Source organism: Octopus sinensis, unplaced genomic scaffold, assembly GCF_006345805.1.
Source record: "Octopus sinensis unplaced genomic scaffold, ASM634580v1 Contig18720, whole genome shotgun sequence".
In the NCBI taxonomy this organism is placed as follows: domain Eukaryota; kingdom Metazoa; phylum Mollusca; class Cephalopoda; order Octopoda; family Octopodidae; genus Octopus; species Octopus sinensis.
The window spans coordinates 8437-75110 of record NW_021835985.1 but is presented as its reverse complement, the minus strand read 5'-3'; the positions used below and the strand labels follow the sequence as shown (position 1 = coordinate 75110).

General features: G+C 38.2%; 1 protein-coding gene across 1 annotated transcript; it reads left to right on the top strand.

The window, feature by feature from the left end:
• Positions 1–6053: 6053 nt before the first annotated feature.
• On the top strand, positions 6054–43340 carry LOC115231539 (alpha-mannosidase 2x-like; the record flags this gene model as incomplete). The annotated part of the gene is given in 8 exon segments (XM_029801542.2): positions 6054–6129; positions 6132–6255; positions 12360–12542; positions 25866–25980; positions 26454–26521; positions 37882–38929; positions 40714–41046; positions 41451–43340. Coding segments are annotated over 8 exon segments (2100 nt in total), but the record flags the coding sequence as incomplete, so codon positions are not given.
• Between the last annotated feature and the right edge of the window lie 23334 nt (positions 43341–66674).

The following is a 66674-nucleotide window of genomic DNA, read 5'->3' as shown; positions in this document are numbered from 1 at the left end:
CTAACCGCTGAGCCATGCGCCTTCACCTAAGGCTTGGGATAAGTTGCAGCATAAATGGATGTGGAGTGTGGGTGGTAGGTGAGAGATGGTAGGTGCCAGAGACAAGGTCAGAGGTACAAAGGGGTGGAAATAGTGGGAGATGAACATCAGTAGTGGGGGCTGCCATTGATGGAATGAGAGGGTGTGAAGGAGAAGACTGGAAGTGAAAGGGGCATTTAACAGAAAATATAATGGTAAGTAAGAGATGATATTGAGGATGCAAGAAACAGAGTAAATGGTGTCGGGGAGGGTGAGTGGGAGCACAAAATGGTGGAGGATGAAATATGTTCTGTTTTGCTCTAGTCAGAAGAGTGATGTTAGAGTGGGTATTTAGATGTGTTGTAGGGAAGAGACAGGTTTAGGACGGATTGGGTGCTGAGGCTATAGGCATAAGGGATTTGATTTTGGGCTCTCATTTATGCTGAGATGGAGAGGTCTTCTCGGGCACAGCAAATCACCAGTCATCTCAATCCTTTGTCATCTCCACTGTCAAACTCAACATCTGGAGAATAGCGTTCTCATGAATTAACACGCAAGTGGCTGAGTACTCCACAGACACATGTGCCCTTAATGTAGTTCTCAGGGAGATTCAGTCTGACACAGAATGTGACAAGATCAGACATTTGGATTACAGGTACAACTCATTTTTGCCAGCTGAGTGGACTGGAGCATCATGAAGTGAAGTGTCTTGCTCAAGGACACAACGTGCCGCAGGGAATTGAACTCACGATCTAATGATTGTAAACCAATTACTCCAACCACTAAGCCTTCACTACTGTATATACATATATATATATATTGATAAAACGGTAACCACACTTTGAGCTTTAGGCACTGGAACAAAAGAAAAGCGACACAATTATCCAATCATATTTGGTCTTTAAGAGATAAAGGGGTCGATTATAACATACAATGGAAGATTTTGGCCAGATGTAAGCCCTATACTAACGGCAGCGGAAGGTGCGGTTTATGCGACATGGAGAGATGGCTTATCTGGAAAAGCAGCTTAGACCCTACCACATGTCTAAATACAAGGACAGAGCTTTTCGGATCATGCCCACATGTGACTAAATTTCTGTTACGTTTTTGGTCCCCTAAAGATAACAGATAGAACATGCTTTCTGTGTTATGTCCCAAGAAGAATTTATATATTTTTATATATTTTTATATATTTTTATGTATTTTTATATAATTTTTATGACGAAAAATGCGAGCGATGTTTAAGTACGCAGGCAAAGCAGAGTTATAACAGAGTAATTTCCCTTTATTTTTAACGGTATTTTTTCATAACGTTTTCAAATAGCCAGATAACCAAAGAGATGGTGTTGTGGATTTCCACTTCGGCATCTGAAACTCAGAGTTTTATCTTGACTACCGAGACATATATATATATATATATATATATAACTAGCAGTATCGCCCGGCGTTGCTCGGGTTTGTAAGGGAAATAACTATATAAGCATTTTTAGAGAGTTACTTCCCTTATAGATGTCAATTCAGGCTTTCTTAGCCATTTCTGTTTGGTGTCTTCAAGCCATGAAGTCGTTGTTCTAAAAGAACGCTGGTCTCCTGACAACGCTTTACGACGTTGATTTCCTTACACTCCCTTCACCACAGCTTCACGAGGGAGGAAGAAGGGGGAGAAGCAAACAGGTGCAGGTGTGACCATGGACTCCAACTCCGCCACCATCGACACACAAAAAATATGCATTAAAATGGAATAAAAAATGATGTTAAATTATTTTTTAAATCGTAGACTCATCGTAGACTCATCGTAGACGCGCGCTAATACTCAGACGGGCTCGATATGAATCCCGACTATAAGATACCCGAATTTGGTTAAACTGCACCGCAAAATGTGGGAGGAGTTAGGAATCTAATCGAAGGGGACAGACACTCACACAACCACAGTTTTATATATATAGATATATAATAAATATTAGGGAATAAATCCAAACTTACAGGGAAAAATCAGATTTAGGATTGAATCCAATTTTATAGTAAAATATTATATTATATTAAATTAGAGACAAAACCACTATTATGCAAATGATTTGCATAATAATGGTTTTGTCTCTAAAAATAGATGAACATCAATGGAATTTGTATCTTTGTGGTACCAGTGCGGTGGCACACAAGAAAACCATCCGAACGTGGCCGTAGACAGTACCGCATCGACTGGCCTCCTTGCTGTGGGCACGTAACAAACACCATTCGATCGTGGCCGTTCGCCAGCCTCATCTGGCACCTGTGTCGGTGGCACATAAAAAACACCATCCGAGCGTGGCCGTTCGCCAGCCTCGTCTGGCACCTGTGTCGGTAGCACATAAAATCACCCACTACACTCTCGGAGTGGTTGGCATTAGGAAGGGCATCCAGCTGTAGAAACACTGCCAGATCTGACTGGCCTGCTGCAGCCTTCGGGCTCCCCAGACCCCAGTTGAACCATCCACCCATGCTAGCATGGAAAGCGGACGTTAAATGATGATGATGATGATGATGATGATATATATATGTATATATATATATATATATATATATATATATATAAATATATATATATGTGACCTCGTGTGTACCGTTGGCGATTTTTTTCCCTCTGTCTTCCTTTCTCGGGATCTTTCCTTCTCCTATGTTTCCGACGAAGAGCTCCGCTCGAAACGTTAAACCCTCCTTCTTCCCTCCTTTCCTGAGCGTCCAATAATACTATATTTGTTCCACGTCCTCGCGTTGTTGTGTTTTTTTGTGTTTTCTTGTTTGGATTAACTATATATAAATATATATTTCTACAGTAAGACAACAGCAGAACACTGTTAGCAGGAGAGGTTAGAAAGGGGGAAATATAATATAATAAAATAATAAAAAAGAAAAAATACAATAAAAAGTAGTAGATTACAAGGAGGTTTAATTTTCTGTAATAGATTTCTGAATATAAAGGAAGGACTGAGCCAGGTCTGGAGTAATGGGAGCATGACAAAGAGATTCTAAACAATTAGCCGATTAATTGATTGATCAAGCAGTTAAGTTAATTGATTAAGTAGTTGAATAAACAATTAAATTAACTAGTATTAATGGGTGTGTTTCTTTTTAGAAATCCACCAAAAAAAAAAGATACACATTTTATGAATCTTGCAAGTCAAATACAAATATGAAGAGAGATCCAACAGTGAATGCTTTTACATTGTAGTTTGACCACTTAGAAATAGCTGCAAATAATACCTTATTATCTCAAATAATACCTTATTATCTCAAATAATACCTTACTATCTCAAATAATACCTTACTATCTCAAATAATACCTTACTATCTCAAATAATACCTTACTATCTCAAATGATACCTTATTATCTCAAATGATACCTTATTATCTCAAATGATACCTTACTATCTCAAATAATACCTTACTATCTCAAATAATACCTTATTATCTCAAATAATACCTTACTATCTCAAATAATACCTTACTATCTCAAATAATACCTTATTATCTCAAATAATACCTTATTATCTCAAATAATACCTTACTATCTCAAATAATACCTTACTATCTCAAATAATACATTATTATCTCAAATAATACCTTATTATCTCAAATAATACCTTACTATCTCAAATAATACCTTACTATCTCAAATAATACCTTATTATCTCAAATAATACCTTATATCTCAAATAATACCTTACTATCTCAAATAATACCTTACTATCTCAAAAATACCTTATTATCTCAAATAATACCTTACTATTCAAATAATACCTTACTATCTCAAATAATACCTTACTATCTCAAATGATACCTTATTATCTCAATAATACCTTACTATCTCAAATAATACCTTACTATCTCAAATAATACCTTATTATCTCAAATAATACCTATTATCTCAAATAATACTTTACTATCTCAAATAATACCTATTATCTCAAATAATACCTTATTATCTCAAATAATACCTTATTATCTCAAATAATACCTTATTATCTCAAATAATACCTTACTATCTCAAATAATACCTTATTATCTCAAATAATACCTTACTATCTCAAATAATACCTTACTATCTCAAATAATACCTTACTATCTCAAATAATACCTTATTATCTCAAATAATACCTTATTATCGCAAATAATACCTTACTATCTCAAATAAACCTTATTATCTCAAATAATACCTTATTATCTCAAATAATACCTTATTATCTCAAATAATACCTTATTATCTCAAATAATACCTTACTATCTCAAATAATACCTACTATCTCAAATAATACCTTACTATCTCAAATGATACCTTACTATCTCAAATGATACCTTACTATCTCAAATAATACCTTATTATCTCAAATAATACCTTATTATCTCAAATATATACCATATTATCTCAAATAATACCTTATTATCTCAATAATACCTTACTATCTCAAATAATACCTTATTATCTCAAATAATACCTTATTATCACAAATAATACTTATTATCTCAAATAATACCTTACTATCTCAAATAATACCTTACTATCTCAAATAATACCTTACTATCTCAAATGATACTTACTATCTCAAATGATACCTTACTATCTCAAATAATACCTTATTATCTCAAATAATACCTTATTATCTCAAATAATACCTATTATCTCAAATAATACCATATTATCTCAAATAATACCTTATTATCTCAAATAATACCTTATTATCTCAAATAATACCTTACTATCTCAAATAATACCTTATTATCTAAATAATACCTTATTATCTCAAATAATACTTATTATCTCAAATAATACCTTACTATCTCAAATAATACCTTACTATCTCAAATAATACCTTATTATCTCAAATAATACCTTACTCTCAAATAATACCTTACTATCTCAAATAATACCTTACTATCTCAAATAATACCTTATTATCTCAAATAATACCTTACTATCTCAAATAATACCTTATTATCTCAAATAATACCTTATTATCTCCAATAATACCTTACTATCTCAAATAATACCTTATTATCTCAAATAATACCTTATTATCTCAAATAATACCTTACTATCTCAAATAATACCTTATTATCTCAAATAATACCTTATTATCTCAAATAATACCTTACTATCTCAAATAATACCTTACTATCTCAAATAATACCTTATTATCTCAAATAATACCTTATTATCTCAAATAATACCTTATTATCTCAAATAATACCTTAGTATCTCAAATAATACCTTATTATCTCAAATAATACCTTACTATCTCAAATAATACCTTATTATCTCAAATAATACCTTACTGTCTCAAATAATACCTTACTATCTCAAATAATACCTTATTATCTCAAATAATACCTTACTGTCTCAAATAATACCTTACTATCTCAAATAATACCTTATTATCTCAAATAATACCTTACTGTCTCAAATAATACCTTACTATCTGAAGTCGGTAAAGAAAGACATGGTATACACAATATTGTGACTTTGAACTGTATGTATATATTGGATCAATCTGACTTAGAACTGAATATCTCTTTCTCACATACACACACAAGCACACACACACACTCTCTCTCTCTCTCTCTCTCTCTCTCTCTCCCCCTCTCCCCCCTCTCTCTCTCTCTCTCTCTCATACACACCACTTCTGCCAAGCTAATGAGAAGCAGTAATTGGAGTAGATGGTGAATATGCTCCGGAATAATCAATTCAAGATGTTTTGGTTACATGTTGTATTGTTTTTGTTGAATAAACTTTGTTGAAAAAAAGCCACAATAATTGTGCACCCCCCCATATTACCTGCTGTTTTGTCTTCTAATTAGCTTCAAGAAAAACAGTTAAAATCTGGATCCTTCATCAAACCAATGAAACATAAATTTTTATGGATTTATTATACTATATGTTTATGTAATTGTATTTTTGTTTTTTAATATATTTATATTATTTGTCTAGATGAGTTTTGTTGTTTTTTAGTTTTGATTATTTATTTCTCTATTTTTATGTTTGTTTTTTTGTTTTATTTCAGATTAAGTTTGGAACTTTGTCTGACTATTTCAATGCAATCTACAAGAAGCATAAAATTGCACCTGGGGATCCTCCCCAAACATACCTTCACTGTCAGGTGATTTCTTCACCTATGCTGATCGAGATGACCACTACTGGAGTGGCTACTATACCTCGCGCCCCTTCCAGAAGGTTCTTGACCGAGAGATGGAACACCAGCTGCGGTAAGCCGAATACTTGCCATCCAACTGGTTATAACTGGTTGTTGATGTTTAGTCCAAGGTCAAATGAATCAAGCAAACCTAGGACCAAAGGCATTAATGGCTATGACCCTTTCATCCTTAACCCTTTAGCATTCAGATTGCTCTGTCAAATGTAATGCTTATTTATTTACATTGTGTTGAATTAATCATGTAGCTTTGAGAGTTCAAAGATGCAGTTATTCATTTTTAGAATGACATTGTAGGGTTAGTGTGAGAAGCCAAATCTGACCAATTAGAATGTAAAACAAATATTTGCACTGGATATGATTGGCTCAAATACTAAAGGGTTATGAGATACAGAATTTATGTCATTTATTGTGTCCTTGCTTTTTTAAGATTGTAAAATGTAGGTTGAGGGAGATTTAGCTTTAGCCCTTCAAGAGTCCATATACAGGATTCTCATTGACTCATCATCTGACCAGTTGTAACTAGCTGTTGGTGTTTAGCCACAGTTCAGTCTTTATTGAGCAGACCTTTGACCAAATGCACTCCATAAATGACTTTCTCATCATTTTGATATACCTTTTACTTTTTTAAGAAAGTTGTGTTTGAGATTTGGCTGCTATTTGTATTAGTTCCAACTACCTTTTTTGGCAATTCTAGACATGCATAAGACAGTAGGTTTGATTTGAGGGAGCTTTGACTACCTTTTCTATCAAGTCACTTTATCTTATAAAAGTCTCCCTGAGTTGTTTAAATGTACATATATGTATACATAAGACAAAAGGGTGTGATTTGAGAGATTTTTGGCATACATTGTGTCAGTTTTAGCAACTGTTTAGTGATCTACTTCATAGATGTATATGGACATTATTTCAACATTTCTTCCAACATACAATTGCACATCAAGGATCTTGCAAACAAATACAGAAATTGTGTGTATGTATATATATGTGTGTATGTGTGTGTATATATATATATATAATATAATAAATAAATAAAATATATGCCTATATACATACATATATGTACATACTTACATCTACATGTATATATACATGCATATATATATAAGAATGCCATATTAGTATGGCGATAACTAATATTTTCCGGGAACGCTGCCGTTGTTCTCTTTTAGAGAGACTTAGTAATTTTAATATTTCTATTATTGAAAACAAGTGGATGTATTCCACCGAAACTAGGTAAATAAAACCATCGAACAGAGATTGTCAGAAGCGACACCTACTGGCTGGCTACGCTGCATTGAAAAGGGGCAATACCCCGAAACGCGTCTGTAGCTGCCGGTCAAGTAGTGTGGAGCGACTGACCTCCCTTGTTCGAAGGTTATATGGATACAGTTTGTGTATCAAATAGCTAACTTAGGCGATGGCCTCATGGAGCTAATAAGCGGTCAGCTTTATTCTTATTTTTATAAGAATGCCATATTAGTTATGGCGATAACTAATATTTTCCGGGAACACTGCCATTGTTCTCTTTTAGAGAGACTTAGTAATTTTAATATTTCTATCATATATATATATATATATATATATATGAGTACAGGACACCACAAATAAACGTAGAACCAACGAGAGACGAGAACATAAAATCAAACAAGGAAACGGACTTTTTTTTAACAACGAAAAAACAGAGTACAGGACAAACAATACAAGGAAAATTCCCCTTCATCAGCTGCCCCTGGTTCGACTCAATGCGTGTTTCGAAGGTAAGTTTTTATTATTTTAGATTATATAGGTTATTTATATCTTAAAAATATTGATTATATTTTAGATTTGAAACCACCTGAAGAATGTCTACTACTCAAAGACGTGATGAAAAGAAGACATGAAATGATCGTAGTGGATATTAATAATTGTTAAATTTCTAAATATAATTAATTATGTTGGATTAAGTCTTTCTCTGTTTGATTTGCATAATAGTGGCTTTGTCTCTAATTTAATATAATATATATATATATATATATATATATATATATATATATATATATAGAATATGGGGTTCACTTGTGATCTAACAAATAAACAATAGGTATGCTGGTAAATGATGTAATAAATTATCACGGTTCCAAGCACGTAACCATTTTACATTGTTGATTTAGCAAATACTAGCAGTATCGCCCTCGTTGCTCGGGTTTGTAAGGGAAATAACTATATAAGCATTTTTAGAGAGTTACTTCCCTTATAGATGCCAATTCGGGCTTTCTTAGCCATTTCTGTTTTGGTGTCTTCAAGCCATGAAGTCGTTGTTCTAAAAGAACGCTGGTCTCCTTGACAACGCTTTACGACGTTGATTCCTTACACTCCCTTCCCCACAGCTTCACGAGGGAGGGAAGAAGGGGGAGAAGCAAGCAGGTGCAGCTGTGACCATGGACGCCAACTTCGCCGCCATCGACACACGAAAAAATATGCATTAAAATGGAATAAAAAATAATGTTAAATTATTTTTAAAATCGTAGACTCATCGTAGACGCGCGCTAATACCCAGACGGGCTCGATATGAATCCCAACTATAAGATACCCGAATTTGGTTAAACTGCACCGCAAAATGTGGGAGGAGTTAGGAATCTAAATCGAAGGGGACAGACACTCACACAACTACAGTTTTATATATATAGATATATTTGTGAAAGAGGACAATGAATGCTGAGGCACAACAAGCATCTCAAGTCATATACTTTATTTTATATTATTCTGAAATTAGTTGAGGTCTTACTACTGTTTCTGGATATCCCAAGTGATAGGCAAGTATGCCTGAATGTGGGGTACTCTATCATCAGAGACAAGTAGAGAACATAGGAAAGATATAGACACGGAAATATTCAGATAAAAGATCTAGACATGGAAAATTTGCAGATAATAAGCAATGAAATAGAAGAATAGAGAGTAAGGAAATAAAGATCTTTCATATGTTCTTTACTTGTCTCTGATGATGGAACGCCCCATATTCAGGCATACTCACCTATCATTTGGGACATCTCAGAACAGCTGTAAGACCTCAACTAATTCAAGAATAATATAAAATAATGTATATGACTTGAGATGCTTGATATGCCTCTGCATTTGTTGTCTTCTGATCGATACCTTTGGCAATGTGCTCTGCTTAAGAGGATTCATCAAGCCAGGTGCACCTGTACTGGTGGCACATAAAAAATTCAACCTTTGAACATTGGGCTTCACAGAGGCAAAGTGGTTGAGTTCCTTTCAAGCTTTGGGCCACATGCAGGCAAAGTGGCTGAGTTCCTTTTGAGTGTTGGGCCTCATGGAGGCACTGACCAAAACCTTTGGCATTATGTTGTGCTTGAGAAGAAGATCCATCAAACTGAGCAAAATCGCAGTTGAGGCAGATACCGGTGTCATGCAAATGGTACCTATGCCAGTGGTGAAAGCACCCATTATGCTCTCAGAGTGGTTGGCATTAGGAAGGGCATCCAGCCATAGAAAACCATACCAAATCAGACTGGAGCCTGGCACAGTCTTCCAGTATGCCAGCCCAGTCAAACCATCCAACCCATGCCAGCATGGACAACAGACGTTAAATGATGATGAGGATGATATATACAGGGTGTTTGGGCTAAATTTGGCAGTTTGCATATAAGGAAAAGAAAACAGTATCCCATCCAAAGATAAAGATATTCTAAAGAAAATCAAAGTACATTATGGCTAGGAAGTAACATTTTACCCAAATTAGCTACCTGCAGCTTCTGTCACAGCCTCTAGATAACCCTGGAACCTCGCACATGCATTCCTTATTGTGTCCTTGGAAAGATCTTTGAAAACCTCTTTGATCTTGGCCACAAGCTCGGGCCAGGTGTTGCAGACAGAGTGGTAGATGCCTTTCTCAATGACACCTCATACATAATAATCCTTAGGATTACAACTGGAGAAATTCAGAGGCCAAAAAGTGGGGCCGGTGAAGCCATACAAATTCTCCAACAGCCACTTCTGACTTTTTCCAGAGTCAAGGCAAGGAGCTGAATCCTACTGCCACACACATGGCCTTTCAGCAGCAGTCCCCTACAGCCAGAGTTTGACTACAGTCTCAGCAGCTTCACATAGCTGTCTAAATTAATCCTAATCCCCTGTTCCCCAGTTGCTGGATGAAATTCAACATGCGGACATGTCACAATGCCTACTGTGTCCTTCCTGCTCACTTTGTAGCTTTTGCTGCAGCTGTCCATGCCATATCTCATAGCCTATGAAGTGTTCACAGAGCATTGGACAGGAGTCAGGATGTTGGCATTTTGACACCCAGCATCAATCATCATCACTCCTCCATCTCAACTAACTTTTTCTCACCTCTTTAATCTTTATGCTCACCAACACTGTCCACCAACACATCAAGCTAACAAAAAAAGAACCACTTTTCACACACTTTACCTCAGCAAACCAAACCACATCTCTTCACTTCCTCCCATTTCCTATGCTTATGCTTATCTCTCACTCCCCAATCCTGTCATCTCCCACTCCCTCTATATACCCAGTTTTCAACAGTCACTGCATTCCCCACCCCCACACTCCTTACATTCCTACTCATGCACCTTTGGCAATACCTTACCATTTATATTCTGAACCCCATACCTTGACGATATGCCATAGCACTTCACCACCATCTATCTCTCTCTTGCTCTATTCTACCAGCCTATCTATATTCTGATTCCACTTCCTTCTCAGTATGCCCTGGCACTTCTCCACCATCTCTCCTCTGCTCTTTCTCTCTCTCTCTCTCTCTCCCTCTCACGGGTTAACCATGTATCTCCTCTACAGCCACACACCTGTTTCTGTCCTCATTCTTGATCACTTCCCACCTCTGGCCAAGTAACCATGTATCTCTTTAGCAAGTCACCTCTTTCTATCTCTCTTTCACACTCTAACCTTTCATAATCTGGCACAAGATCACCCCCCTCCAATGCTCTCTCCCCTCTCAAAAGATCTTTGTCTTGCGAGTTACTCAGTGCCCATACCAATGCTGATACCATGTAAAAAGCATCCAGTCTATATTGTAAAGTGGTTGGCATTTGGAAGGGCATCCAGCTGTAAAAATCATGCCAGAACTGACCTCGCCTATGCTGGTGCCATGTAGAAAGCTCTCAGTCCACTCTCTGGGATGGTTGGTGTTAGGAAGGGCATCTAGTCATATAAACCATGCAAAAACAGAGACTGAAGCTTGGTGCAGTCTTCCGTCCAGCCAGTTTCTCTCAAACCATCCAACACATGCCAGCATGGAAAGGATGATGATGATGATAATATTCCTTTAAAAAATGAGACATAAAAATAAGGAAAGTTAGCCCAAACCCTCTGTATATATATCTTTACCTCTAACGATATATTGAAAAATAATTTGTAGATGATGTTGAAACTATTAGCAACTTCAACATTTTCATGAGCTAGAATTACCCTGGAAATGGCTTTTTTTGTCTGTATGAAAACACTAAGAACATTCTCTCTTACTCTCTATTCCTAAATTACCAACATTCTAAAAAGTAAAAATAAAAAAAACACTCCATGAATTTCATTCAGGCTGTAGGTTGTAATTTCAGGGAGATTGGCTGCTATTTCTAGCATATTTAGCTACCATTTAGAGGTTTCCCCTGTTAGCTCGTACATACATACTTAAGATCAAAGGGTGTGATTTGAGGAAGATTTGACTGCTATTTCTAGCAGTTCAAGTGACTGTAGAGTAAGAGTTCTCAACCATTTTTTACCTGTGGACACATTTGATTACTATTTTATTCTGGTGGACCCCCATAGCCATTCAAAGTTTTGTTTTTCACACATTGACTTGTGTCGGTTGAACTACGTAAAATGTTAGAGAAAGAAACCTAACTGTTTCTGCAATACTTACCAATACATATATCTAAAGCAAAATTCTTTCAGGGGCCTTCAAAATACTGTTGTAGATCCCTAATTTACTATTTTGCTGCATGGCCTCTGGTTTTATATGGACCCTGGTTGAGAACCACTGTCTTTATAGCATTTGTAGGTGGTGTGTGCTGTGACATTGCTTTTTTAGTTGCCTTGATTTAGCTTACATTCATGGGATGCATTTTTATGAAATGTCAGGTGTCAGGCATGTGCTTTATATCTTGTATTGTGTCTGTTATACAGGAGCGCTGAGATCCTTTTCTTTCTGGTCAGTCGGTATCTTAAGATACATGATGGCATCAAATTCCCTCTCATAGAGTTCATGCAGAGTCTGGTTAATGCTCGACGGAACATTGCACTGTTTCAGCACCATGATGGTATTACGGGGACTTCCAAGGACGTCGTAGTTGACGACTATATTGACAGGTTTGTATCATTGTCTGCTTGTTTATTCTGTGCATATATGTATGTGTCTGTATATGTAATATATACTAGGTATATTTAGCCACAGGAGAAGTAGAAAGAAAGAAGTCTGCTGGTGTTCTGCAGCATGAGGACCAGGGACTTGAGGTGTTTGGGATTGCAAGACAGTGTATCAGAGAGAATTGCGATGCTGTAGGAGAGAAGAGTGCATTTGCAGTTAGTTATTCTGCAAAGAAAGAGACTTGGAGATTCCACTATGTGAGGCTGTTAAATGTTGAGAACACATGTGAGAAGAGGAGTCTGTCCAATGTGGATCCAACAGAGGAACCAGCTATCCAAATAGACAGTAGCTTGACTGATAAAGCAATTGAAGATATGAAAGCAAAGAAAGCCCCTAGCCCTTCAGAAATCACTGCTGATATGGCCTAGTTATCTGTAGAGTTAATCAGGTTATCAACAATGGAGTCATACCCAATGGCTGGTGTAGCAGTAACTGCTACAATGGTAAAGGTGACACCTTAGATAGAAACAATTACAGAGGTATCAAATTGGTGGACCAGATGATGAAAGTTACAGGGATGGTCATAGTTCAACTAATTAGGTTCAACTAATAAGAGAGTTAGCTTCGATGAGATGCAGTTTGGTTTTGTACCTGGTAGAAGCACTACTCATGCTATCTTCCTGGTAGGAGAAACATGTAGCCAAGAATAAACCTGTATTTGACTTTTGTTGACATATAGAAAACCTTTGTCAGGGTCCCCTGCTCCCTTATCTACTGGTCAATGCAAAAGCTAGGGATAGATGAGTGTACAATACATGTACAGAATGATGTCAGTAAGGTGAAGGTTGATAATGAGTATAGCAATGAATTTAGTAGGAGTTCACCAAGGATCAGTTCTCATCCCCCTTTTGTTTATCATAATCCACCAAGCAATAACAGAGGGATTTAAGATCCCTTGGGAGCTCCTCTATGCTGATGATCTTGTTTTTATAACTGAATTACTACCCAAACTAGAGAGGAAATTTCAGGTATGGAAGCAAAGTCTGGAATCTAAAGGCCTTAGACAAATCACAAGTCTCTTCAGAGAAATGGCTTTGCTTGGATATGTAAGAAGGGTGTTGGTAAAAACTCCATATGTTGTACTCAGTGCAAGCTTTGGACACATAAGAGCTGTATTGGTGTCACAGGAAGGCTAACAATGAAAGTAGTCTTTGTGTGTGGCAAATGTGCAGGTACAATAAATACTAAGAATGTAAAAGCAGATTGTATTATGCCTGTGTACATACAGCTATGTTACCTGGCAGTGAAACATGGGCTGTGACTGCAGAGGACATGAGAAGGGTTGAAAGGATTGAAGCCAGCATGCTCTGCTGGATGGATAATGTCAGTAAAGGATTTAAGAGAAAAACTAGGTTTCAGGGGCATCAGTTGTAGTGTGAAAGAGGGAAGACTGCACTGATATGATCATGTTATGCATATGGAGGTGGATAGCTGCATAAAGAAGTGATGATTTCTAATCGTGGAAGGAACATATGGAAGGGGCAGACTCAGGAAGATGTGGGGTGAAGTGGTGACGGATCTTCAGATGGCAAGAGACTGAGACCAATATTCTGCAAGAACTTGTTTATCATGTTCTTGCAGAATATTGGAAATGAATGACACTGCTTCTGTGATAGTGACAATCATTTACAGTTATCACACAACACAAAACAAAAGACCCACGCACGTGTGCACACACACATACACACATATATGTACACATACGATGGGCTACTTTCAGCTTCTGTGCATCAAATCTCCTCACAAGATTTTGATCAATCTAAGGCTGTCACATAGCAGGACTGAACCTGCAACCAGTGGTCAGAAAGTAAGCCTCTTTTACGCAACCATGCCTGTGCATCCATATATATATATATATATATATATATATATATATATATATATATATATACACATTACACACACACACACACAGTGCAGATGGTATTTGAGGACAGATTTATGCTTTTTAAAAAACACTTATATAATAACAGAAAGAAACTGTATTTTTAGAAAAATAACATAAACATAAATCTAAATTATTATTTTAATAATTTCATTCAATAAAACCACCATAAGCATCAATAACTGCCTCTACATGGGGTCGAAATCATTTACAATCTCAGATTAAATTGTCCTTGTTCATATTGAACGACTCGAACTATGGTGGCTTTCAAAGAATCTTTAGTGCTATGGGGGTGTTCATTGACATTTTTCTCGACAATGCTCCATACAAAGTAATCCAGTGGATTGAGATCTTTAGAGATATAAGGCCTTCCATTGTAAACACTGTTGATCCAAAGCTTAACAACTTTATCCAGAACCTCAATATATACAGCAGTATTCATCCTAAGGCCTTGTAGAAAAAAGTGAGGAGGCATCACATGTCCTTCATTGTTAACAGCATCCAAAAACATGACACTTGCAGGAAGTTTTGTATGCATTACTCTTGGAACCTCAGAAGTGTCTGTACATAGCCACCTGTTATCTGTTAGTTTTCTGGTCCTGGTCAAAGTTTTCTCATCTGAGAAAAACCAAATCATACCATCTTCTGATGGATATTTAAGCTTGTTCAAAAATCTTTTGATTCTGATTAAGCAGTTTTCTTTTGATTTTTCTGACATTAATTGACCTCTCCTCATCATGTAAGATTTGTATCAGATACCTTCACGCACAACATTTCTGATTATTTTTCTGACACAGAAAATTTTTTTTGCAATTGACCTCATTGATTTTCCTGGATTGTTTTCAATGTTTTGCTTAACTTCTTGAATAAATTCAGGTGTCCTGATAGAATCAGAATGTGTGGAATGTTTTTTTATGTTTTGATACAGGTAATACGCTTCCTCTAACTCCTACCAAATCTTGTAGACAAAAGATCTTGCAACTTTCAGAAAACAAGAAATTTCTAAATCACCATGTTTAGCCTCCAAAGCCACCATCACAGCTTGCCATGATTGTTTTCGATTGATCTTATTGTAGACAATCCATTTTTCATCACCTGTGATGATTTGTTTCAAAAACAGGTCGATTTCATTGTGTTTTAAATACATATCGCAAATGTTGATTCATTGTGTTGAGTGAATCTCATTCAATTTCTGTGGAACCCAAATGTCAAGCTTCTTAACAAGTCCGAGACATTTTAAATGATTTTCAATTGTTATGTATGATACATTTAACCTCTCTGCAATCTCTCACACAGTTATATGGCAATTAAATTAAATTATAGCTTTGATACAGTCATCATCAACTTCTGTAGGTTGACCAAAACATTGGTTACCTTTGAGTGAAAAATCTCCAGAATGGAATTTTTAAAACCATTTCTGACATCTGCATTCTGTTAAGCAATCAACACCATAAACTTCACATATCTCTTTGTGAACCTCAGCAACTTTCTTGCCTTTACCAAAATAATAAGAAAGCAAAATATGTCAAAAATGTTCATTATCATCATCATTCAACATCCACTCTCCATGCTGGCATCGTTTAGACCGTTTGACTGGAACTGATGAGCTGGAGAGCTGCACCAAGTTCCAGTCTGATTTGGCATGGTTTCTACTGTTGGATGCCAATCTCTAACTGTAATGGATACTTTTACAGGAGTGTAATGGATACTTTTACATGCAACCATGACTACAATTCATGGGTGCCGTTTGCATGGCACCAGTAACAAAAACTCACAGGTGCCATTTACATGGCACTGTCAATGACAACGATTCCTGGATACCAATTTTCAGGACACCATCAATGACTATGACTATGATATACAGATGCCATGAATGACCATGACCTCAATGCATTGGGTGTTATTTACATGGCACTAGCATAGCCACAACTATGATTTTACTTGACCTGACGAGTCCTCTTACACACAGCATATTGCCAGAGCTCTCAGTCACTTGTCATCATCTCCATGAAGCCCAACATTTGAAGACCATGCTTCACCACCTCATTCCATGTCTTCCTGGTCTACCTCTTCCACAGGTTCCCTTCACAGTTAGAGATTGGCACTTCTTTACACAGTTGTCCTCATCCAGATGCATCATATGACTATATAAATGCAGTTGTCTCCCTTGCACATCACATCTGATGCCTCTTATGCCCAGCTTTTCTCTCAAGATGCTTACACTCTGTCATACATGCACACTGACTTTGCACATCCAGCAAAGCATACCCTGCTTCATTTCTTTCAAGATTACACATGTCCTTGGTAGTCATAGCCTGTGTTTTACTGCCATGTAGCACAACTGTTCAAACACAGGCATCATACAGTCTGCCTTTCACTCTGAGGGCGAGGCCCTTTGGTACCAACAGAGATAGGAACACTCCGAACTTTGCCCATCCTATTGTTATTCTTATAGCTATTCTCTTGGAGCATCCACCTCCACTTACCTGCCTGGCATTTGATGGCATCTATTTTCTGTGCATTTGTGGTGTTTATTGTACCCGTACACCTTACACACACAAAAACTATTTTCCAAGTTAACTTCCTCTGATATTGCTGCACCTCTTATGTATCTATAGCTCACACTGGGTACATCTTATTGAGTTTCTACCTATGCCTTTTCTACAGATTGAGCAGGGCTATCTACCTTAGGGGATTTGTGATTTGTCTGCTTTCTGGTGAGAATGTAGTCAATCTGGCTTTATAGGTTATCAAGTGACTTGCTGGCTTTCTGATGTTGCAGATCATTAGGTCATTTGTGTGACAGAATTTCAGCAGCTTTATATACTTCTCATTTTGGGAACCAATTCCATGTCCCTCATGCACCCCATGGAGGATATCTGGGTGCCGCTTATGTGTGTGTATATATATATATATATTGGTAAAAACGGTAAGATAACAAAAGAAAGAAAGAGACCTCAATATTATGTAAATAGAGGAAATTTATCTGTAAAATAATATGTGACAATTATTCAATAGCCAAGATAAAACTCTGAGTTTCGGATGCAGAGGTGGAAATCCACACCACCATCTCTTCGGTTATCTGGAGATGGCCAGATAACCGAAGAGATGGTGGTGTGGATTTCCACCTCGGCATCCGAAACTCAGAGTTTTATCTTGGCTACCGAATAATTGTCACATATTATTTTACAGATATATATATATACACACACACACACACACGCGTGTGCGCAAACATGGCTACATGGTTAAGAATCTTGCTTCCTAAACATGTGGTCTTATCTAGGGTTCAGTCCCACTGTGCAGCACCTTGAGCAAGTATCTCTTATTATAGCTAAACCCTTGTGAATGGATTTGATATATGGAAACTGAAAGTAGCCTGCTGTATATATGTATGTATTTGTGTATGTGACATCATGTGATGGTTGTGAACCAACGTCTATAAAACATATGCCTGGCCATGGGTAAACATCATGCTAGAAAACAAGTGAGTGTTGATAACAGGAAAGGTATCGAGCCATAGAAAATCTGCCCCAACAAATTCTGTCTAACCAATGCAAGCATGGAAAAGTGGACATTAAATGACAATGAAGATGCTAATGATGGGATAAATATATATATATATATATATATTATCATCATATCATTGTCATTTAATGTCCACTTTCCATGCTGGCATGGGTTGGATGGTTTGACTGGAACTGGTAAGCTGGAGAGCTGTACCAGGCTCCAGTTTGGTTTTGACTTGGCTTCTATGCCCTTCCTAACATCCAACCACTCCAAGCAGGATAATGTTTACTCATGGCCAGGCATGAAAAATATCACACATATATACAGCAGGCTTCTATCAGTTTCCATACAGCAAATCCACTCACAAGGGTTTGGCTATAGCAGGGGACACTTGCTCAAGGTGCTACTCAGTGAGACTGAACACTAGACAAGACCACATGTTTGGAAGCAAGCCTCTTAAACATATAGCCATGTTTGTTTGTGTGTGTGTGTGTATATATATATATATATATATATAATAATAATATTAGGGAATATATCCAAATTTACAGGGAAAAAAAATCAGATTTAGGATTAAATCCAATTTTATAGTAAAATATTATAAAATATTATTTGAGACAAAACCACTATTTTGCAAAACAAACAAGGAAAGACTTAATCAATACATAAAATTAATAAATAGTCAAAAAAACCGCCACTACAATCGTTCTTGTCTTGATCGACAATCTTCAGGTGGACTTCCAATAATTCAGTTGTAACTGAATTATTGGAAGTCCACCTGAAGATTGTCGATCAAGACAAGAAACGATTGTAGTGGCGGTTTTTTTGACTATTTATTAAATTTTATGTATTGATTAAGTCTTTCCTTGTTTGTTTTGCAAAATAGTGGTTTTGTCTCAAATAATATTTTATATATATATATATATATATATATTTGGTAGATAAAGCAATTAAGAGTATGAAGACAGCGAAAGCCCCAGGCCCATCAGGAACCACTGCAGAGATGCTCAAAATATCTGGTCATGTCGGCTATAGCCTGGTCACCCTATTGTTAACCAGGTGATACACGAAGGCGTCAGACCCAATGACTGGTGTAGCAGCATAATAGTCAACTGCTACAAAGGAAAAGGTGACGCTTTAGATACAAATAATTACAGAGGTATCAAGTTGTTAGATCAGGTAATGAAAGTTACGGAGAGGGTCATAGCCCAACTAATTAGGAAGAGAGTCAGTATAGATGAGATGCAGTTTGGTTTCGTGCCAGGGAAAAGTACCACTGATGCTATATTCCTGGTAAGACAGCTGCTGGAGAAATACCTAACCAAAGATAAGCTCCTGTACCTGGCTTTCGTTGACATGGAGAAAACCTTTGATAGGGTCTCCCGATCCCTTAGCTGGTGGTCAATGAGGAAACTAGGGATAAGATGAATCGTTAGTGAGAGCTATGCGAGCCATGTATAGGGATGCTGTCAGTAAGGTGAGGATTGGCATTGAATACAGTGAAGAATTCCAGGTAGAGGTAGGGGTCCACCAAGGTTCAGTACTCAGCCCCCTCCTATTTATCATAGACCTCCAGGCAATAACAGAGGAATTCAAGACAGGCTGCCCATGGGAGCTACTCTATGCTGACGACCTTGCTCTAATTGCTGTGTCATTATCAGAACTAGAGAAGTTTCAGGTGTGGAAGCAAGGATTAGCGATCGAAGGGCCTTAGAGTCAACCTAGCTAAAACAAAAGTCCTAATAAGTAGGAAGGCAGACAAACCACAAATCCCTTCAGGTAGATAGCCCTGCTCGATCTGTAGGAAATGTGTAGGTAGAAATTCTATAAGATGTACCCAGTGTAAGCTATGGATACATAAGAGGTGCAGCAATATCAAAGGAAGGCTAGCTAGGAAGATAATTTTGTATATGGCAGATGCTCAGGAGCAATAAACACTGAAAATGTGCAGGGAACATCTGCCAGATTCCAGAGAGAAAAACTAGAAGTAGTTGATAGCTTCCGTTACCTAGGTGACCAAGTCAGTAACTGGAGTAGCTGTTAGAATAAGAATAACCTGGGCTAAGTTCAGAGAGCTCCTACCTCTGCTGGTGACAAAAGGCCTCTTGCTCAGAGTAAAAGATAGACTGTATGACGCATGTGTACAAACAGCCATGATACATGGCAGTGAAACATGGCTGTGACTGCTGAGGATATGCGTAAGCTCGCAAGGAATGAAGCCAGTATGCTCTGATGGATGTGTAACGTCAGTGTTCATACTCGACAGAGTGTAAGTACCTTGAGAGAAAAGTTGAACCTAAGAAGCATTAGATGTAGTGTGCAAGAGAGACGACTATGTTGGTATGGTCATGTGGTGTGAAAGGATGAGGACAGCTGTGTGAAAAAGTGTCACGAGGGAACCTGTGGAAGAGGTAGACCCAGGAAAACCTGGGATGAGGTATTGAAGCACGACCTTCGAACATTAGGCCTCAGTGAGGCAATGACTAGTGACCGAGGCCTTTGGAAATATGCTGTGCTTGAGAACACCCGGCAGGACAAGTGAGTCCATAACCCGTAGCCTATGCCAGTAGTGTAACCAGCCCACTTAGGCGTACCTTTCTTTCATTGGACACTAAACTCTGCTTGCGAAGACCTGTTGAGACAAGTGAAATCAAAATCAAATTCAATGACAGCATCATCCAAGTGTGATCATTACCAGCGTTGCCTTACTGGCATTTGTGCTGGTGGTACGTGAAAACAACATTTGAGCGAGGACGTTGCCTGTGCCTTTCGACTGGCTCCTGCGCAGGTGACACGTAAAAAACATGATTTGAACATGGCCATTGCCAGTACCGCCTGACTGGCCCTTGTGCCGGTGGCATGTAAAAGCATCCACTACACTCACGGAGTGGTTGGCCTTAGGAAGGGCATCCAGCTGTAGAAACTCTGCCAGATCAGATTGGAGCCTGGAGCAGCCATCTGGCTCACCAGTTCCCAGTCAAACTGTCCAACCCATGACAGCATGGAAAGCAGACATTAAACGATGATGATGATGATGATATATATAAAGTGGGAAATTCATGGCAGAGTATTAGTACAGAAGCGAAAAATTATGTGACATGGAATTCAACTCTAAGCGTCCTACACTCTGCATTGGGAGGTTAAAGGCAGGAAAAATATACATATATTGATAACTGAATGTTTATAATTGATGGTGCTATGGACACTGGACTTGTGACTGCTGAAGAAGTGCAGTGATTGTTGTATTGTTGACACAGAAACTTCATGTTCTGTATGTGAGTGTCCATAACTCTATTATTCTCTCTCTCTCTCTATATATATATATATATATCATCATCGTCATCGTTTAATGTCCGTTCTCCATGCTAGCATGGGTTGGACGGTTTGAACGGGATCTGGGAAGCCCGAAGGCTGCACCAGGTTCCAGTCTGATCTGGCAGTGTTTCTGCAGCTGGATGTCCTTCCTAACACCAACCATTCCGTGAGTGTAGTGGGTGCTTTTTACGTGCTACCGGCACAGCTGCCAGGCGAGGCTGGCAATGGCCACAATCGGATTGGTGCTTTTTATGTGCCACCGGCACAAAAGCCAGTCAAGGCGGCACTGGCATCGGCCACGTTTGAATGGTGCTTTTTACGTGCCACCGGCACAGGGATCACAACTACAATTTCCATTGATTTTTGATGCTGGTGTACTTGACTCAATAGGTCTCTTCAAGCACAGGGTCAAAACGGTGTTTCTTTACTTGCCACCTGCACAGGAGTCAGTCCAGCGGTACTGGCAAGTGCTGGGTACCAATCATAGGATTGGTTCAATTTCGATTTCGATTTCGATTCCGATTTCACTTGCCCCAACAGATCTTCACAAGCAGAGTTTAGTGTCCAATGAAGGGAGGTTGGCATGGGTGCCAGTCGTCGGATGAGGTTCGATTTCGAATTCAATTTCGACTTCACTTGCCTCAACAGGTCTTCGCATGTCCAAGGAAGGAAAGGCATGCACAAATGAGCTGGCAAGGGACACAGGATGGACTCACTTGTCCTGCTGGATCTTCTCACGCACAGCATATTTCCAAATGTCTTGGTCACTAGTCATTGCCTCACTGAGGCCTAATGTTTGAAGGTCGTGCTTCACCACCTCGTCCCAGGTTTTCCTGGGTCTACCTCTTCCACAAGTTCCCTCAACTACTAGGGATTGGCACTTTCTCACACACCTATCTTCATCCATTCTCGCCACATGACCATACCAGCGCAAACGTCTCTCTTGCACACCACAACTGATGCTTCTTAGGTCCAACTTTTCTCTCAAGGTACTTACACTCTGTCGAGTATGAACACTGATATTACACCTCCATCGGAGCATACTTGCTTCATTCCTCATGAGCTTACGCATATCCTCAGCAGTCACGGCCCATGTTTCACTGCCATGTAGCATGGCTGTTCATACACATGCGTCATACAGTCTATCTTTTACTCTGAGCGAGAGGCCTTTTGTCACCAGCAGAGGTAAGAGCTCTCTGAACTTTGCCCGGGCTATTCTTACTCTAGCAGTTACACTTTTAACACACCCGCCCCCGCTACTGACTTGGTCACCTAGGTAACGGAAGCTATCAACAATTTATAGTTTTTCTCCCTGGAATGTGGCGGAAGTTGGTCTCTGTGCATTTTCAGTGTTTATTGTTCCTGAGCATCTGCCACATACAAAAACTATCTTCCTAGTTAGCCTTCCTTTGACATTGCTGCACCTCTTATGTGTCCATAGCTTACACTTGGTGCATCTTATAGAGTTTCTACTTATGCCTTTTCTACAGATCGAGCAGGGCCATCTACCTGAAGGCGTTTGTGGTTTGTCTACCTTCCTACTTATTAGGACTTTTGTTTTAGCTAGGTTGACTCTAAGGCCCTTCGATTCTAATCCTTGCTTCCACACCTGAAACTTCTCTTCCAGTGCTGATAGCGACTCAGCAATTAGAGCAAGGTCGTCAGCATAGAGGAGCTCCCAGGGGCATCCTGTCTTGCATTCCTCTGTTATTGCCTGGAGGACTATGATAAATAGGAGGGGGCTGAGGATTGAACCTTGGTGGACTCTTACCTCTACCCGGAATTCTTTAGTATACTCGTTGCCAATCCTCACCTTACTAACCACATCCCTGTACATGGCTTTCACAGCTCTCACTAATCATTCATCTATCCCTAGTTTCCTCATTGACCACCAGATAAGGGATTGGGGGACTCTGTCAAAGGCTTTCTCCATGTCAACGAAAGCCAGGTACAGGAGCTTATCTTTGGTTAGGTATTTCTCCTGCAGCTGTCTTACCAGGAATATAGCATCAGTGGTACTTTTCCCTGGCACGAAACCAAACTGCATCTCATCTAAACTGACTCTCTCTCTAATCAGTTGGGCTATGACCCTCTCCGTAACCTTCATTACCTGATCCAACAGCTTGATACCTCTGTAATTATTTGTATCTAAAGTGTCACCTTTACCTTTGTAGCAGTTGACTATTATGCTGCTACACCAGTCATTGGGTCTGACTCCTTCGTGTATCACCTGGTTAACTATACTGGTGACTAGGCTATAGCCGACACTACTAGATATTTTAAGCATCTCTGCAGTAATTCCTGGTGGGCCTGGGGCTTTCCTTGTCTACATGCTTCTAATTGCCTTAACTACTATGGAACTGTCAACTTGGATAGCTGGTCCCTCTCTTTATCCCATTCATTTTCTTTATTCAGCAACCTTTCATTGTGGTGTCTCCAAACCTCTCTCTTTGCATCCTCATTTAGCGCAAGTGAACCATCATCCATGCGAACACATTTCTCTCCTACCACATCACGATTCTCTCTCACACACTGTCTTGCAACACGAAATACCTCAAGTCTTTCATCCTCACGGTGCAGGACATTGGCAAATTTTTCCTTATCTGGCTAAATAAACCTGTCTCCTAGCTTCCCTTTTGGCTGTCTGATACAATTCCCTGCTACCTCCGTTCTTCCAGTCCTTCCAAGCCTGTTTCTATTGTCTAATAGCCCTGTCAACCACATTGTTCCACCACCACGTTACCTTGGGTCGAGAGGGGACTTTGCACCAGCCACAGATCTGGTCAGTGGCTCTCAGCAGGTTGTCCCGTAGAAACCTCCAATTGTCTTCCACATTATGTGATGCTATATCCCCTTCTATTTCATCGAGGGCTTCGAGTAATACGTTTCTAAATCTCTGCTCATTTGCAGGATCTTTAAGTCTCCAGACCCTTCTCCTCCAGGCTGGTCTTCTTCTGGGCATCCATTCAGCCCCGTTCCTGAAGTCACTAACTACTAATCTATGTTGAGTGGTACATTCTTCGCCTGGGAAGGTTTTGGCATTTATAAGCAGCCCTCTTTCCCTTTTTCTGGCAAGGATATAGTCAATTTGGCTGGTGTGTCTGCTAGAACGATAGGTGACTAGGTGACAGGCAGGTTCCTGAAGTTGGTATTGCAAACCATAAGGTCATTTGCATCGCAGAACTCCAGCAGTCCGGTTCCCTCCTCATTGCGGAAGCCCCCTGCACGTTGTCCAACATGTCCATTGAAATCACCAGCCACAAAGAGAAGGTCTCTGTCGTTCATCAACGACATATATATATATATATATCGATATATATATATATATATATATATATACTTTATTTTAAGCAGCAAAAAATTCAACAAAATCTGTTACTCTGAGTTTCTCGTTGCCGTTCATCAGACAGTTTTTGCTAGATATATATATATATATATATATCGTCAACAATATATATATATATATATATGATGATGATATATATATATATATATATTATATATATATATATATACTTTATTTTAAGCAGCAAAAAATTCAACAAAATCTGTTACTCTGAGTTTCTCGTTGCCGTTCATCAGACAGTTTTTGCTAGAATATATATATATATAGATATATATATATATATCGTCAACAATATATATATATATATATATGATGATGATATATATATATATATATTTATATAAATATATAACTAGCAGTATCGCCTGGCGTTGCTCGGGTTTGTAAGGGGAATAACTATATGAGCATATTTAGAGTATAAATGTAAAGTATAATAGCCATCACAATATGGCTAACCACAAAGGGGGGGGGGGTGTTACTGTAGCTTTTTACATTCTGAGATTTAATAATACATTTTTAGAGAGTTACTTCCCTTATATAAACTGAGCGAAAATGCATTAAAAATACGGAAAAATTATGGTAAATTTTTTTTTAAATCGTAGACTCATCGTAGACGCGTACTAATACCCAGAAGGGCTCGATATGAATCACGACTATAAGATACCCGCTTTTGGTTAAACTGCACCGCAAAATGTGGGAGTAGTTAGGAAACTAAATCGTAGGAGACAGACACACAACTTGACTTTTATATATAAAGATATCTAGTCTAGTTGTCATTGTTATTGTTTCACATATCTTTTTCCATGCTGTCATGGGTTTGACTGGAACTGATGATCCAAAAGGCTGCACTGAAGTCTAATGTTTGTTTTGGCAAGGTTTCTACAGTTGCATGTTACACTTCACATAGTATACTGGCTGCTTTTTCTGTGTCACCTGCACTAGTTAGGCTAGAAAGTATTTGCAAGACAAGGCCTCTCAACTCTGTGGGTTATATTACTATGAAAGTATGAGAGACAGGACAGGTGTCTTGCTGAAGAGGTGACTACATAGTCTCCCCTACTGGGAAGATTTTGTGTGTATATGTGTGTACACATATACATAGGTGCACACACACTACCTGAAGGAAGTGCTCCATCATAACTGTAATTCAAAGCCTGGATCCATTACAAGGATAAAGGAATAAGAGAATCTGTCTTTTTTATTTTTCAGGTTGCTGACTGCTATGATGGAGATGAAGAGACTGACAACAGAATCCATCACATTTTTAATGATGAAGGAGAAAAGCAAATACAGCTACTCCAAAGAAAAACCTATGTTTAATGTTGTGAGTTGAATGACTGCTTTTGATTTTCTTTCCTTCCTAAGCACTTCCATGACTGAAAAGAAATCTGGCATGAAAGTAATTACAAAAGATTGTTGATTCAGGATACTGAATGGCAAATAGAGAGTCTGATGCAGTAAATAATAATTGAGGCTGCTCCTTTATAAGTATTCATTGGGAGATATTCTTCAATAAATGTTTGGTCAGATCACTTTAAAACAGGAAGTTTGTATCTCAGGAGAAGTGGGAGCTATGTCAGGTTGGTTGATATCAAAAAGAGACTTTGCTTGAAATTTGTTTTTGTCCCTTGCGACACAGTAAAATTTTTGATGCATCATTTTAGGAAAATTGTTGTTTTAAATACTTCTGTGTCATGCATTTTAAAGTGTGATTTGAGGAAGATTTGGTTGCTATTTCTCACAAATGTAAATGCTGAGAGTAAATTACAAACTATTTCTTTTTTTTTTTAAATACAGGATGAAAAAAAGGAGAAGCATTTTTCTATACCAGAACGTTCTGTTTTGAAAATAAGTGATACTCCTCAGTAAGTAACAATTGGTAATACACCTCTGTAAATTATAATTGCAGGTACTCTGTAAGGACTGTGTACACTTTGGACAAGTGTCTCCTATTATAGTTTCTGGTTGTCTGAAATGCTTTTGTGAGTAGAATTTGTTTGTCCCTGTGGAAACCTGTATTGTTATAGATGAGATGCAGTTTGGGTTCGTGCCAGGGAAAAGTACTAGTGATGCTATATTCCTGGTAAGACAGCTGCAGGAGAAATACCTAGCCAAAGATAAGCCCCTGTACCTGGCTTTTGTTGACATGGAGAAAGCCTTTGACAGGGTCCCCCGATCCCTTATCTGGTGGTCAATGAGGAAACTAGGGATAGATGAATGGTTAGTGAGAGCTGTGCGAGCCATGTACAGAGACGCTGCTAGTAAGGTGAGGGTTGGCAACGAGTACAGTGAAGAATTCCGGGTAGAGGTTGGGGTCCACCAAGGTTCAGTCCTCAGTCCCCTCCTATTTATCATAGTCCTCCAGGCAATAACGGAGGAATTCAAGACAGGATGCCCCTGAGAGCTCCTTTATGCTGACGACCTTGCTCTAATTGCTGAGTTGCTATCAGAACTGGAGGAGAAGTTTCAGGTGTGGAAGCAAGGATTAGAATCGAAGGGCCTCAGAATCAACCTAGCTAAAACCAAAGTCCTAATAAGTAGGAAGGTAGACCAATCACAAACGCCTTCAGGTAGATGGCCCTGCTTGATCTGTAAAAAAGGTGTAGGTAGAACTCTATAAGGTGCACCAAGTGTAAGCTATGGACACATAAGAGGTGCAGCAATGTCAAAGGAAGGCTAACTAGGAAAATAGTTTTTGTCTGTGGCAGATGCTCAGGAGTAATAAACACTGAAAATGTGCAGAGACCAACTTCTACCACGTTCCAGGGAGAAAAACTAGAAGTAGTTGATAGCTTCCGCTACCTAGGTGACCAAGTCAGTAGTGGGGGTGGGTGTGTTGAAAGTGTAACTGCTAGAGTAAGAATAGCTTGGGCAAAGTTTAGAGAGCTCTTACCCCTGCTGGTGACAAAAGGCCTGTCGCTCAGAGTAAAAGGCAGACTGTATGATGCATGTGTACGTACAGCCATGCTACATGGTAGTGAAACATGGGCTGTGACTGCTGAGGATATGCGTAAGCTCGCAAGAAATGAAGCCAGTATGCTCCGATGGATGTGTAATGTCAGTGTTCATAATCGACAGAGTGTAAGTACCTTGAGAGAAAAGTTGAACCTAAGAAGCATCAGTTGTGGTGTGCAAGAGAGACGTTTGCGCTGGTATGGTCATGTGACGAGAATGGCTGAAGATAGTTGTGTGCAAAAGTGCCACACCCTAGCGGTTGAGGGAACCTGTGGAAGAGGTAGACCCAGGAAAATCTGGGACGAGGTGGTGAAGCATGACCTTCGAACTTTAGGTCTCACTAAGGAAATGACTAGAGACCGAGACCTATGGAAGTGTGCTGTGCGTGAGAAGACCCGGCAAGACTAGTGAGGCCATAACCCATGGCCTCTACCTGGTATGTAGCCAGTCGACTTATACATACCTTTCTTTCTTGGGACACAAAACTCCACTTGTGAAGACCCGTTGAGGCAAGTGAAAATCAAAATCAAAAAATCAAAATCAAATCAGATATCAGAAAGCAGAACCAAAATCGAAGTCGATCAACATCAATGGAAATTGCAGCTGTGATACCAGTGCCGGTGACAAATAAGCAAACCATCCGATTGTGGACGTTGCCAGCGCCGCCCCAACTGGCCTCCGTGCCGATGACATGTAAAAAAGCACCATCTGTTCGTGGTTGTTGCCAGCCTCGCCTGGCCCCCGTGCCGGTGGCACGTAAAAGCACCATCCGATCATGTCCGTTGCCAGCGCCGCCCCGACTGGCCTCCGGGCCGGTGGCATGTAAAAAGCACCATCCGTTCGTGGCTGTTGCCAGCCTTGCCTGGCCCCCGTGCCGGTGGCACATAAAAGCACCATCCGTTCGTGGCCGTTGCCAGCCTCGCCTGGCCCCTGTGCCAGTGGCACGTAAAAGCACCATCTGTCCATGGCCGTCTGCCAGCTCTGTCTGACACCTGTGTGGGTGGCACGTAAAAGACACCCACTACACTCACGGAGTTGTTGGCGTTAGGAAGGGCATCCAGCCGTAGAAATACTGCCAGATCAGACTGGGCCTGAAGCAGCCCTCTGGCTTCACAGACCCCAGTTGAACCATCCAACCCATGCTAGCATGGAAAGCGGACGTTAAATGATGATGATGATGATGTGTATCTACACACACACACTACATACATACACTATACTTGTTAGTGATAATATATGCTTGTATAATATTTACCTGTAATTATGAGCAATGAAATCTCGATAAAAAAGTATCTCTTTCGGATGGTTCTCTTACGTGCCACCAGAACTGGTATCACAACTACAAATTCCATTTATGTTGATCGATTTCGATTTTCACTTGCCTCAACAGGTCTTCACAAGTAGAATTTTGTGTCCCAAGAAGGAAGGTATGCACAGGCCTCACTTGTCCTGCTGGGTCTTCTCACGCACAGCATACTTCCAAAGGTCTCGGTCTCTGGTCATTTCCTATATATATTTATACAATCCAAATAAGAAGACTTCAACACATCTTTAATGGTCAGTTGTAGTTGTTTTTGTACGAGCTCAGCTTTTAATGTAAGCTCACACAAAAGTTCCGAATGAAAATTGACATATTTGCAATCACAAAACCGTTATAGATATGATACTCCCTACATTGAGGAAACTTATTAAACTAGATCTTTGGTCAGACACAACTGATGTTATTGACTGGTTTAAGAATTTACTTTACAAAATACAAATAAATTCATACAGATAGATATCAACTTGTACTACTCATCTATTAAACTTGTACTTCTCAGTGAGGCTATAATCTTTGCCATCAGGAACACCTCTTTATTTAAAGACACCAGCCCAATTGTAGCAGCTAGGAAAACAATATTTACTTTGAATGACAGCCTCATATGGACAGACTAGAATATTTCAATGTAACTATGGGTGCAAGCAACTCAGCCCAAGTTACCAATTTGGTAGGGTGAAACTTACTGCTGCAAATTAAGTTTGTCTTTCTCCCTCCATATCTTTGTGTGTGTGTGTGTGTGTGTATATATATATATATATATATATATATGTATGTATATCCATGTGCATTTGCATATGTGTGTGTATGTATAGGTATGTGTATAAGGTCACCAGGAATAATTCTGGTTAGCTTCATTTCCATCCTTCTCACTTTACTCATGTCGTTTATTGCCTATGTCCATCATATCTCTTCTACTGTCCACAACATTATCTTCCTTTAGTCTTCATCATCATTAAAGTTTCAACTGGCTATTACTATTATTATCTTTTATATTATTTTTGCTATTATTTTTATTGTTGTATCTAGGAATGGTCATTTTGCCAGTTTAGCCAACAAAAACACACACACTATATATTTGGTGTTACTTTGCTTCAGTGTTATTTATTTTTTACATTAATCTTAATCTTATTTCGGCCAGAGTTCTTTCGTTAGTAAGGAGAGACACGAAATAAGAAAGAAGAAAGCAAAGGACCACTGATGCAGTCACAGGAGTGTGACGAAAGAACTCTGGCCGAAATAAGATTAAGATTAATCATCATCATCATCATCGTTTAGCATCCGCTTTCCATGCTGGCATGGGTTGAACGGTTCAACTGGGGTCTGGGAAGCCTGAAGGCTGCACCAGGCCCAGTCTGATCTGGCAATGTTTCTACGGCTGGATACCCTTCCTAACGCCAACCACTCCATGAGTGTAGTGGGTGCTTTTTACATGCCACCAACACAGGTGCCAGACGAGGCTGGCAAACGGCCACGGACGGATGGTGCTTTTTACGTACCACCAGCACGGAGGCCAGGTGGGGCTGGCAATGGCTACGATCGGATGGTGCTTTTTACGTGCCACTGGGACGGAAGCCAGTCAAGGCGGCACTGGCAACGGCCACGTTCAGATGGTTCTCTTACATGCCACTGGCACTGGTTTCACAGCTGCAATTTCCATTGATGTTGATCGATTTTGATTTTCACTTGCCAAAACAGGTCTTCATAAGTACAGTTTTGTGTCCCAAGAAGGAAAGGTATGCATAAGTGGACTGGCTACATCCCAGGTAGAGGCCATGGGTTATGGTCTCACTTGTCCTGCTGGGTCTTCTCAAGCACAGCATACTTCCAAAGGTCTCGGTCTCTAGTCATTTCCTTGGTGAGACCTAAAGTTCGAAGGTCATGCTTCACCACCTTGTCCCAAGTTTTCCTGGGTCTACCTCTGCCACAGGTTCCCTCAACCACTAGGGTGTGGCACTTTTTCACACAACTATCTTCATCCATTCTCGTCACATGACCATACCAGCGCAAACGTCTCTCTTGCACACTACAACTGATGCTTCTTAGGTCCAACTTCTCTCACAAGGTACTTACACTCTGTCGAGTATGAACACTGACATTACACATCCATCGGAGCATACTGGCTTCATTTCTTGCGAGCTTACGCATATCCTCAGCAGTCACAGCCCATGTTTCACTGCCATGTATCATGGCTGTACATACACATGCATCATACAGTCTGCCTTTTACTCTGAGCGAGAGGCGTTTTGTCACCAGCAGAGGTAAGAGCTCTCTGAACTTTGCCCAGGCTATTCTTACTCTAGCAGTTACACTTTTAACACACCCGCCCCCGCTACTGACTTGGTCACCTAGGTAACGGAAGCTATCAACAAATTATAGTTTTTCTCTCTGGAATGTGACGGAAGTTGGTCTCTGCGCATTTTCAGTGTTTATTGCTTCTGAGCATCTGCCACATACAAAAACTATCTTCCCAGTTAGCCTTCCTTGACATTGCTGCACTTCTTATGTGTCCATAGCTTACACTTGGTGCATCTTATAGAGTTTCTACCTACACCTTTTCTACAGATCGAGCAGGGCCATCTACCTGAAGGCGTTTGTGATTTGTCTACCTTCCTACTTATTAGGACTTTGGTTTTAGCTAGGTTGACTCTAAGGCCCTCCGATTCTAATCCTTGCTTCCACACCTGAAACTTCTCCTCCAGTTCTGATAGTGACTCAGCAATTAGAGCAAGGTCATCAGCATAGAGGAGCTCCCAGGGGCATCCTGTCTTGAATTCCTCCGTTATTGCCTGGAGGACTACGATAAATAGGAGGGGACTGAGGACTGAACCTTGGTGGACCCCAACCTCTACCCGGAATTCTTCACTGTACTCGTTGCCAACCCTCACCTTACTAGCAGCGTCTCTGTACATGGCTCGCACAGCTCTCACTAACCATTCATCTATCCCTAGTTTCCTCATTGACCACCAGATAAGGGATCGGGGGACCCTGTCGAAGGCTTTCTCCATGTCAACAAAAGCCAGGTACAGGGGCTTATCTTTGGCTAGGTATTTCTCCTGCAATGCTGAAGCAAAGTAACACCAAATATATAGTGCGTGTGTTTTTATTGGCTAAACTGGCAAAATGACCATTCCTAAATACAATAATATCTGTTTCAACACACGATTTCACATCAAAAATCTTGCAAAGCAAATAAACGTAATTATTTTTATTACTATTAATAGTAGTAGTAGTAGTATTGCTATCATTATTTTCTTCTCATTATTCTTGCTGTCTTTGTTGATATTGTTTTACAATTAGCCTTCCTTTTTTTACTTGTTATTTTCTTTATTTTATCACTATATTTTATCACTATAGGCACAGGAGTGGTTGTGTGGTAAGTAGCTTGCTAACCAACCACATGGTTCCGGGTTCAGTCCCACTGCGTGGCATCTTGGGCAAATGTCTTCTGCTATAGCCCCGGGCCGACCAATGCCTTGTGAGTGGATTTGGTAGATGGAAACTCAAAGAAGCCTGTCGTATATATGTATATATATATATATGTATGTGTGTTTGTGTTTGTGTGTCTGTGTTTGTCCCCCTAGCATTGCTTGACAACCGATGCTGGTGTGTTTACGTTCCCGTCACTTAGCGGTTTGGCAAAAAGAAACCGATAGAATAAGTACTGGGCTTACAAAGAATAAGTCCCGGGGTCGATTTGCCCGACTAAAGGCGGTGCTCCAGCATGGCCGCAGTCAAATGACTGAAACAAGTAAAAGAGTATATATTTATGATTCTACACCAAAATTACTTTTCACTTTTCCATTATAAGTTGATTCTGGTAATTCTGGCATCACAATCCACATCACTCCTCTTCTTCCTTTCAACTATTCACTTTCGCTTTCTCTTTCTCCTCCCACTTCTTCCACTTCTACCTCATTTTCTTGTCCCCTTCCTCTTCATCCCCTAACCATATTTTTACTTACTTTGGTATTAACAATGTTCTTGTCCTGTCCATTTTTCACAGTCAGTTTACATTTTTATCTTTATTCTGTTTACTTTTTTGTTTTCTCCTGATGTAAGCAAAACACACAGCCTGGCAGATGCACAATGTAAGCGCGTACCTTTGTCGTAGGTCTGAAGAAATGCCACTCTAACTCTTCACAAAATCCATACAACGGTTTTACCTTTGTGAAGCCTAGATTTTCTACACCTGAAGAATTTTGATATTAGTCTGAAATCTGACAGTGTAGATAGCCTAAAATTCAGGTTGAGTGCTGCATAGGATATATCCTATCTTTCTACCATCCCAGGCTTCTTTCAGTTTCCATCTAATAAATCCACTCACAAGGCTTTGGCTGGCCCAAAGACACTTTCCAATGTGCCATGCACTGGGACTGAACTAGGAACTAGGTGGTTGGGAAGCATTCTTGACACACAATTGTAATTTCTATATAAAATATATTGAAAATATTCACATATCTTAAATGAAACAAAATACAAATTTAAAGTTGATCTTTGAGCTTCACTGGTGTTTTCCATGAAAGTGCATATGGATGTTAGGAGGAGCACTCCGTCGGTTACGACGACGAGGGTCCCAGTTGATACGATCAACGGAACAGCCTGCTCATGAAATTAACGTGCCAGTGACTGAGCAATCCACAGACACGCGTACCCATAACGTAGTTCTCAGGGAGATTCAGCGTGACACAAAGTGTGCAAGGTACAAGGCCGGCCCTTTGAAATACAGGTACAACTCATTTTTGCCAGCTGAGTGAACTGGAGCAACGTGAAATAAAGTGTCTTGCTCAAGGACCCAACGCGTCGCCGGGAATCGAACTCACGACCTTACAATCGCGAGCTGAATGCCCTAACCACTAAGCCACGCGCCTTCACATATGGATGTAATGTTGACTTTTCACTAACAACATTTCTCTCATTTAATGTCTCCATAAGCAAGGTACGTAACTCCTTATACCATTTGCTTGTTTGGCTTCTGCTTATAAGTCTTTTCATACTGACTGGTCTGAACTCATCCTGGTGCAACTATACAAAACCTAATTTTTAAAAGTTTTCATGTGTAAATAATTTATTATAATCTCTCTCTATATAAACGGCAGTTTGTCTGTCTGCGTGTCTGTGTGTCTGTCAGGTTGTACCCTCACCCTGACCACGGCTTTCAACCGATTCTCATGAAACTTGACACACACATAGCCCAATGTCATAATTCAAAACTAACGCAGCGAAAATTTTGAAAAGTTCCCCCAGTTCTGAAAAAGATCGATAAATTCGACATGGGGTCGACAATCAGAAACACAAACCACAGACCGTCTAGGGGACGCAACTCGACCTTTTTAACTATCAAAAAAAAATTTACCATAATTTTTTTTCCCATTTTTTTGCTATTTTTTGGCTATAACTCTCTAAAAATGCTTTATAGTTATTTCCCTTACAAACCTGAGCAACGCCGGGCGATACTGCTAGTATATATATATATTATCTCTCTCTATATAAACGGCAGTTGTCTGTGTGTGTTCTGTGTGTCTGTCAGGTTGTACCCTCACCCTGACCACGGCTTTCAACCGATTCTGATGAAACTTGACACACACACAGCCCAATGTCATAATTCAAAACTAACGCAGAGAGAAAATTTTGAAAAGTTCCCCCAGTTCTGAAAAAGATCGATAAATTCGACATGGGGTCGACAATCAGAAACACAAACCACAGACCGTCTAGGGGACGCAACTCGACCTTTTTAACTATCAAAAAAAAATTTACCATAATTTTTTTTCCCATTTTTTTGCTATTTTTTGGCTATACTCTCAAAATGCTTTATAGTTATTTCCCTTACAACCTGAGCAACGCCGGCGATACTGCTAGTATATATATATATATATCTCTCTATATAAACGACAGTTTGTCTGTGTGTGTTTCTGTGTGTCTGTCAGGTTGTACCCTCACCCTGACCACGGCTTTCAACCGATTCTCATGAAACTTGACACACACACAGCCCAATGTCATAATTCAAAATTAACGCAGAGAAAATTTTGAAAAGTTCCCCCAGTTCTGAAAAAGATCGATAATTCGACATGGGGTCGACAATCAGAAACACAACCACAGACCGTCTAGGGGACGCAACTCGACCTTTTTAACTATCAAAAAAAATTTACCATAATTTTTTTTCCCATTTTTTTGCTATTTTTTGGCTATAACTCTCTAAAAATGCTTTATAGTTATTTCCCTTACAAACCTGAGCAACGCCGGCGATACTGCTAGTATATATATATATATATCTCTCTATATAAACGGCAGTTTGTCTGTGTGTGTTTCTTGTGTCTGTCAGGTTGTACCCTCACCCTGACCACGGCTTTCAACCGATTCTGATGAAACTTGACACACACACAGCCCAATGTCATAATTCAAAATTAACGCAGAGAAAATTTTGAAAAGTTCCCCCAGTTCTGAAAAAGATCGATAAATTCGACATGGGGTCGACAATCAGAAACACAAACCACAGACCGTCTAGGGGACGCAACTCGACCTTTTTAACTATCAAAAAAAAATTTACCATAATTTTTTTTCCCATTTTTTTGCTATTTTTTGGCTATAACTCTCTAAAAATGCTTTATAGTTATTTCCCTTACAAACCTGAGCAACGCCGGGCGATACTGCTAGTATATATATATATATATATCTCTCTATATAAACGGCAGTTTGTCTGTGTGTGTTTCTGTGTGTCTGTCAGGTTGTACCCTCACCCTGACCACGGCTTTCAACCGATTCTGATGAAACTTGACACACACACAGCCCAATGTCATAATTCAAAATTAACGCAGAGAAAATTTTGAAAAGTTCCCCCCAGTTCTGAAAAAGATCGATAAATTCGACATGGGGTCGACAATCAGAAACACAAACCACAGATGGTCTAGGGGACGTAACTCGACCTTTTTAACTATCAAAAAAAAATTTACCATAATTTTTTTTCCCATTTTTTTGCTATTTTTTGGCTATAACTCTCTAAAAATGCTTTATAGTTATTTCCCTTACAAACCCGAGCAACGCCGGGCGATACTGCTAGTCTATTATAATAATAAGCTTGTTTGTAAGTTTGTCCAAAATCATGCAATAAGGAAGTAGCGATGTAAGTAAGAGTAAAAAAGAGAAGAGACAACATGGTAATAACAATGAGAGAGGGAGTCAAACAGTGCCTCTTGCCTTCTCTCTCAACAAAACCCTTTTCCCTCTCTCTTTCTCTCACTGTCTCTCCCTATCTACAGATGCACACACTCTCTCATTCTCTCTCTCTCTCTCTCTCAACAACAATATTTTCAGTTTTTATTCAATGAACGCTGATTTTTTTCTGGTAAACATTAATAACAATATATAAGACAAGTACTTAGGATTACCTAACTCAGGTGGTTATATAGAATTGAATTTCTTTTTCCTATGGCTTTCATTACATCATCATTGCCCACTGTAGTTCACTCTTTTATATTTGGTTATATAGAGGTCTGTGTAACCAAAATTGTTGGATATTGTTGGTTCCCTCTCTCCTATTCCCCAGAATGTGTGACTGTGCCTATTTTAGGAACCATTACTATCATCATTATCATCATCATCATCATTATCCATTTTCCTTTGCTGGAAAGGTTCCGATGGATTTCTTTGCATCATTCCATGTACAAAGTAGCATGTAAGTGTGATTGACTGATTCCTTCCTTGTTGCTGTTGCCTTTCTTAGAATTATTGGCAGAATCCTTACCACAGTGAGCAAAATGCTTAGTAGCATTTCGTCCACCTTTACATCCTAAGTTCAAATTCCGCCTAGGTCAATTTTGCTTTTCATCCTTTTGGTCTCAGTAAATTAAGTACCAGTAAACACTGGGGTCAATGTAATCAACTAGTACCCTCCCCTCCACAAATTTCAGGTCTTGTGCCTAGAGTAGAAAGGATTTTTTCTTCTGGCAGAATCGTTAGCACTCTGGGCAAAATGCTTAGCATCATTTCATCCAACTTTACGTTCTGAGTTCAAATTCTACCACAGTCGACTTTGCCTTTCATCCCTTCGGGCCAGTAAAATTAGTACCAGTTAAACACAGGAAGTGGTGTAATTGACTTAACCCCTTCCCCCAAATTTCAGGCCTTGTGCCAAAATTTGAAATCAATATCTAAGGTGGTGAACTGGCAGAATTGTTAGCACACCAGGAAAAATGCTTTGTGGCATTTTGTCTCTCTTTATGTTCTGAGTTCAAATGCCTCCAAAATCACCTTTGTCTTTCATCCTTTTGAAGCTAAAATAAGCTGTAGTTGATATAATCAACTTAACCCCTCCCCCAAAATTGCTAACCATGTGCCAAAATTTGAAACCGTTGTTGTTGTTAAAGCAGTAGATTGGCAGAACTGTTATAAGCACTGGACAAACTTTCTTGCTCTATTTGTTCTGGCTTCTTACATTCTGAGTTCAAATTCTGCATTAGTCAACTTTATGTTACATTCCTTTTCAGTCAATAAAGTGAAATACTAGTCATATACTGGATTAATTGTAATTGACAAACACCCTTTTCCCCTTATTACCTAAATTAGAAACAATTCTCATTAGTTCAGTAATATTATTGTTACGATATATTTTCACTACACAGCTGAGCACAGCTCTGTCTACCCCAGGAATAGACCATGTTTTGCTTTGTTTTGCTTTCTTTATATATTATGATTACAATAATTTAATTATGGAAGAAGGAAAAGGAAAGAGAAAATTAAGCTTCTAACAATGCCAAAAGTTTTATAAAATCCTTTATATTTAAGGCACAAAAGTCCATCCTCAGAAGGAAACAGTCTGGGAAATGTCCATGACTGAACATTTCCTACACTGTTTCCTTCTGAGGATGGGCCTTTGCACTTTCCCTTCTTCTACAATGCTTCAAGCAAACTACAACACTCTTATTGATTTAATTATATTTTATTGTAATTTTCTAGGTCTGTTATATTTTACAACTCATTGGCGCATAAGCGAGATACTGTGGTGAGTGTCTATGTTGACTCCCCATTTGTTATTGTCAGAGATCCTAGGGGAAAGATCATTCCTTCACAGATTGACTTGTTCTGGACTGACCGGGATTCTGTCTCCACAGACGTCTACAAGGTGTCATTTGTGATGGCCATCCAAGCATTGGGCATTTGCCAATACACAATCGAGAAAACACACAAACTGTCCACAAAAAAAGCTGTGCCATCGGAGATAACATTTTACAACTCAAACATGAACATGGAACATTCCAGTTCAGTGTTCACAATAAAGAAGTCCCCATCAAAGCCGTTCAGTCTTGAGAACTATTACATGAAGGCTGGCTTCAGCCAGGCAACAGGGCTGTTACAAAACATCACATTTAAAGCAGAGGGTATTACACACCCAGTCAGCATCAAATTTGTAACATATGGCACTCGAAAATCTTCTGAAAAGAGTGGTGCTTATCTATTCCTGCCAGATGGTGAAGGTCGAGAAGTAACAATTGTCGACCCATTCATTCGTGTCATTCAAGGCACTGTTGTATCTGAAGTGAGTGTCTTTGTGGAAAATGTAGAGCATGTTGTGAGGTTATATAATTCACCAGGTGCAGACAGTTTGTCACTGGACATCTACAATATAGTGGACATTAGAGACAAGCTGAACTTTGAGATGGCCATGAGGGTGTGTAGTGATATTAAGAGTGAGGACAACTCTTTCCACACTGACCTAAATGGTTTCCAGATGCACCGGCGTAAAACATACAGCAAGTTGCCTTTGCAGGCCAACTACTATCCCATGCCAACTGCTATGTTTGTGGAGAATTCCCAGAAACGATTAAACATCTTGTCTGGTCAGTCACTTGGAGCTGCCTATCTGAAGCCTGGTGAGATGGAAGTGATGTTGGACCGTCGCCTCAACCAAGATGATAGCCGAGGTCTGGGCCAGGGTGTGCTTGATAACAAACAGACCCCTAACAAATTCCGGCTTCTTCTAGAAATAAGAAAGATTTCCCCTCTTGTGAGTATATTTAATATTAATTTCTTTCTGTGAATAATTTTGTGTTGAGTTTGAATATTCTGACAAATGAATGAGTGAATGAGGGCATATCACCTCTTTGTACTACATGGCTGACTACACAAGTGACTAGCACTATCCCTACTTTGATTTTCACCACTTCATTGACTATCCTTGACAGGCCACCTGCCTTCCCTCCGTTAATGTTTTTCAATCACTTTGACTCTACAGGTGTCATCTTCTTAACTCATCCTTCTGTTTCCCACACTTTCTCTATATTCATCAACTTTTCATAGCAGCATTTCCAAGAATTTCTTTTCAGCATGGTAATGGAGAGTGTACCATTGTCACTCTAAATATACTTTTCCTGAATGATGTATTGATTCACATACTGACACACTGCTTTGCAATTTAAAACACTTTACCCCTCTCATCATAGTACATTGACAAACCTCTTATTTTCTGCTTCTTTCTTTGCTTTATGTACCTATTGTCTAGCTTTTCATCTAGTTTCTTGATGTTCTTCCCTACTCTCATCTTATCAGTCATATAGCTTTGATGGGTCTGTCTCTTGTACCATTCCCCCATCATATCATCATGTTTGGTTGAAACTTTGCTGCAGCAGGCTGTCTTCTATATTTATACTCTTTGTCTTAGGTCATTTTTCCTTCTCAACATATTCCTCATCTGAAATCTCTTTGAATCAGTGTTTTATAGAGATCTTTCAGTTTCCACACCTTTCTCCAGATTGTCTCATCTCTGAGTCTGTGTAATTCTTGTTTTTCAAGTTACTAATCATCAAACTATGTTGAATGCTACATTCTTCACCCGTGAAAAACTTAGCTTTCATAATTAGCTGGCCGTCCTGTTTCCTAGTGAGTGTGTAATTTTTTTGGCATACATGTTCACATGAGCAGCAGATGGTCATGTGACTGGGTTTTTTTCTGGAAGATAACGTTGCAAATGTCTTGGTCATTTGTGCTACAAAACACTGAGCCTTCATTCCTTTTACTATATCTATAGCTTCCATGTGTGCATGAGTAGGTATCTATGTGTAGCCTAACATATCCATTAAAGTCATCAGCCATGATAATAAGGTTGCTGTTTATTCATTATCAAAATGGTCTATAATAGAGCCACATTACAATGGGTGTAAAACAGACCCCCAAATGTTTCTATTATTCATCCTACCACTACTACCATTACCATCACCATCCTCAGTTTTCTGTCCATTTTTGTCTCCCCATTCCTCCAAGCTTTCACCATTTCTTCCCATGGTCTCTTCCTTTCACAAATTCCATCACTTGGACTGCTCAACAGTTTTGGCATGACTGAAATTTTCCATAGACATTACTTACCTATGCCAGCACTGTCTTCCCTCTTATGCATTATGTACAATTCTTCTCAACCACAGTAATTTGTGCATAGAATTGCATTTTTTTGTTTGGTTTTTAAGCCTAAATATTAGAGAATATTACAAGAGAATTGTTAATCTTTTTTTTTTATTCACTTCGGTGCATTGCCATTTTTGGGATTGCATGACTAGGGGGCGGGGGAGTTAAATGATGTGTCATGAAGAGTTTAAAATCTCTATAATATTACATTCTTCTATGTTGATGTTAATTTGGCACAACTTACATGTCCTAATTAGTAGTGGAGTAGAGCTTTTGAAAGTATAGTAACTTGTTAAATCAGATTCCTTTTTAATTATTGTTAAAATTTTTCTTTGAAATTATAAAGCTCTAACAAACTATATCAACTATCTCCCCCAAATATATTTTTTGCAGCTTGAAATGAAGAACCAAGTAAAACCTCTCTCATTGCTGGCCCATCTCACTTCATTGCACCTCATCCACCCACTGTATGTGTCACCAAGGAATCCCGACAGTAGTAATATTGATCTTCAGCTGTTACCTTCCTTCTCTTCTACCCTTGATGGCAGTAGCAGTGGTCTGACATGTGATGTGCATCTGTTGAACCTACGCACTTTGCAGAACAAGGATGATGACCCCAGCCTAAAATTTGTGCCACAGAACAGTGCTGCACTCATCTTGCACCGCTTCTCATTTGACTGTGATTTCCCCAACCTGGGACTCAGTTGCACAATTGGAAATGGAAAGGTAAGAATCTTATAGCTACCTTTTGCAACACCTGTCACTACCACCACCATCCTACTAACACTGTTACTATAACAACACAGAGACAACGGAGCCTCTGTATCGTTACTTGATCTGTTAGAAATATCAGTTAGCTCTCCCTCAAATCCAGTCTTTGGATCAAGAGTAACTTTCTTTTATCTCTCACCCAGGGGAAAAAGGAAGAAAACACACACTCAGGTGCTCACAGACACACACACAAGGCTACTGCCCTACCCTCTCTGAAAGTAAAAAAAAAATTATTTTGTTAATTTTCACTTGCATATCCCTCATCGTTTTTAATTGAATGATTTTTTTACTTTTTTTTTAACTGTCTTTAAATGAAATTATCTAATTAGTTAATTTGTTTCTTTTTTTTTTGTTACTAGGTGGACTTGAACTCTTTATTCAAAGATATAAAACTGAAGGACATTCGCAGCACATCTCTGTCTTTGCTGTATGAGAGTAACTCCTCTCTCTCTCAGTCTCACCTCTTCATCAAACCAAATGACATAAGTGCCTTCAAGATCACACCATATTAAGCTGATCAATCGATTCACTGCACTGACACACTGATTCTCTGGCCAAAGGAATTGATCCACTTACTGAATGGAATCAACAACAGAACTGTTATTCTGGAATGACCATGTGGTTGCTCATCTTACTAGAAATAACAGTGAAATTCCCTGTTTCTCCTGTAAATATTACACTGTACCATCCGTAAACTAAAAGATAAAAACAATATGCCTAGAATTTTAAAAAATGGGATGGTCATGACTGGAATACCTTTGAATAGGTTGGACCTTAGGGTTTAAGCAATAACTAGAATGACTGACTGTCTGACCAACTGACCATCATTGTTGAAGTAGTTTAAATAATGGTGGCAGTAGTGGTGGAGGTTTAGACTGCTACTGGCTCTGCAACCACCACCACCACTATGACCACAACCACTGCTGTCACTGTGTCCATCCCTCCCAGTGCCACCTGGTGACAAGAGAGCCTCTATGTGATCACCCGACATGCTAGAAATAGCAGCAAAAAAGTGAAAGACAAATTGGATAATGCAGTCCACAGGACATAGTGCCTAGAAAATGAATAAATGGGATGGTTGTAGCCGGAAACTAATGAATGGGATGGTTATAGCCTTTAATCCTGAATAGATATGCTCAATCAAAGCTGACATTGGGCTAAAGCCATTACAGCAACAACAACAACTAAAACTACTACTACTAACTATCATTGTTGATGGTCGTGGTTGGGAAGGTGAGAATAATGTTGTTGATTGTGATGGTAACTGATGATGACAGTATTAAGGATAAAAGATGGTGATGATGGGGATAGAGTATTAAGGATGCTGGATGGTAGTGATGATGATGTTTCTGATGACAACAGTTGATGGTACAGTACGGATGAAAGATGTACAACTATGCTTGCTCATACAGGTGATGATGATGATGATGATGATGAGAATAAGGGATTACTGATGTTAACAATGATGGTGGTAATGATGACTGGCTGAGATGGTGATGGTGGAGCCTGTTACTCCCTCCCTTTCTCCATGCATTTGTTTCCTTCATCTTGCTCCACACCTCCATCACCATCCATCCACTCAATCACCCAACCACAAACTGAGAACACTTCACCTGTCCCTTTCAATTGGTCACCACCACCACCACCTTTCAACACTATATAAGTCAACGGGAGTGGGAGGGGGACATACTTCCCCAACGCTACATTTTGGCTTGTTAGAAATAGAAGTCAAATTGCCCTTGAATCACAACTTGTCTTAAAAAAAGTGACCACCACTACCACTACGAGACAAAACAATGTATGTCTTTAGATATTACGCTCTATTGCTTGAAATAGCAGCCAAATTTCCCTTAAATCACAATCCTAGTTTTAAAAAAGAGACTTCAACTTTGAATCATAGCCTGCCAGGACCATTAAATAAGTCATATTTCACTTAGATTTAAAAAACAAATGAAGACAATTGTGTTACTGTTATTTATTGCTGCTGCTGCTGTTGAGTATGTGATGATTGTGAAGATCAAAGTTTGAGATTCTATGGTGGTGGTGGTGGTGGTGGTGGTAGCTAAAAGAGAATTTTCTTTGATTGTCACAAATGTTTACTTGTTTTTTTTTTAAACCATATATTTGAATTTGAATATTTTCATGTGTATGTATCTGTGCATGTAATCAGAGGTGTATATGATGCCACATGCTTTATACTGGTAGTATTTAATGCAGTTTTATATGATTGGTAATAAAATAAAAAAATTTCTCTTGTGTATGAATGTGTGTGCATGCGTATAATATATAAATATGTATGTATGTATATGTATGGATGAATGTATATATGTGCAAGTACATCTATATATATATTATGTAAACAGATATATTTGTATATATGTATTTACCTGTATGAGTTTCTATCTGTTTATATATGTACTCACATGTATATTTGTGTGACTCACACAAGTACATGTATTTGTATACACATATACATAGATATAACTACACACAACAAACATATATATATATTTGTTCACAGATTTAATGTTTGGTCCCCCCCTTTAGTATAGGTTAGACAAACGCTTTTTATTGAAGCGTTCCACTCTGCTGCTCTTCCTCTTGCTGACTCTTTTTTCAAGTTAGTGATTTTTATTCTGCTTGTCTTTGAAGGAGGATTTCTTGACTGGCAGTTGTCAGCATAATGTCACTGCTTTTGTCTTTCAAGCAAAAACATTACTAAAACAAAAACACAGAGAGAGAGAGAGAGAGATTCCATCTATCAATTTCTCTCACAAAGCTATAGTAGAAGATGCTGGCCCAACATGCTGCACAGGGGTATTGAATCCGAAAATCATGTGGTTGCAAATAAAATTTCTTAATCATATAGCCATGCCTGTGTGTGTGTGTGTGTGTGTGTGTGCACATACATACACCTGTATATACACACAGATATTATGTATAAAACTATAACAGATGAAGCAATTTACATTTCTTGAGAGCCAAAGCACATACCATTCACTCTAGAATTGAAATGCATATATATATATATATATATATATATATACACAGAAACGTATTGAATGACTTCCAATTTCTTAGTGTCTTGCTACAGACCAAATATCACTCAGTGGAGCCAGGACTACAGCTAATAATGTTTTCTTTGTCTGAAGAACATTTTATGTAGTTATAGTCATGACTCCATTGATTGTTCTAGTGTTGTATTTCACTGAATCAGCTAAGACATGCTCACAGGTACACACACACCTACTTACCTACACCTATTTTGGCTTAATTTGGGCAGAGGGAATGACAGGTGCTCTATGATGTAATCATTAACAGGATCACCTTGAACTGACCTCTTAGATTGTAAATATCTTACATTATTTATGTGTGTGTGTATATAAATATGTATATATGTATATAGACATATATGCATTTTTAAAATCATCTGTATTAAATTTTCAAATATTTCTTTTTCATAAAGATTTTGTTGTTCCTTTTTTCTTGTTGAGAAGAGAAAAATAATTCCAGATATTGTCTTCTGTTCTGTTTGTAATTCCATACATTCATATATCTGTCTGTATTGTTACCACCTGGTGGCCATAACCCGAATTTACAGAATCAACAAAGATAGGATGAACCCAAAACAACAACACACCATGAAATTTTTTGTAAAATATTATTAACAATTGTCAGCATGGAAAAAACAGCCTACATACAAAAACAAATATATACATTAACAAAAAACCAATGCCACACAATACATGCAGTCAAAGTATTTACAAAGGTAACATATAAATACAGTTCAGAAATTCAGACTCAGAATTGCGGCTTCACCAACTTGATTTCACAAACTTGGATCTGTAACTCTGGATTCACAATTTTTGGTTTCACCAAAATTGGCCTCACACAAACCCTGGCCATACAAATTTGCTTTTTCAAAAAGATGGATTCCAAACATTTAGATTTCATAAAATCTGGACTTCCATTTTAGTACAAATTCAATTTTTGAACCTTAGACCCAGATGTGACACAGAAATTTTTAAAATCTGACGGCAGTTCTGGCGAATTCCTGGAGCATAAAATAAATCCCTAAATACCTAACACAAAGCACAGAGTGCGTAAACTAAGCAGACAATCACAGCTTCCAAAATCCAATTGAACAACTTTGTCTCACAGAAAAAACTGTCAGAAAAACTGCGGGGTATAATTATCTTTGCTTATAAAGGTTTGCCAAGGTCTAGCCAATATGTTATAGTTTCACAGTTTTGGCTAATAATACCTAGCTTCCCCCATTTTGACAATGGACAGTGCAGCATGAAAAACTGTTTACCTGTTTAACTTAACATTAGGATTTAATATTTCCTAACATTCCTTTCCCCTTAAAAGGGAAAATTTTTATGCGCAATAAACAATTTTCAAAAAGATACAAATATCATCCAGAAAATGTAGAAGTCAAATATGTACTTGTACATAAAATATATACATGGTAAGTGCTAACACCTGGATAGTGCAAGTAAATTAGCATTTCCTGCAATATGACAAATATTCAAACTAAATTGTGTTGCAGGTACAAGCTCCACCTCAGAATCCTCTGATTAGTGCCTTTCACTTTATTAATGAAAAGTAAGGGATTGTGATCTGCTTCACCAAAGCATCAGCTACAGTAGTTGCAGAAACTTCTTTCAACGGAATTGTCTCTGGTGATCCAATACAGTTAATAAGTAGTGATATCCTGCCTTTGTTCTGGGCAATGGACCAACCACATCAATAATAATCTTGGAAAAGGATTCTTTTACAGCCAGAATGGGCTTTAAGGGTGCCTTGTCCATGGTTGCATTGGGTTTTCCCACTAACTGACGTGTTACAAGTTCTACAATCACAGACAACATTGAATGTACCCCACAACATAGACTAATAGTTAGTGACTTCAGGATCAGGTCTAAGAGACGACCAACATGGAGAAGAAGGATCTGGAAGCTTAAAGATCCTGCGAATGGACAGAGACTTAGGGACATATTACTTGAAGCCGTTGACGAAGTAGTAGGAGATATAGCTTCACATAGGGTAGAAGACTACTGGAGGTCTCTAAGGGACAACCTGCCACGGACCAGATCTGTGGATGGTGTAAAGTACCCTCTCGACTCAAAATAACGTGGTGGTGGAACAATGTTGTAGACAGGGCTATTAGAGAAAAGAGACAGGCTTGGAAGGACTGGAAAAATGGTGGTAGCAGGGAATTGTATCAGACTGCCAAAAGAGAAGCTAGGAGACAGGTTTATTTAGCCAGAGGGGAAGCAGATAAGAAAAAATTTGCCAATGTTCTGCGCCGTGAGGACCAAAGGCTGGAGGTATTCTGTGTTGCAAGACAGTGTGTGAGAAAGAATCGTGATGTTGTAGGAGAGAAATGTGTTCGCATAGATGATGGTTCATTAACACTGAATGAGGCTGCAAAGAGAGAGGTTTGGAGACACCACTATGAAAGGTTGCTGAATAAAAAAAATGAATGGGATAAAAAGAGTCTGCCGAATGTCGACCCAACAGAGGGACCAGCTATCTGAGTTGACAGTTCCTTAGTAGTTAAGGCAATTAGTGGAATGAAGACAGGGAAAGCCCCAGGCCCATCAGGAATTACTGCAGAGATGCTTAAAATATCTGGTAGTGTCGGCTATAGTCTAGTCACCCATATAGTTAACCAGGTGATACATGAAGGAGTCATACCCAATGACTGGTGTAGCAGCATAATAGTCAATTGCTACAAAGGTAAAGGTCACGCTTTTAGATACAAATAATTACAGAGGTATCAAGCTGTTGGATTAGGTAATGAAGGTTACGGAGAGGGTCATAGCCCAACTGATTAGGGTGAGTGTCAGCTTGGATGAGATGCAGTTTGGTTTAGTGCCAGGGAAAAGCACCACTGATGCTATATTCCTGGTAAGACAGCTGCAGGAGAAATATCTAGCCAAAGATAAGCCCCTGTACCTGGCTTTCGTTGACATGCAGAAAGCCTTTGATAGAGTCCCCCGATCCCTTATCAATGAGGAAACTAGGGATAGATGAATGGTTAGTGAGAGCTGTACAAGCCATGTACACGCTGTCAGTAAGGTGAGGGTTGGCAACGAGTATACTAAAGAATTCAGGGTAGAGGTAGGGGTCCACCAAGGTTCTGTCCTCACCCCCCTCCTATTTATCATAGTCCTCCAGGCAATAACTCCTTCTGAGTCGACTTCACTGTCCATACCCTTCGGTCCATACCCTTCCGTCCATACCCTTCCGTCCATACATTATACCTGCCAAATTTAAGACACATTTACAATATTTCAAATCTCACTTAAAAATTAAAAAATATAAATCCTATTGTAAGGGTTAGGGTTAGGGATAGGGGTAGGGTTAGTGTTAGGGTTAGGGTAGGGTTAGGGTTAGAGTAAGGGTTAGGGAAAGGGTTAGGGTTAGGGTTAGTGTAGGGTTAGGGATAGGGTTATGGTTTGGATTAGGGTTACGGTAAGGTCTAGGGTAAGGGGTAGAGTTAGTGTTAGGGTTAGGGTTAGGGTTAAGTGTAGGATTAGGGTTAGGGTTATGGTTTGGATTAGGCTAAGGTAAGGAATTAGAGTCAGGGTTAGGGTTAGGGTAAGGGGTAGAGTTAGGGTTAGGGTTAGGGGTTAGAGTAAGGGTTAGGGTTAAGTGTAGGGTTAGGGTTAGAGTTAGGGTTAGGGTTACGGTAAGGTCTAGGGTCAGGGTTAGGGTAAGGGATAGAGTTAGTGTTAGGGTTAGGGTTAGGGTTAAGTGTAGGGTTAGGGTTAGGGTTAGCATTAGGGTTAGGGTTAGGGTTATGGTTTGGATTAGGCTAAGGTAAGGGATTAGAGTCAGGGTTAGGGTAAGGGGTAGATTTAGGGTTAGGGTTAGGTTGTGGGTTAAGTGTAGGGTTGGGGTTAGGGCTAGGGTCAGGGATTAGAGTCAGGGTTAGGGTAAGGGGTAGAATTAGGGTTAAGGTCAGGGTTTGGTTTTGGGTTAAGTGTAGGGTTAGGGTTAGGGATAGGGTTAAGGTTAGGGTTAGGGTTAGGGCGAGGTTCAGGGATTAGGGTTAGGGTTAGGGTAGGGTTAAGTTTAGGGTTAGCGTTAGGATTAGGATTAGGGTTAGGGTTAGGGTTAGTGTTAGGGTTAGAGTTAGGGTTAGGGTTATGGTTTGGATTAGGGTTACGGTTAGGGCTAGGGTCAGGGATTAGAGTCAGGGTTAGGGTAAGGGGTAGAGTTAGTGTTAGGGTTAGGGTTAGGGTAGGGTTAGGGTTAGGGTTAAGGAAAGGGTTGGGGTTAGGGTTATGGTTTGGATTAGGGTTACGGTTAGGGCTAGGGTCAGGGATTAGATTCAGGGTTAGGGTAAGGGGTAGAGTTTGTGTTATGGTTAGGGTTAAGGTTAGGGTTAGGGTTAGGGTTAGGGTTGGGTTTTGGGTTAGGGATAGGGTTAGGGTTACGGTCAGGGATTAGAGTCAGGGTAAGGGGTAGAGTTAGGGTTAGGGTTAGGGTTAGGGTTAGGGGTTAGAGTCGAGGTTAGGGTTAGGGTTAGGGTTAATGTTAGGGTTAGGGTTAGCTGTAGAGTTAGTGTAAGGGATAGGGTTAGGGTTAGGTGTAGAGTTAGTTTTAGGGTTAGGGTTAAGTTTAGGGCTAGGGTCAGGGGTTAGAGTCAGGGTTAGGGTTAGGGTTAGGGGTAGAATTAGGGTTAGGATTAGGTTAGGGTTTGATTAATTTTAAGGTTAGTGTTAGGGTTAGGGTTAGCGTTTGGAGTAGGTTTACGGTTAGGGCTAGTGGTTAGAGTCAGGTTAGGGTTAGTTTTAGGGTGAGGGGTTAGGGTTAGGGTTGGGGTTAGAGTTTGGCTTAGGGTTAGGGTTAGGGTTAGTGTTGGGGTTAGGGTTAAGGTTAGGGTTGGGGTTAGGGTTGGAGTTAGGTTGGGGTTAGGTTTATGGTTAGCATTAGGGTTTGAGTTAGTGTCAAATATAAGTTAATTGATAGAAAATAAGCTTACGTTGATTGTAAGAGTTCACTGAAATCAGAAAAAGTTTTCAGAAAAGTATTGCAAATGCACACACAAAACTCACATAAAACACAGAAAACATCGACAAAACACACGCAAAATGCACACAATAAAAAAAAACAAAAATAAACACAAAACAAATAAAACACACACCAAAGGCACAAAAAACACGAAAAACTACAAAACAAACAATACGCACACACTAAACTCACACAAAACAGACAAAATATACACAGAAGACAAACAAAATACAACTAACAGGAACGCAAAACACAAAAAACAGCAACAAAACAAACAAGACATAAGAAATATGCAAAACACACCTGAAATCACACAACCCACACAACACAACTACTACTACTATTACTAATACTACTACTACTATTACTAATATTATTACGTCTACTATGACAACTACTTCTACTACTACTAATATTACTACTACTATTTTTACTACTACTACTACTACTACTACTACTACTACTAATTCTACTAGTACTACTATTTGTACTACTACTACTAGTATTGCAAATAAGCATGAAAAAGTCAACAAAATTGCAAATGAGAAATTGTTGCTTCTTAGTGGACATTTAACACATTTGTGACATCACTTTTCTGACTCACTTAATGTTGTTTTGGAACTATGTATTAGCTGGTCGATAATAAGATTGTATGTAATAAAATATTTTATTACAATCACTAAAGTCATTCATAGAAATCTAAATGTATCAAAATAATGCAAATATGTAAGAATGATAATAATATTAATAATTATAATGATAATAACAAAGTGTTTGTCAGAAAAATGACATCTAAAAAATGTGTAACGAGTGCACTGAAAAAACAAATTTAAATTTGCAATTTTGTTCACATTTACTTGCTTATTTGCAATACTTAGAATTTTGTTTTCTGAAAACTTTTCTGATTTCAGTGAACTCTTAAATCAATGCAAGTTTATTTTCAAACCCAACCCCAACACTAACCCTAACAAAAACCCTAAAATTTACCCTAACTGTATCCCAAACCCCAAAAACCTAACCTTAAACATAACCCTAATTCCAACAGTATCGGTAACCCAACCCCTGAACACTAACCCTATCCCTAAACGTAACCCTAACCATTTTCTACTAATACTACTACTATTTGTACTACTACTACTACTAATAATAATACTTACTATAACTACTACTACTATAACTACTACTACTACTACTAATACTACTAATACTAGTACTACTACTTCGACTACTACTACTACTAATACTTCTACTATTTGAACTACTACTAATTCTACTAATGCTACACAAAACAAACGAAAAAACACGCCTCACGCACAAAACACCCGCGAAACAGACGCAAAGCACACAAAACAAACAAAAAACACAGACAAAACAAATACAAAACACACAAAACACAAAAAGCACAAAAAACACAGAAAAAACACCATAAGGCAAAACTAACACACTAAAAACAAGCATTACCCAAAAAACACAAAAAGCACAAAAAACACAAAAAGCACAAAAAACAAGCAAAACTCACATAAAACAAAAACAAAAGACTTTTCAAATGCATAAAAAAGATGCATAAAAAAGACAAAACACAAAAAGTCTTGTGTTTACAAGACACTCTCAAAACACACTCAAAACACACTCAAAACACACAAAAACTACACACAAAACAAGCACTAAAGACTCTTAAAAGACACAAAACACTCTTGAAAGCACAAATAAAACACACAAAATACACACAAGAAACATAGTAAAAAAAATCAAAATACTCAAAAGTCACAAAAAACAGACACAAAAACACACAAAACAAACACAAAAACTCTTCAAAGACACTAAAAAGACACAAAAAACACTTTTTTGACTTGAGTGATCTCTTCGGTAAATATAAGTTAACTGATTGATAAAAAGCTTATATTTATCCAAGAGATCACTGAAGTCTCGAAAGTTTTCAGGCATATGTCTTTTGGATCAGTTTTTTGTGACTTTTTTGTTTTGAGTGTCTTTTGAGTGTTTTCGGTTGTTTTCTGTGTATTTTTTGTGTGTTTTCAAAATTGCTAATTTAAATTTGCAATATTGGATCCTTCGGGATACAATATTGCAAATTTAAATTAGCAATTTTGATAAATTTTGATAAATTTAATTTTTTTATCAATCAGCTAACTTGTATTTACCCAAAGAGATCACTCAATTCATAAAAGCTTTCAGAAAAGAAAACCTGTCAAATAAGCATAACAAATTGAACAAAATTGCTAATTCAAATTTGTTGTTTTTTAGTACTTATTTGCAATATTTTCATGTATTTTTTTAATCTGAAAACTTTTGACACTTTAGTGATCTCTTTGATAAATATAAATCCAAGAGTTCACTCAATTCATAAAACTTTTCAGAAAATAAAATGTGTCAAAATATTGCAAATAAGTATTAAAAAAAAAAAGTGTCAAAAGTTTCCAAGATACATGTGTCAATGTATTGCAAATGCGTATTTAAAAAACAACAAATATGAATTAGCAAATTTTGTTCATTTTTTATGCTTATTTGCAATATTTTGACACATTTTATACCCTGAAAACATTTGAGACTTCAGTGATTTCTTGAGTAATTATAAGATCAAAAGTTTTCAAGATACAGAATATGTCAGTGCCTCTGACTCACCAAAGATTATGTCAAACCTCTGGAGATCGTTTATCATGTTCAGTCATCTGGTGCAGGGCTTGCCATGGGGACCTTCCAGCTTATGGCTGAATGGTCTTAGGGAGGTCATCGTGCATATAGCTGACCAGGTAAAATGATGCTTTGCATCCCTGGCAACCCTGTAACAGTGCCTCTGCATCACCCAAGATTATATCAAAACTCTGGAGATCATCGTTTATCATGTTCAATCATCTGGTGCAGCGTTTCCCATGGGGTCCCTTTCAGCCTCTAGCTGAATGGTCTTAGGGAGGTCATCGTGCATAGAGCTGACCAAGTCCAAAAATGCTTCCAATCCCTGGCAACCCTGCACCAGTGCTTCTGCATCACCCAAGATTATATAAAACCTCTGAAGATCATTCTTTATCATGTTCAGACATCTGGTGCAAGGCTTGCCATGGGGTCCCTTCCAGCCTGTAGCTGAATGGTCTTGGGGAGTTCATCGGGCATAGAGCAGAGTCCAATATGCACGATGACCTCCCTAAGACCATTCAGCTACAGGCTGGAAGGGAACCCTGCACCAGATGACTGAACATGATAAACGAAAATCTCCAGAAATTTGATATAATCTTGGGTGATTTAGAGGCACTGGTACAGGGTTGGCAGGGATGGGAAGCATTATTGGACTTGGTCAGCTCTATGCACGATGACCTCCCCAAGACCATTCAGCTACAGGCTGGAAGGGACCCCATGACAAGCCCTGCACCAGATGGCTGAACGTGATAAACGATGATCTCAAGAGGTTTGATATAATCTTGGGTGATACAGATGCACTAGTACAGGGTTGCCAGGGATGGGAAGAATTATTGGACTTGGTCAGCTCTACGCCCGATGACCTCCCCAAGACCATTCAGCTACAGGCTTGAAGGGACCCCATGGCAAGCCCTGCACCAGATGTCTGAACATGATAAAGAATGATCTTCAGAGGTTTGATATAATCTTGGGTGATGCAGAGGCACTGGTGCAGGGTTGCCAGGGATGGGAAGCATTATTGGACTTGGTCAGCTCTGTGCACGATGACCTCCCTAAGACCATTCAGCTACAGGCTGGAAGGGTCCCCAAGGCAAGCCCTGCACCAGATGGCTAAACATGATAAACGATGATCTCAAGAGGTTTGATATAATCTTGGGTGATACAGATGCACTGGTACAGGGTTGCCAGGGATGGGAAGCATTGTTGGACTTGGTCAGCTATATGCACGATGACCTCCCTAAGACCATTCAGCTACAGGCTGGAAGGGACCCCATGGCAAGCCCTGCACCAGATGTCTGAACATGATAAAGAATGATCTTCAGAGGTTTGATATAATCTTGGGTGATGCAGAGGCATTGGTGCAGGGTTGCCAGAGATGGGAAGCGTCATTGGACTTGGTCAGCTATATGCACGATGACCTCCCTAAGACCATTCAGCTACAGGCTTGAAGGGACCCAATGGCAAGCCCTGCACCAGATGGCTGAACTTGATAAACGATGATCTCAAGAGGTTTGATATAATCTTGGGTGATGCAGGGGCACTGGTACAGGGTTGGCAGGGATGGGAAGCATTATTGGACTTGGTCAGCTCTATGCACGATGACCTCCGCAAGACCATTCAGCTACAGGCTTGAAGGGACCCCAAGGATAGCCCTGCACCAGATGACTGAACATGATAAATGAACATCTCCAGATGTTTGATATAATCTTTGGTGATGCAGGGGCACTGGTACAGGGTTGCCAGGGATGGGAAGAATTATTGGACTTGGTCAGCTCTATGCACGATGACCTCCCTAAGACCATTCAGCTACAGGCTGGAAGGGACCCCATGGCAAGCCCTGCACCAGATGGCTAAACATGATAAACGATGATCTCCAGAGGTTTGATATAATCTTGGGTGATGCAGAGGCACTGGTACAGGGTTGCAAGGGATGGGAAGCATTATTGGACTTGGTCAGCTATATGCACGATGACTTCCCTAACACCATTCAGCTACAGGCTTGAAGGGACCCCATGGCAAGCCCTGCACCAGATGTCTGAACATGATAAACGATGATCTTAAGAGTTTGATATAATCTTGGGTGATACAGATGCACTAGTACAGGGTTGCCAGGGATGGGAAGAATTATTGGACTTGGTCAGCTCTACGCCCGATGACCTCCCCAAGACCATTCAGCTACAGGCTTGAAGGGACCCCATGGCAAGCCCTGCACCAGATGTCTGAACATGATAAAGAATGATCTTCAGAGGTTTGATATAATCTTGGGTGATGCAGAGGCACTGGTGCAGGGTTGCCAGGGATGGGAAGCATTATTGGACTTGGTCAGCTCTGTGCACGATGACCTCCCTAAGACCATTCAGCTACAGGCTGGAAGGGTCCCCAAGGCAAGCCCTGCACCAGATGGCTAAACATGATAAACGATGATCTCAAGAGGTTTGATATAATCTTGGGTGATACAGATGCACTGGTACAGGGTTGCCAGGGATGGGAAGCATTGTTGGACTTGGTCAGCTATATGCACGATGACCTCCCTAAGACCATTCAGCTACAGGCTGGAAGGGACCCCATGGCAAGCCCTGCACCAGATGTCTGAACATGATAAAGAATGATCTTCAGAGGTTTGATATAATCTTGGGTGATGCAGAGGCATTGGTGCAGGGTTGCCAGAGATGGGAAGCGTCATTGGACTTGGTCAGCTATATGCACGATGACCTCCCTAAGACCATTCAGCTACAGGCTTGAAGGGACCCAATGGCAAGCCCTGCACCAGATGGCTGAACTTGATAAACGATGATCTCAAGAGGTTTGATATAATCTTGGGTGATGCAGGGGCACTGGTACAGGGTTGGCAGGGATGGGAAGCATTATTGGACTTGGTCAGCTCTATGCACGATGACCTCCGCAAGACCATTCAGCTACAGGCTTGAAGGGACCCCAAGGATAGCCCTGCACCAGATGACTGAACATGATAAATGAACATCTCCAGATGTTTGATATAATCTTTGGTGATGCAGGGGCACTGGTACAGGGTTGCCAGGGATGGGAAGAATTATTGGACTTGGTCAGTCAGCTCTATGCACGATGACCTCCCTAAGACCATTCAGCTACAGGCTGGAAGGGACCCCATGGCAAGCCCTGCACCAGATGGCTAAACATGATAAACGATGATCTCCAGAGGTTTGATATAATCTTGGGTGATGCAGAGGCACTGGTACAGGGTTGCAAGGGATGGGAAGCATTATTGGACTTGGTCAGCTATATGCACGATGACTTCCCTAACACCATTCAGCTACAGGCTTGAAGGGACCCCATGGCAAGCCCTGCACCAGATGTCTGAACATGATAAACGATGATCTTAAGAGTTTGATATAATCTTGGGTGATACAGAGGCATTGGTACAGGGTTGCCAGGGATGGGAAGAATTATTAGACTTGGTCAGCTCTATGCCCGATGACCTCCCCAAGACCATTCAGCTACAGTCTGGAAGGGACCCCATGGCAAGCCCTGCACCAGATGGCTAAACATGATAAACGATGATCTCAAGAGGTTTGATATAATCTTGGGTGATACAGAGGCATTGGTACAGGGTTGCCAGGGATGGGAAGAATTATTGGACTTGGTCAGCTCTATGCACGATGACCTCCCTAAGACCATTCAGCTACAGTCTGGAAGGGACCCCATGGCAAGCCCTGCACCAGATGGCTAAACATGATAAACGATGATCTCCAGATGTTTGATATAATCTTTGGTGATGCAGGGGCACTGGTACAGGGTTGCCAGGGATGGGAAGAATTATTGGACTTGGTCAGCTCTATGCACGATGACCTCCCTAACACCATTCAGCTACAGGCTGGAAGGGACCCCATGACAAGCCCTGCACCAGATGGCTAAACATGATAAACGATGATCTCCAGAGGTTTGATATAATCTTGGGTGATGCAGAGGCACTGGTACAGGGTTGCAAGGGATGGGAAGCATTATTGGACTTGGTCAGCTATATGCACGATGACTTCCCTAACACCATTCAGCTACAGGCTTGAAGGGACCCCATGGCAAGCCCTGCACCAGATGTCTGAACATGATAAACGATGATCTTAAGAGGTTTGATATAATCTTGGGTGATACAGAGGCATTGGTACAGGGTTGCCAGGGATGGGAAGAATTATTAGACTTGGTCAGCTCTATGCCCGATGACCTCCCCAAGACCATTCAGCTACAGGCTGGAAGGGACCCCATGGCAAGCCCTGCACCAGATGGCTAAACATGATAAACGATGATCTCAAGAGGTTTGATATAATCTTGGGTGATGCAGAGGCACTGGTACAGGGTTGCAGGGGATGGGAAGCATTATTGGACTTGGTCAGCTATATGCACGATGACTTCCTAACACCATTCAGCTACAGGCTTGAAGGGACTCCATGGCAAGCCCTGCACCAGATGGCTGAACATGATAACGATGATCTTAAGAGGTTTGATATAATCTTGGGTGATACAGAGGCATTGGTACAGGGTTGCAGGGGATGGGAAGAATTATTGGACTTGGTCAGCTCTATGCCCGATGACCTCCCCAAGACCATTCAGCTACAGGCTGGAAGGGACCCCATGGACAGCCCTGCACCAGATGGCTAAACATGATAAACGATGATCTCAAGAGGTTTGATATAATCTTGGGTGATACAGAGGCATTGGTACAGGGTTGCAAGGGATGGGAAGCATTATTGGACTTGGTCAGCTATATGCACGATGACTTCCCTAACACATTCAGCTACAGGCTGGAAGGGACCCCATGGCAAGCCCTGCACCAGATGGCTAAACATGATAAACGATGATCTCAAGAGGTTTGATATAATCTTGGGTGATACAGAGGCATTGGTACAGGGTTGCAAGGGATGGGAAGCATTATTGGACTTGGTCAGCTATATGCACGATGACTTCCCTAACACCATTCAGCTACAGGCTTGAAGGGACCCCATGGCAAGCCCTGCACCAGATGGCTGAACATGATAAACGATGATCTCCAGAGGTTTGATATAATCTTGGGTGATGCAGAGGCACTGGTACAGGGTTGCAAGGGATGGGAAGCATTATTGGACTTGGTCAGCTCTATGCACGATGACCTCCCTAAGACCATTCAGCTACAGGCTGGAAGGGACCCCATGGCAAGCCCTGCACCAGATGGCTAAACATGATAACGATGATCTCAAGAGGTTTGATATAATCTTGGGTGATGCAGAGGCACTGATGCAGGGTTGCCAGAGATGGGAAGCATCATTGGACTTGGTCAGCTATATGCACGATGACCTCCCTAAGACCATTCAGCTACAGGCTTGAAGGGACCCCATGGCAAGCCCTGCACCAGATGTCTGAACATGATAAAGAATGATCTCAAGAGGTTTTATATAATCTTGTGAGATGCAGAGGCACTGGTACAGGGTTGCCTAGGGATGGGAAGAATTATTGGACTTGGTCAGCTCTATGCCCGATGACCTCCCCAAGACCATTCAGCTACAGGCTTGAAGGGACCCCATGGCAAGCCCTGCACCAGATGTCTGAACATGATAAAGAATGATCTTCAGAGGTTTTATATAATCTTGGGTGATGCAGAGGCACTGGTACAGGGTTGCCTAGGGATGGGAAGAATTATTGGACTTGGTCAGCTCTATGCCCGATGACCTCACCAAGACCATTCAGCTACAGGCTTGAAGGGACCCCATGGCAAGCCCTGCACCAGATGTATGAACATGATAAAGAATGATCTTCAGAGGTTTGATATAATCTGTGGTGATGCAGAGGCACTGGTGCAGGGTTGCCAGAGATGGGAAGCGTCATTGGACTTGGTCATCTATATGCACGATGACCTCCCTAAGACCATTCAGCTACAGGCTGGAAGGGACCCCATGGCAAGCCCTGCACCAGATGGCTGAACTTGATAAACGATGATCTCAAGAAGTTTGATATAATCTTGGGTGATACAGAGGCATTGGTACAGGGATGCCAGGAATGGGAAGCATTATTGGACCTGGTCAGCTCTATGCACGATGACCTCCCTAACACCATTCAGCTACAGGCTGGAAGGGACCCCAAGGATAGCCCTGCACCAGATGACTGAACATGATAAATGAACATCTCCAGATGTTTGATATAATCTTTGGTGATGCAGGGGCACTGGTACAGGGTTGGCAGGGATGGGAAGCATTATTGGACTTGGTCATCTCTATGCACGATGACCTCCCTAAGACAGACACAAAAGACTCTTAAAAGACATTTAAAAAGACATAAAAAATATTTTTGTTTTCTCTGTGTTTTATAAGAACTTATAAAACACAGACAAAACAAAAATAAGAAAACAAAAATAAGAAAAAAAATAAGAAAAAAATATGCAAAAATAACACAAAAAACACAAAACAATACCAAAATGTCACTAAAGTGTTAAAAGTTTTCAGGTTAGAAAATGTCAAAATATTGCAAATATGTACTAAATTAAAACAAATTTCAATTGGCAATTTTGATCACTGTGTTATGCTTATTTGCAATACTTTGACACATTCTGAAAACTTCTGAGATATGAATAAAACGTGTCTAAATATTGCAAATAATTTCTAAACAATCAGAAAATTGAATTAGCAATTTTGGTCACTTTTTTATGCTTCTTTGCAATATTTTGATACATTTTGTTTTCTGAAACTTTTGTGAATTGTATGATCTCTCGTTAACTGGTTGATTATAAGATTATATTTATCCAAGAGATCACTGAATTCTCGAACGTTCTCAGGCTACAAAATGTGAACAAAATTGCAAATTGAAATTTGTTGTCTTTTAGTACATATTTGCAATAATTTGACACATTTTGTATCCTAAAAAATTTTGACATTTTTTTATCTATTTCATAAATATAATCAGCTAACTTGTATTTACACTAGAGATCACACAAGTTTGTTGTTTTTTCGCACTTATTCACAATATTTTGACATATTTTGTATCCTGGAAACTTTTCACAATTTGGTGATCTCTTTGATAAATATAATCTTATTATTTACCGAAGAGATCACAGTTTTTGTGCTTAGTTGTGTGAGTTTTGTTTTATTTTGTTTCACATGTCTTTTGTGTCAGTTTTTTGTGACTTTTGTGTTTTAAGTGTCTTTTGAGTGTTTTTATTTGTTTTCTGTGTATTTTGTGTGTGTTTTCAAAATTGCTAATTTAAATTTGCAATATTGTATCCTGAAAACTTTTGATAAATTTAATTTTTTTATACACAAGAGATCACTGAATTCATAAAAGCTTTCAGAAAAATAAAACCTGTCAAAGAAGCATAACAAATTGAACAAAATTGCTATTTCAAATTTGTTGTTTTTTAGTACTTATTTGCAATATTTTAACGTATTTTTTTAATCTGAAAACTTTTGACACTTTAGTGATCTCTTTGATAAATATAATCTTATTATTTACCGAAGAGATCACAGTTTTTGTGCTTAGTTGTGTGAGTTTTGTTTTATTTTGTTTCACATGTCTTTTGTGTCAGTTTTTTGTGACTTTTGTGTTTTAAGTGTCTTTTGAGTGTTTTTATTTGTTTTCTGTGTATTTTGTGTGTGTTTTCAAAATTGCTAATTTAAATTTGCAATATTGTATCCTGAAAACTTTTGATAAATTTAATTTTTTTATACACAAGAGATCACTGAATTCATAAAAGCTTTCAGAAAAATAAAACCTGTCAAAGAAGCATAACAAATTGAACAAAATTGCTATTTCAAATTTGTTGTTTTTTAGTACTTATTTGCAATATTTTAACGTATTTTTTTAATCTGAAAACTTTTGACACTTTAGTGATCTCTTTGATAAATCTAATCTTATCAATCAGCTGTTACATTTATCCATGAGTTCACTCAATTCATAAAAACTTTTCAGAAAAATAAAATGTGCCAAAATATTGGAAATAAGCAAAAAAATCTGAACAAAATTGCAAATTTAAATTAAACTTTTGATACTTCTGTGATCTCTGATAAATATAATCTCTGATAAATATAATCAGTTATTATATTTACCAAATAGAGAAAACAAAATGTGTCAAAATATTGCAAATAAGCATAAAAAAGTGAACCACGTTGCTAATTCAAATTTGTACTTCTTTAGTATATGCAATATTTTAAAACATTTTGTATCCTGAAATCTTTTGATACTTTAATGATCTCTTTGATAGATATAATCTCTAAGAAACAAATTTGAATTAGCAACTTTGTTCACTGCTTAGTGTTTGGGTAATAAAATTATATTTATCACAGAGATCACTAAGGTTTTCAGAATAGAAAATGTGTCGAGATATTGCATAAAAAAAACAAATTTAAATTAGCAAACTTTTGTGATTTCAGTGATCTCTTGGGAAAATCTTTAATAAGATTATAATAAGATTACATTTATATAAGTATTCACTAAACTTTTCAGAATACAAAATGGGTCAAATATTGCAAATGGGTATTAAAAAAAAAACAAATTTGAATTAGCAAATTTTGTTCATTTTTTATGCTTATTTGCAATATTTTGACACGTTTTGTATCCTGAAAAGTTTTCAAGATACACAATGTATCAGTGCCTCTGATTCACCCAAGATTATATCAAACTTCTGGAGATCATTGTTTATCATGTTTAGTCATCTGGTGCAGAGCTTGCCGTGGCGTCCCTTCGAGCTTATAGCTGAATGGTCTTAGGGATGTCATCGTGAACAGAGCATACCAGGTCAAATAATGGTGCCCATCCCTGGCAAACCTGCACCAGTGCCTCTGCATAACCGAAGATTATATCAAACCTCTGTAGATCATTGTTTATCATGTTCAGACATCCGGTGCAGGGCTTGCCATGGAGCCCCTTCCAGCCTGTAGGTGAATGGTTTAGGGAGGTCATCGTGAACAAAGATGACCAGGTCCAATGATGCTCCCAATCCCTGGCAAAACTGCACCAGTAGCTCTGCATCACCCAAGATTATATCAAACCTCTGAAGATCATTCTTCATCATGTTCAGACATCTGGTGCAGGGCTTGTCATTGGGTCCCTTCCAGCCTGTAGCTGAATAGTCTTAGGGAGGTCATCGTGCACAGAGCTGACCAGGTCCAATGATGCTTCCCAACTCTGAATAAAACCAGACCAGTACCTCTGCATCATCCAAGATTATATTAAACATCTGGAGATCATCGTTTATCATGTTCAGTAATCAGGTGCAGGGCTTGCCATGGGATCCTTTCAGCCTGTAGCTGAATGGTCTTAGGGAGGTCATCGTGCACAGAGCTGACCAGGTCCAATGATGCTTCCCATCCCTGGCAACACTGCACCAGTGCCTCTGCATCATCCAAGATTATATCAAACCTCTGAAGATCATTGTTTACCATGTCCAGACATCTGGTGTAGGGCATGCCATGGGGTCCCTTCCAGCCTGTAGGTGAATGGTCTTAGGGAGGTCATCGGGCACAGATTTGACCAAGTCCAATAATGCGTCCCATCCCTGGCAACACTGTAACAGTGCCTGTAAGTCACCTGAGATTATATCAAACCTCTGGAGATCATAGTTTATCAAGTTTTCAGGTTAGAAAATGTCAAAATATTGCATGTGTACTTGAAAAAACAACAAAAAATTTAGTGATCTCTTAGCTAAATATGAATTAACTGATTGATAAACAGCTTATATTTATCCAAGAGATCACTAAAATCTCAAAAGTTTTCAGGTCAGAAAATGTCAAAATATTGCATATGTGTACTTGAAAAACAAAAAAAAATTTAGTGATCTCTTAGCTAAATATAAGTAAACTGAATGATAAAAAGCTTATATTTACCCAAGAGATCACTAAAATCGCTAAAGTTTTCAGGTTAGAAAATGTCAAAATATTGCATATGTGTACTTAAAAAACAACAAAAAATTTAGTGATCTCTTCGCTAAATATAATTTAACAGATTGATAAAAAGCTTATATTTATCCAACAGATCACTAAAATCTCAAAAGTTTTCAGGTTAGAAAATGTCAAAATATTGCATATGTGTACTTGAAAAACAACAAAAAATTTAGAGCTAAATATAAGTTAACTGATTCATAAAAAGCTTATATTTATCCAAGAGATCACTAAAATCTCAAAAGTTTTCAGGTTAGAAAATGTCAAAATATTGCATATGTGTACTTGAAAAACAACAAAAAATTTAGTGATCTCTTAGCTAAATATATGTTAACTGATTGATAAAAAGCTTATATTTATCCAAGAGATCACTAAAATCTCAAAAGTTTTCAGGTTAGAAAATGTCAAAATATTGCATATGTGTACTTGAAAAACAACAAAAAATTTAGTGATCTGTTAGCTAAATATAAGTTAACTGATTGATAAAAAGCTTATATTTATCCAAGAGATCACTAAAATCGCAAAAGTTTTCAGGTTAGAAAATGTCAAAATATTGCATATGTGTACTTGAAAAAAAACAAAAAATTTAGTGATCTCTTAGCTAAATATAAGTTAACTGATTGATAAAAAGCTTATATTTATCCAAGAGATCACTAAAATCGCAAAAGTTTTCAGGTTAGAAAATGTCAAAATATTGCATATGTGTACTTGAAAAACAACAAAAAATTTAAAGCTAAATATAAGGTAACTGATTGATAAAAAGCTTATATTCATCCAAGAGATCACTAAAATCTCAAAAGTTTTCAAGTTAGAAAATGTCAAAATATTACATATGTGAACTTGAAAAACAACAAAAAATTTAATGATCTCTTAGCTAAATATAAGTAAACTGAATGATGAAAAGCTTATATTTACCCAAGAGATCACTAACGCAAAAGTTTTCAGGTTAGAAAATGTCAAAATATTGCATAAGTGTACTTGAAAAACAACAAAAAATTTAGAGATCTAATAGCTAAATATAAGGTAACTGATTGATAAAAAGCTTATATTTATCCAAGAGATCACTAAAATCTCAAAAGTTTTCAGGTTAGAAGATATCAAAATATTGCATATGTGTACTTGAAAAACAACAAAAAATTTAGTGATCTCTTCGCTAAATATAATTAACTGATTGATAAAAACCTTATATGTATCCAATATATCACTAAAGTCTCAACGTTTTCAGGTTGAAAATGCCAAAATATTGCATATGTGTACTTGAAAAACAACAAAAAATTTAATGATCTCTTAGCTAAATATAAGTTAGCTGATTGATAAAAAGCTTAACCAAGAGATCACTAAAATCGCAAAAGTTTTCAGGTTAGAAAATGTCAAAATATTGCATATGTGTACTTGAAAAACAACAAAAAATTTAGAGCTAAATATAAGTTAACTGATTGATAAAAAGCTTAGATTCATCCAAGAGATCACTAAAATCTCAAAAGTTTTCAGGTTAGAAAATGTCAAAATATTGCATATGTGAACTTGAAAAAACAACAAAAATTTAGTGATCTCTTAGCTAAATATAAGTTAACTGAATGATAAAAAGCTTATATTTACCCAAGAGATCACTAACGCAAAAGTTTTCTGGTTACAAAATGTCAAAATATTGCATATGTGTACTTGAAAAACAACAAAAATTTAGTGATCTAATAGCTAATATAAGGTAACTGTTGATAAAAAGCTGATATTTATCCAACAGATCACTAAAATCTCAAAAGTTTTCAGGTTAGAAAATGTCAAAATATTGCATATGTGTACTTGAAAAACAACAAAAATTTAGAGCTAAATATAAGTTAACTGATTGATAAAAAGCTTATATTTATCTAAGAGATCACTAAAATCTCAAAAGTTTTCAGTTAGAAAATGTCAAAATATTGCATATGTGTACTTGAAAAACAACAAAAAATTTAGTGATCTAATAGCTAAATATAAGCTAACTGATTGATAAAAAGCTTATATTTATCCAAGAGATCACTAAAATCTCAAAAGTTTTCAGGTTAGAAGATATCAAAATATTGCATATGTGTACTTGAAAAACAACAAAAAATTTAGTGATCTCATAGCTAAATATAAGTTAACTGATTGATAAAAACCTTATATGTATCCAATATATCACTAAGTCTCAAACGTTTTCAGGTTAGAAAATGCCAAAATATTGCATATGTGTTCTTGAAAAACAACAAAAAATTTAATGATCTCTTAGCTAAATATAAGTTAGCTGATTGATAAAAAGCTTAACCAGAGATCACTAAAATCGCAAAAGTTTTCACGTTACAAAATGTCAAAATTTGCATATGTGTACTTAAAAAACAACAAAAATTTAGAGCTAAATATAAGTTAACTGATTGATAAAAAGCTTATATTCATCCAAGAGATCACTAAAATCTCAAAAGTTTTCAGGTTAGAAAATGTCAAAATATTGCATATGTGAACTTGAAAAACAACAAAAAATTTAGTGATCTCTTAGCTAAATATAAGTTAACTGAATGAAAAAAAGCTTATATTTACCCAAGAGATCACTAACGCAAAAGTTTTCTGGTTACAAAATGTCAAAATATTGCATATGTGTACTTGAAAAACAACAAAAAATTTAGTGATCTAATAGCTAAATATAAGGTAACTGGTTGATAAAAAGCTGATATTTATCCAACAGATCACTAAAATCTCAAAAGTTTTCAGGTTACAAAATGTCAAAATATTGCATATGTGTACTTGAAAAACAACAAAAAATTTAGAGCTAAATATAAGTTAACTGATTGATAAAAAGCTTATATTTATCCAAGAGATCACTAAAATCTCAAAAGTTTTCAGGTTAGAAAATGTCAAAATATTGCATATGTGTACTTGAAAAACAACAAAAAATTTAGTGATCTAATAGCTAAATATAAGCTAACTGATTGATAAAAAGCTTATATTTATCCAAGAGATCACTAAAATCTCAAAAGTTTTCAGGTTAGAAGATATCAAAATATTGCATATGTGTCTTGAAAAACAACAAAAAATTTAGTGATCTCATAGCTAAATATAAGTTAACTGATTGATAAAAACCTTATATTATCCAATATATCACTAAAGTCTCAAACGTTTTCAGGTTGGAAAATGCCAAAATATTGCTATGTGTACTTGAAAAACAACAAAAAATTTAATGATCTCTTAGCTAAATATAAGTTAGCTGATTGATAAAAAGCTTAACCAAGAGATCACTAAAATCGCAAAAGTTTTCAGGTTAGAAAATGTCAAAATATTGCATATGTGTACTTGAAAAACAACAAAAAATTTAGAGCTAAATATAAGTTAACTGATTGATAAAAAGCTTATATTCATCCAAGAGATCACTAAAATCTCAAAAGTTTTCAGGTTGGAAAATGTCAAAATATTGCATATGTGAACTTGAAAAACAACAAAAAATTTAGTGATCTCTTAGCTAAATATAAGTTAACTGAATGATAAAAAGCTTATATTTACCAAGAGATCACTAACGCAAAAGTTTTCAGGTAAGAAAATGTCAAAATATGCATATGTGTACTTGAAAAACAACAAAAAATTTAGTGATCTCTTAGCTAAATATAAGTTAGCTGATTGATAAAAAGCTTATCCAAGAGATCACTAAAATCGCAAAAGTTTTCAGGTTAGAAAATGTCAAAATATTGCATATGTGTACTTGAAAAACAACAAAAAATTTAGTGATCTCTTAGCTAAATATAAGTTAACTGATTGATAAATAGCTTTTATTTATCCAAGAGATCACTAAAATCGCAAAAGTTTTCAGGTTATAAAATGTCAAAATATTGCATATGTGTACTTGAAAACAACAAAAAATTTAGTGATCTCTTAGCTAATATAAGTTAGCTGATTGATAAAAAGCTTATATTTATCCAAGAGATCACTAAAATCTCAAAAGTTTTCAGGTAAAAAATGTCAAAATATTGCATATGTGAACTTGAAAAACAACAAAAAATTTAGTGATCTCTTGGCTAAATATAAGTTAGCTGATTGATAAAAAGCTTATATTTATCCAGAGATCACTAAAATCTCAAAAGTTTTCAGGTTAGAAAATGTCAAAATATTGCATATGTGTACTTGAAAAACACAAAAAATTTAGAGCTAAATATAAGTTAACTGATTGAAAAAAAGCTTATATTCATCCAGAGATCACTAAAATCTCAAAAGTTTTCAGGTTAGAAAATGTCAAAATATTGCATATGTGAACTTGAAAAACAACAAAAAATTTAGTGATCTCTAGCTAAATATAAGTAAACTGAATGATAAAAAGCTTATATTTACCCAAGAGATCACTAACGCAAAAGTTTTCAGGTTACAAAATGTCAAAATATTGCATATGTGTACTTGAAAAACAACAAAACATTTAGTGATCTAATAGCTAAATATAAGGTAACTGATTGATAAAAAGCTGATATTTATCAAGAGATCACGAAAATCTCAAAAGTTTTCAGGTTAGAAAATGTCAAAATATTGCTATGTGTACTTGAAAAACAACAAAAAATTTAGAGCTAAATATAGTTAACTGATTGATAAAAAGCTTACATTTATCCAAGAGATCACTAAAATCTCAAAAGTTTTCAGGTTAGAAAATGTCAAAATATTGCATATGTGTACTTGAAAGACAACAAAAAATTTAGTGATCTAATAGCTAAATATAAGGTAACTGATTGATAAAAAGCTTATATTTATCCAAGAGATCACTAAAATCTCAAATGTTTTCGGGTTAGAAGATATCAAAATATTGCATATGTGTACTTGAAAAACAACAAAAAATTTAGTGATCTCTTAGCTAAATATAAGTTAACTGATTGATAAAAGCTCATATTTATCCAAGAGATCACTAAAATCGCGAAAGTTTCAGGTTAGAAAATGTCAAAATATTGCATATGTGTACTTGAAAAAACAACAAAAAATTTAGTGATCTCTTAGCTAAATATAAGTTAGCTGATTGATAAAAAGCTTAACCAAGAGATCACTAAAATCGCAAAAGTT